We start from the raw sequence: 72089 nt of genomic DNA, 5'->3' as shown, positions 1-72089 counted from the left end.
TGATGGACAGGGAGGCCTGGTGTGCTGCAATTCATGGGGTCCCAAAGAGTTGGACACGACTGAGCAACTGAACTGAACTGAGCTGAACCTTAACTAGGGCTTCCCTCATAGCTCATTTGGTAAAGAATCCACCTGCAGTGCAAGAGATCCCAGTTTGATTCCTGGGTTGGGGATATCCTCTGGAGAAGGGATAGGCCACCCACTTCAATATTCTTGGGCTTCCCTGGTGGCTCAGCTGGTAAAGAACCACCTGCAATGTGGAAGACCTGGGTTCGATCCCTGGGTTGTGAAGATCTCCTGGAGCAGGGAAAGTCTACCCACTCCAGTATTCTAGCCTGGAGAATTCCATGGACTGTATAGTCCATTGGGTCACAAAGAGTCAGACACAGTTCAGTGACTTTCACCTTCACTTTCAACCTTAACTAAGTGTAACATGTCAGCTTAGTCTCAGCATCTGTTTTCTGAGAACCTCAGGTTAAAAGTGAACCACCGTGAAAGGAAAACAGTCCTCTTTTGACACAGCGTTTTACTTCCCAGGGTTGATGGCTGCCTCAAAGCTATGGCTCTTCATCCCAACACTCAGTACCTAATTTTGAATATCTTGCACAGAAGATTATCCTTCTCCTAAGTTGATTTTCTCTCAAAAATTCCTCTTTAATGTCTTACTACAGTAGGTTCTCTAACAAGATACCCTATCTGTTATCAATATATGCACAGATCTCATGTAAAGTTATTGACCTGATCCAGCTCCTCCCAATTTTGGATCTAGGTCCAAATATATAAAATATCTGTTTTTATGATGTAGAACATGACTGTTAAGGAAATACTTGTGTTTTTGCATGAGAAAAATTTCTTTTTAATATCTTGACGGTGTGTTGACGATGTGTGTATACTCAGCCATGTCCAACTCTTTGCAACCCCATGGACTGTAGCCCACCAAGCTCCTCTGTCCATGGGACTTTCCAGGAAATAATACTGGAGTGGAATGCCATTTCCTACTCCAGGGGATCTTCCCTACCCAAGGATCAAAACCCTATATCCTGTATTGGCAGAAACCAAATATCTTGATACTTGGTACTTGTTTCAAAAGTTTAGCAAACACAGTCATGAACTAAACTAAGTGGTTTCCTTGAAAAACATATGCACTTAAACCTTAATCACTTATTCACAATTAACCACTTAATCTTTGGTTCTTCTGAAAATATTAATAAATATTTTCATCTCCAATTTGTAGTTTCATATTTATCATTCTAAAATTCATGTTAAGTCCTCTAAGAATAATGTACTAATAAGGAAAGGAAAATGACAAGACATTTGGAGGTTCTCTGCCACTGCTGAACCCATGACAGTGACATTCGTGTTTTTTCGGATCAGGTCACTATGGTAACCAACTGAAAAGGATTATATCACTGCCAGACTGCCTCGTTCTCACTTAAAAGCTGACACATGTTTATATTTCTTTATAAAAACATCCTTTAACATTTATATGAGATGAATACCTGGAGCCTTCTCTAACACAACCCTGTCTGTTTGTAATCAAATTTTAATTAGCCTTGTTCTAGGACTCCAATATTCTGGGACATAAGACATGAATGTCTTTCAATGGAAGTGTATATTTGTAAAAGTAATGAGCTCAATAAGTTTTCTAGCCAATAAAATTTATGCTTTTGAAAATATACATATATGTGTGTGGATAATACATGTAACTATAAATATATATGCTTATTACATATTTAAATATACAAATCAATGTATACATAAGCAAGTGTGTGTGCTAGTATATGTGAGTGCATGTGTGTGTAAGTAATGAGGGAGTAAATGTCAACACAGAGAATGTTAACATTCCAGCAAATTACAGAGATTTTCTCAGAGTATACAATAATGCACCCTATGCATACCATACATAGACATAGACATACATAGATTTTGACTAGTTATATCTGTGTATGAGATTATCTGGTTGACATTGATTAGTTATAAATTCCTAGGATTGGACATCTTCCTTTTATTTGTAATCTGAATAATGGGAATTAACTCCTGGAGCAAAGAAATACGAGACAGTGTCATAATAAATATTGTATAATATAGACCCACTTCTATTTTTGTTGACTTCCTCATTTTATTTTTATATGTCTATATTAACTTGTGAACCAAGCATTCAATGGTTACAAGATGTCTGGAAAATAGTAGTCATTCAATATAAAATATTGAAATTGAATTTCTTTACAAACAAAAATCTTATATTTTGTTTAATGTTTAATACAGTTTATAGCTAACTTCACTGTTGTCTCTGCTTGCTATAGTAAGTGCTGAGAAGATTGTGCTATCTTCTAGGAAGACCACAAATATAAGTAACCAGTATCTTTTTAAATGTCTGTTTTTCATTTTTTCAAAAATGTTAAATCTGCTACAAATAAAGACACAGCAGCTACCGTATTTAGAAACTGTAGGTTTGGACATTATTAATATAAGTATTGTACCCTGGAGACTAGACACAAGGCATTAAAGAACTCAGCAATAAAAACAGAAAAGGATATTAAAATGTTTGAATAAAACAAGTATGGCTCTAAGTTATATTTTCTACCTACTTCCTAAGTGACTAATGTGTATTTCACTGCACTACCCCCACCCATGTGACTGTGGATTTTATAAGTATATAAATCTAGTGATGCTATTTAATTGATTCTGATAAAAGTAGTTAGCACTATTGTCCTTCAGTTCAGTTCAGTTAAGTCGCTCAGTTGTCTCTGACCCTGTGACCCCATACACTGTAGCATGCCAGTCTTCCCTGTCCACCAACAACTCCAGGACCTTACTCAAGCTCATGTCCATCAAGTCAGTGATGCCATCCAACCATTTAATCCACTGTCGTCCCCTTCTCCTGCCTTCAATCTTTCCCAGAAACAGGGTCTTTTCCAAAGAGTCAGTTCTTTGCATCAGGTGACCAAAGTATTGGAGCTTCAGCTTCGGCATTAGTCCTCCCAATGAATATTCAGCACTGATCTCCTTTTTGATTGACTGGTTGGATCTCCTTGCAGTCCGAGGGACTCTCAAGAGTCTTCTCCAACACCACAGTTCAAAAGCATCAGTTCTTCAGTGCTCAGCTTTCTTTATACTCCAATTCTCACATATATATATGAATACTGGAAAAAGCATAGGTTTAACTAGACAGATCTTTGTCAGCAAAGGAAGGTCTTTGCTTTTTAATATGCTGTCTAGGTTGGTCATAGCTATTCTTCCAAGGGGTGAATATCTTTTAATTTCATGGCTGCAGTCTCTCTGTCTAGCAGATCTAATCCCCTGAATCTATTTGTCACTTTGACTGTATAATTTTAAAGGATTTGATTTAGGTCATACCTGAATGATCTAGTAGTTTCCCCTACTTTCTTCAATTTCAGTGTGAATTTTCCAAAAAAGGAGTTCATAATCTCAGCCACAGTCAGCTCCTGGTCTTGTTTTTGCTGATTGTATAGCACTTCTCCATCTTTGGCTGGATAGAATATAATCAATCTGAGTTCGGTATTGACCATTTGGTGATGTCCATGTGTAGAGTCTTCTCTTGTGTTAGAATAGACTGTTTGCTATGGCCAGTGCATTCTCTTGGCAAAACTCTGTTAGCCTTTGATCTGCTTCATTTTATACTCCAAGGCCAAATTTGCCCATTACTCCAGTTATCTCTTGACTTCCTACTTTTGCATTTCAGTCCCCTATAATGAAAAAGACATTTTTTTCATTATGTTAAGTATTACAAAAAGTATTTTATTATTCTGTATCCACTGTCCTTAGATACAAAATAAAAGGAAGGAAAAAATACATTTCTAGTACTTATTTATCTTAAAACTGAAAGTTTGTACCTTTTGGCACTTTTATCCTATTCCTCTGGTAAACATAATTCTGGTCTCATTTTATGTGAGTTTGATTTTTTTTGTTGCTGTTTGTTTGTTCTCTGAAATATAACTGATATATGGTGCTTTATACAACACTACATTGGTTCCTGGTGCACATAGTATTAGTAATATTACTCTACATAGTGATCTTACTATACAATACAAAATGATTATGTCACATTATGAAAATTTTAAGTAATAAAATAACTATCATTTACTGATGATTTACTATATACCCACATTGACTTATATGTGTCACTTCTAATTCTCTTCAGGGTGGATATTACTATTCAAATTTTATAAAAGAGGATACAGGGGCTCATAAAACATCAAATTTTTTACATATACTCACTTTGCTAGTGAGTGATAAAGTCAAGATCTAAACCTATAGGTTTTTAACTCCAAATGTCACATCTGCCATAATTCCATTTTAACTTAGCTGTTGCTACAAGACTTTTCTTTCACCATAAAGAATCTTTTACCTATGTGTACAAGATTTATTAATGTTTGGTTACCATCATTCTGCTTCTAGAAGAAAAGGAAGGATAGCAATTGTGAGCTCAATTGCTCATGTGAGATGTGGGAAGATAATCAGACTTTTTAAAATGATTAATTAATGCTAAAGAAATAAAACTATTCATCATTAAACATCATTTGCCTGGGAACATATTTCTTTAAGTAAATATGTCAAAGATAAAATTGTATGAGACTAGATGATAGGTATATTTTATTTCTAGGTGAGCTAGAACAGCTCACCTAGAATCCATGCCAATGGACCAGTGAAGCGCAAGCTGCTCCGTTCACACTGGGGAGAAATGAATGCAGCAGAGTCTCTGCTTTTGCAGATGGTGGAGGAAAGAGAATACTATCAAAGGACTGAGATATATCTTGGCACATCCTTTCCCTGATAACTTATTTTTAATCTGCACACATCTTGACAAAAACCATGGGTGTGATCCAAAATTCTTATATTTCAAGGGGAATCACTAATATACAGAGAGCTGTGAACCACTTTTACATGCACAGGTAATATCCAAGGGCTTTTAAACAGGCCGGGAGAAGTGAACAAGTATAGTTGGTAAACATTTTTTTGTTGTTGTTTGTTTTTGGTCTACTACATACAATTAACTTTCTTGATAGCTTAGTTTTCACTCCAATCCCAAAGAAAGGCAATCAAAAGAATGCTCAAACTACCACACAATTGCATTCATCTCACACACTAGTAAAGTAATGCTCAAAATTCTCCAAGTCAGGCTTCAGCAATACATGAAGAGTGAACTTCAGATGTTCAAGCTGGTTTTAGAAAAGGCAGAAGAACCAGAGATCAAATTGCCAACGTACACTGGATCATTGAAAAAGCAAAAGAGTTCCAGAAAAACATCTATTTCTGCTTTATTGACTATGCCAAAGACTTTGACTGTGTGGATCACAATAAACTGTGAAAAATTCTGAAACAGATGGGAATTCCAGACCACCTGGCATGCCTCTTGAGAAACCCGTATGCAGGTCAGGAAGCAACAGAACTGGACATGGAACAACAGACTGGTTCCAAATAGGAAAAGGGGTATATCAAGGCTGTATATGGTCACCCTGCTTATTTAACTTATATGCAGAGTACATCATGAGAAACGCTGGGCTGGAAGAAGCACAAGCTGGAATCAAGATCGCTGGGAGAAATATCAATCACCTCAGATATGCAGATGACACCACCTTTATGGCAGAAAGTGAAGAGGAACTAAAAAGCCTCTCGATGAAAGTGAAGGAGGAGAATGAAAATGTTGGCTTAAAGCTCAACATTCAGAAAACTAAGATCATGGCATCTGGTCCCATCACTTCATGGCAAATAGATGGGAAAACAGTGGAAACAGTGTCAGACTTTATTTTTTTAGGCTCCAAAATCACTGCAGATGGTGATTGCAGCCATGGAATTAAAAGATGCTTACTCCTTGAAAGGAAAATTATGACCAACCTGGACAGCATATTAAAAAGCAAAGACATTACTTTGCCAACAAAGGTCTGTCTAGTCAAGGCTATGGTTTTTCCAGTGATCATGTATGGATGTGAGAGTGGGACTATAAAGAAAGCTGAGAGTCCCTTGGACTGCAAGGAGATCCAACCAGCCCATCCTAAAGGAGATCAGTCCTGGGTGTTCATTGCAAGGACTGATGCTGAAGCTGAAACTCCAATACATCCTCCACCTGAATGGAAGAGCTGACTCATTGGAAAAGACCCTGATGCTGGGAGGGATTGGGGGGAGGAGGAGAAGGGGACGACAGAGGATGAGATGGCTGGATGGCATCACTGACTCGATGGACATGAGTTTGAGTAAACTCTGGGAGTTGGTGATGGACAGGGAGGCCTGGTGTGCTGCGATTCATGGGGTCGCAAAGAGTCAGACAAGCCTGAGCAACTGAACTGAACTGAACTGATAGCTCAGTTGGTAAGGAATCCACCTGCAATGCAGGAGAGCCCGGTTAATTTCTGGCCTGAAGAGATCCGCCGGAGAAGGCATAGGCTACCCATTCCAATAATCTTGGGTTTCCCTTGTGGCTCAGCTGGTAAAGAAACCATGTGCAATGCGGGAGACCTAAGTTCCATCCCTGGGTTGGGAAGATCCCCTGGAGAAGGGAAAGTCTACCCACTCCAGTATTCTTGCCTGGATAATTCCATGGATAGAGGAGCCTGGCAGGCTACAGTCCAAGGGGTCTCAAAGAGTCAGACATGACTGAGGGATTAACAGTATAATATGTAGGGTATTTATCATGTGGTGGTCTTGCTACTTCTATATTTTCTGTGTTGCTACTGTGTTCACAATCATAATTTTAATGGCTCCATAGAATCAAAATTATATTTATATAATTACCTTAATGAAAAATATTTAATTGCTGCTGTTATCTCCCTTTGTTAGCCACCATTAAATATTCATTATATAGAAATCAGACAGGACATTCATTCTTTTCCTTGTGTCAGTTAATACCCTCAGAGAGATTCAAAGAAGAAAGAATGTTGGCTGTTTGCTTACCATTTAAAGTGTTCCAAAGGTAGTGTACCACAAAGCAAGAGGCATTTGTTCCCTTGATGGCCACTTTTCTACATATAGTACTGGAAATATATACTCTATCATCATACTTTTCTTGGGCTTGACATAAAGGAGAGTACAACACATTTTCTTCTTTTTTTTTTTTCTGAAAAACTACAGTTAAAAATAAAATTTTGCCTTGATTTAGAAAGCTACAAAAAAAGTTCATTAGGACGGTCAACACAAATTTTTGGATTAATTCTTTTTGCTTAGCTTTATATTGTCATAATTTTAAAGCTATGTCTTCAGTATTACAACTACAGAAACTTCACAGAGAGTGATATTCAGATAGCAAACTGCAAATCCTATTTTTCAGGTATTTCTGACAAAACTATTTTTGATGCAATTCATGTGACTGTTTTAATTGTCGTCGATGTGAATGTGTGCCTGGATCATGATTGAAGTTATAGACATTCAGGGCCTTATTTGAAGCAGTATTTCAAATGATGCTTGATCTCCAATATTAGTACTCAGTATCAATATCCACACAGAATATAAATGGCTGGTTTCATATATTTTTATATTTGCAATTTCCTAACCCAGATTATTTTGAATCCAGTAAGAAGCTCAATTAGCAATATATATACCCCAAAGCAATTTTACATAATTAAATATTAACAGGCATGTAAAACCATTTCATATTTGTTTCTTAAAAATATATTTCAAAGTTAAGCTATCTACATACTATGTTTCCTAGCTTTGTTGGGATATAATGACTCTCTTAGCAGTTGACATATAACGTTGTATCATTTTAAGGTATTTAGCATGATGATTTGATAGATGAATGCATTGCAAAATGATTACAACAGTAAGGTTAGTTAACATATTCCTTATGTCACATAATTGTTTTTTTTGTGGTGAGCATATTTAAGGTTTACTCTCTTAACAATTTTGGAGTGTATAAAACAGTATTGTTAAACTATAGTCACTGCTGAAAATCAGATGTCTAAAGCCTATTTATTTTATAACTGGAACTTTGTCACCTTTGACTAACACCTGTCCATTTCCTCTACCTTCCAGCCCGTGAATACCACCATTCTACCCTATTTCTATGAGTTTGGGTTTTTTTTTACAGATTCCACATATAAGTCAGATCATGCAATATTTGTCTTTCTCTGTCTGACATATTTCACTTAACCTAATTGTTTGACTATGTTTATTTATATAATATGCTGTAGTACTAAAAAAAAAAATCAATGTAGTAGAAACTAAAATTAATCAATTTTATATGAATACTTTTCCTTGGTCAGAAGCAAGAGCAAGTTAAGTTACCAAAGAAGTACAGGACATTTTATCTATTATTTTGCCTGTAAAATTAGGTAGTTATCACCTAAATAATATTTGTAAAAGTAATAAAATGATTAAATCACAAAATCATTCACAAAATGTTGACTGATAGCAAGAATCATCATGTACTTTTGTTTTTACTTTCCAATTCAATTTTAGAGACTGTATGTGATATATAACACCAATTATGGTGTCATATATCTATCATTAAATTGATACACAGATATGTTTTATATTTAGAAAGAGTTTCCTGAATTACATTACTGAAACCAAATTACTATATAAAAAAGGTTACAGCTTGCCAGTTTCTGCAACCCTTGTTTCTATGCGCAGTTGCATACCGGGGATGAGGCCAGACAGGCTATGGTAAGGGGTGATGTTGGCCGGGACACCATGCTTGCAGTGCTTGGTGATATCTACCACAAATCAAGATTTGGAGATTGCATGTCACTCTTGATACACTGAGATCTTATGGTAGTCAAAGTTCCATGAAATTTAAAAGAAGTCATCCATGTAATGACACTATCCTGGTGTCATTAATATTGCACATTTTAGGATGAAATTTTCCACTCAAGCATTTTGAACTAGAATCCACCTGATGCCGCTGTGAACTCTATCAGACATATCTGATGCAAAGTTAGGTATATGTTTCTAAGATTGTTCACTTGTTTATCTTTCACCCAGGACAGGATAAGATGGTGAATCATGCTTACACTTGCCAGGAAGCCTTCCTCCATTACAATTTTTTGAAGAGGTAGAGGATTTCAGATGGATGATACTAGTAAAATGAAACAAAGACTGTGGGTTTTTCGAAGTTACAATATTGAAAAGAGGTTGTTTCAGATTTGATTAGAGGTCAGCAGGGTCTTGCCCTCAATGATCAACACTGTGACTTTTAGTTATCGTTTATCTGGAACAACCAGGTAGTTCTGTCCTGTTTACTAGGTGTAATTATTAATAGTTTGCTTCCATTCTTACCTACTACACTGGATGATAAGTTATATAATCACACTACTTAGAGGACTTCTTGAAATTTCATCTCACTATTCCATGGCCGGATATAAAGGTCTCTAGTTACTTGCCTAAGGGAATTTTAGTCAGTGTCCTCTCTTTCATGAGTATTTTGAACATGTAAGGCAGTGTTTAAGATTTTAGGAACTTCTTGCATAGAAAGGAATTTAATTTTAATACCTCAATCATGTAATAGAGTAGGAAAAAATCTTTGTTACAATGGAAAATAAACATTTAATTTCAGCTTTTATACTAGTAGCTGCTATAAACTTTGTCTCACAAAATATTTTAATTTCCTAAACAAATATATAAATCATTATTTATAACCTTGCTTTTCTTATTATACTGTGTTTCGTAAGAAGTCAAGTGGTTTTTAAAATTTCGAGTTTTGCACTATATATCTTAATTCTGGAAACAATACTTTCAAAAGTTGGTGCTCAATAAATATTTGTTAAATGAAAAGAAATAAGGGATACTTTGGCCCATCAGTTTCCAATGATAAGAAGGAAATGTGATGATATGTATAAGTTTTGGGGAATGTAATAGGCTCTAAATCACTTTAAGTCTTTCTCCTTCTAAAGCACTTACTGATAGTGCTCAGTATCTTTTATCTTAAAAAAAAATACCAAAGCTTTTTTGGCCTTTGTGATATACATTTTGCTAAATTTAACTATTCCTTTTGTCAGCTGCAAATTGGCACTTGCCAAGGGCTTTTGCCATCTGCCTCCGAGGAGATTGAACTATCGACCTCTGACACAGCCTGAAGGGGAGCTGGGGTGGAGCATGAGGCACCTGGAGCTCCAGGGAAACTGGTGGAACAGGTCTGTAGATGGATATTTTCAGGAACTGACTGCATGATCCCAATCCTTGTTTCTGTTCAGTCACTAAGTTGTGTCCGACTCTCTGCCACCCCCATGGATTGCAATGTGTCTGTCTTTCACTGTCTCCTGGAGTTTGCTCCTTACATCTCCTCATATCTAGAACAGCACTAAATCCTTTCATGGTGACATCAGCGCTTATAACTAGTAGAAAACCTTTGTAAAACAGCTGCTTGATTGCATTGAACTCGCCCTTCACCAAAGTCTTATACCTTGATCTTCCCCCACTAACTGTTTGGAGCAGTCTCCCAGAGCCATCTGAGTTCTCTGCAGTTCTCTTTTTGCCCTAAATAAAACTTAACTTGCAACTCTCATGCTGTGCATCTTTTTAATTGATGCTTTTTATTATATCATTCACTCTTATTATTTTACCTAAGTTGTTTGAACTTTGGTCTTCCCTGTAGCTCAGATGGTAAAGAATCTGCCTGCAGTGCAGGAGACCTGGGTTCAATCCCTGGGTTGGGAAGATTCCCTGGAGAAGGAAATGGCAACCCACTCCAGTATTCTTGCCTTGGAAATCCCATGGACAGAGGAGCCTGGCAGGTTATAGTCCATGGGGTTGCTAAGATTCGGACATGACTGAGTGACACTACTAAGTTGTCTAAACTTTAAAAATGCTTAATTTGAGGCCATTAAAATATAGAGACTGAAGCCTCATCCCCCAAAACTGAGCCCCCTTGTGTCTATGAATAACCTCTCCATCCAAAACTTTATTCCTTTTTCTGTCTTGTCCTGGTTCCCCACAAGACTAAGATGACCAAAGCGAGGATTGAGACTGAAAAAGACCCTACGGGGTCCTCCTGTGTACAAAAACTCTTCTCTGCTCCCCCCCCCTCCCCGCCCCGTTTCTTTTTTTTTGTAGAAAAGGTTTTATCTTCTAGGAGTTCCCTGACTTCCAAAGAGCAGATTCAAGAAGTTGTTAATTAGAGAAGTGATGAAAGGCAGAAACAAAGAAAAAGCTGTTGAGCAAGATAGCTTAAACTATAATTCAGTGATAAAAAGAGTCCTAGTTCCTCCTCAAGGGATATGCATAACAAACTTTGAGTTTTCTGCAGAAACTAAGACCCATCCACCCGCAGGTAGAAAATTATGACTACATGCTGACCACAAGCATGTGACTCCAGACTGATTGAAACCAAAAATTGATGATTAAGATTTCTGAAACATCATCCTGTTACTTCACTATCAACCAATCAGAAAAAATCCATAAGCTTCAACACTCACCCTAAATGTTGCTTCTAAAAACTCTTCCCTGAAAGTCATCAGGGAGTGCTGGTCTCTTAAGCATGAGCTTCCTGTTCTTTTTACTTGGTTTTCTGCAATAAACACTGTACTTTTTTTTTTTTTTTGCTACCACTGATATCATTAGATTGGCTTTGCACGCAGTAGGCAAGCAGTTCTAAGTTCTGTTTACTACCAAGACTATACATCATTTTCTATTTTCTATACTTTAAAGAAGGAATACATCTATGAGATGCCATGGCATTTCCAAACAGATGCTCAAAATGATACAGATGATATACTGTGCTAAAATATTGTCTCCTAGGCAATTTTTTCAGTCTTAGAATTAATCTAGATACAAAAAAAAAAAAGTCAGCAATTCAGATTAACATGCAACCTTTGCTCCCCACAACATTAGCAAGGCTGATTCCCCAAAGTGGTTAAGGATTGTAATTTATGAAGTGGTTTTTAATCTCCAGGGGCATAAATATATGAAAACATTTTGGATTCTTTATTATACTGATTTCTGGCATTGCTTAATCTTCCAGCTAGCCTGTTCCACTTTTGCTGAAGAGATTTTGGGTATAAAGTGCTTCCCAGGGAGTTTTCATCAGTACAAATTTTCTGAATGCTAAATAATACTGTAAAAAGTCAAAAGACAAACAACAAACTAGAAAAAAACACTGAACACACATAGTAAGTTGCCAATTTTCTTAATTTTTAGAAAGAGTACAACTCATTCAAACAGAAAGGTGGGGGAAAAAAAAAAAAGCAACAACAGGAAAACAAACACAACGTTCCATATAGAACAATAAGTAGAGTATACTAAGAAAGTAGGGGCTTCCCTCATCGCCCAGCCGGTAAAGAATCTTCCTGCAATGCAGGAGACCCAGGTTTGATTCCTGGGTCGGGAAGATCCCCTGGAGAAGGAAATGGCAACCCACTCCAGTATTCTTGCCTGGAGAATCCATGGACAGAGGAGCCTGGTAGGCTATAGTCCATAAGGTCGCAAGAGTCAGACATGACTTAGCAACTAAACCACCACCATAAAGAGAGTAACATCCAAAACAATTAGCTATTAATATTTAGTAAGCATATGAGCAGATGGTCAACTCTGTGAATAACTAAAGAAGAATGAAATGAAACAAGAAACGACTTTTACCAATACAGTTTAAAATATATGAAAATGTTACTGCTACTAACTATTGTTTAGGGTGTGGGAAAATGTAGGTAAATTAAATACACTCCTGGACTGCTGATGGTAATCTCACTATGCACACCTTTTTGATGATTACTTACAGTAATTTAAAGTGGGGGACTACTCGATCTAATATTCCAATGTTCTCACCCACCTTAAAGAATCACTTATATAATGTGAAAAATTTCCCATTTTAACATTACTTATATCCCCCACAAAATGGAAACTTATTAGATATTAATCACTAGGTACTTGATAAAATATAATGAAACACCAAATATCCAACCAGAAGAATAGAACAGTTGTGCATTCACTGATATGGAAACATCTCCAACCTATATTGTTAAAGGAAAATGCATGATATTCATACATTCTATATCTCAGAATCTTTTACAAGAATTTTTTAAAGTACCCCCACAACAACTCTGTGAATTATGTACTAGTATTTATTTGAGAAGAGGAAGCTAAAGAATTTTTTTCTTTTCTTTTCTTTCTTTTTTTCTTTTTTTTAATGTAGGGAGGTCACACACATGCAGAGTGATCAGCAACTGATCGGGATCCAAATAATGTATATTCAGCCATTATAACATACTTGCTTAAAGTATCTGTTTCTGTATCCTGGTCTGTTCCATAAACTGAATTCTACTTTTAGGTAATGACATTACACTGGTACTGACATTACACTGTCATAGTTATTACACAAAGAATTTTGATGTATGATTCACTTGACATTTAATGTTCCACATAAGTCTTAGAATAAGAAATCAATTGAAATTTTAATGGAATTGCTGTACATGTGTACATTAGTGTTTGGAGAGTTATTATTTATATACTTGTTGAGTCTTTTTGTATTGATATGATTCCATTTATAATATTCAGATCTTTCTAATTGTCGATGCCATTTTGTTGTTTACATGGATTTTGCACATTTACTGTAAAGTTGATATCATATTATATTACACTTGTGATTTTATTCTATTAGAATTTCACTTCTGTTATAGAAATATATTTTTTAAAATTTTGTTGCTGTTTTATTTATTTGAGCACACATAGAGTAATTATAAAGATTTTCCTCTGATCACTGATCACTTCTATCTCTGCAAGCTCTCTTTTCCACTAAGGTCTTCAACTGCAAATTTTCCTACTGTGAGCATTCTCAGAGTCCAATGCCCAAGGTTGAAGAAGTATTGATTATCTTCTCATTACTATATTATTTACCTGAAAATCATTTTTTATCTTTATTGATGAATATTTGACAAATAGAAATTATGTATATTTAAGATGTACAAATTGATGTTTTGATATATGCATACATTGTGAAATAATTGCTGCAATCAAGCTAATTAATATATCTATCACCTCACATACCTTTCATCCTCTTTCTATTTTTCTTTGTGGTGAGAATACTTAAGAAGTCACCCCTTTTGTTGTTCTGTCATGAAATCCTGTCTGGCTCTATGTGACCTCATGGACTGCAGCACACCAGACTTCTCTGTCCTTCACTATCTTCTGAAATTTGTTCAAACTCATGTCCATTGAGTTGGTGATGGCATCCAACCATCGCATTCTCTGCTACCCACTTCTCCTTTTGCCCTCAATCTTTCCCAGCATCAGGGTCTTTTCCAATGAGTTGGCATTTCACATCAGGTGGCCTAAGTACTGGAGCTCAAGCTTCAGCATCAGTCCTTCCAATGAATATTCAGGACTGATTTCTTTTAGGATTGACTGATTTGATCTCCTTGTTTTCCAAGGGACTCTCAAGAGTCTAATCCTGCACTTCAGTTCGAAAGCATCACTTCTTCAGTGCTCAGCATTTATTATGGTCCAACTCTCACATCTGTACATGACTACTGGAAAATCCATAGCTTTGAATTTACAGACCTTTGTAGGCAAATTGATGCCTCTGCTTTTTAATATATTAAGTTTGTCATAGCTTTTCTTCCAAGGATCAGACGTCTTTTAATTTCATGACTGCAATCACCATCTGCAGTGATTTTGGAGCAGAAGAAAATAAAACATGTCATTCTTTCAGATTGGATGCCATAATCTCAGTTTTTTGAATGTTTAATTTTAAGTCAGCTTTTTCACTCTCTTCTTTCACCTTCATCAAGAGGCTCTTTATTTCCTCTTTGCTTTCTGTGATTAGAGTGGTATCATCTGGATATCTGAAGTTGTTGAAATTCTCACAACAGTCTTGATTCCAGCTTGTAAGTCATCCAACCCAGCATTTCACATAAAGTACTCTGCACAGAAGTTAAATAAGCAGGGTAACAATATACTGTCTTGACATACTCCTTTCTCAATTTTGAACCAGTCCATTGTTCCATGTCTGGTTATAATTGTTTCTTGTCCTGAAAACAGGTTTCTCAGGTACCCTTTACCAATGTGTGTGTGTGTGTGTGTGTGTGTGTGTGTGTGTGAGTATATGTGTATGTGTATCCCCCTTTGCAAATTTCAGGTATACAATTTAGTATTGTTAACTATCGTTGCATTGCTGTACATTAGATTTCAGGAACTTTTTCATGTTGCTTAACTGGAACTTTATATTCCTTGAACAACATCTCCCAGTTTCCCTCTCCCTATGTTCCTGGCAGTCACTATTCTACTTCCTGTTTCTATGACTATTACTGATTCTGCATGTAAGTGAGATCATGCCGTACTTGTCTTTGTATGTCTCAGTTCAGTTCAGTCACTAAGTCATGTCTGACTCTTTGTGACCCCATGAATCACAGCACACCAGGCCTCCCTGTCCATCACCAACTCCTGGAGCTTACTCAAACTCATGCTCATGAGTCGGTGATGCCATCCAGCCATGTCATCCTCTGTCATCTCCTTCTCCTCCTGCCCCCAATCCCTCCCAGCATCGGGATCTTTTCCAATAAGTCAACTCTTCGCATGAGATGGCCAAAGTACTGGAGCTTCAGCTTCAGCATCAGTCCTTGCAATGAACACCCAGGACTGATCTCTTCCAGGATGGACTGGTTGGATCTCCTTGTAGTCCAAGGGACTCTCAAGAGTCTTCTCCAACACCACAATCCAAAAGCATCAATTCTTCGGTGCTCAGCTTTCTTTATAGTCCAACTCTCACATCCATACATGATCACTGGAAAAACCATGGCCTTGACTAGATGGACCTTTGTTGGCAAAGTAATGTCTCTGCTTTTTAATATGCTATCCAGGTTGGTCATAACTTTCCTTCCAAGGAGTAAGTGTCTTTTAATTCCATGGCTGCAATCACCATCTGCAGTGATTTTGGAGCCCAAAAAATAAAATCAGCCACTATGTCCACGGTTTCCCCATCCACCTGCCGTGAAGAGATGGGACCAGATGCCATGATCTTAGCTTTCTGAATGTTGAGCCTTAAGCCAACTTTTTCACTCTCCTTTTTCACTTTCATCAAGAGGCTCTTTAGTTCTTCTTCACTTTCTGCCCTAAGGGTGGCATCATCTGCATATCTGAGGTTATTGATATTTTTCGCTGCAGTCTTGATTCCAGCTTGTGCTTCTTCCAGCCCAGCGTTTCTCATGATGTACTCTACATATAAGTTAAATAAGCAGGGTGACCATATACAGCTTTGATGTACCCCTTTTCTTATTTGGAACCAGTCTGTTATTCCATGTCCAGTTCCAACTGTTGTTTCCTGACCTGCATATAGGTTTCTCAAGAGGCTTGCCAGGTGGTTTGGAATTCCCATGTTTCAGAATTTTCCAGTTTATTGTGATCCACACAGTCAAAGGCTTTGGCATAGTCAATAAAGCAGAAATAGATGGTTTTCTGGAACTCTCTTGCTTTTTCGATGATCCAGCGAATGTTGCCAATTTGATCTCTGGTTCCTCTGTCTTTTTTAAAACCAGCTTGAACATCTGAAAGTTCACAGTTCACCTATTGCTGAAGCCTGGTTTGGAGAATTCCGAACATCACTTTACTAGCGTGTGAGATGAGTGGAATAGTGCGGTGATTTGAGCATTCTTTGACGTTGCCTTTCTTTGGGATTGGAATAAAACTTACCTTTTCCAATCCTGTGTCCACTACTGAGTTTTCCAATTACTGGATCATAAAATAGTTCTAGTTTAATTTTGGGGGGAATTTCCATGCTTTTTTCCATAATGACAGTTGAATTAATTTCATCTAACTGCATACAAGTTCCCTTAAACCTCATCCCCATTTATACTTATTATGTTTAGTGTTTTTTTAACAGACATTCTAAAAGGAGGTATTAACACATTGTGGTTTGTTTTGCATTCCCCTAATAATTAATGATGTTAAAAATATTAGGCATTTGCATATCTTCTTTGGGGAAATTTGCATGTTTTTTTTCATATACTTGTTGGCTACGTGTATGTCTTTATTTTGAGAAATGTCTGTTTAAGTTCTTTGTCCATTTTTAAAAACTGGATTATTTGTTGTTTTGCTTATATATTTTTTATATTAAGTCCTTATTTGATGTATGGTTTGCAAAAGTTTTCTCCTATTCTATAGGGTTCTTTCCACTGCTGTGTAGAAGCTTTTAGTATGATTGTATGACCTAACATGGGGTTCATCCTATGGAATGGTCCATGCGTTCTTGATAAGTATGTGTATTTGTCTGTTGCTGATTGGTAAGTTCTATATGTCTTTTAAGTTCATTTGGTCTATATTCTTCAAGTCAGCTGTTTATTGAATTTTCATCTGGATGTTTTATGTATTATTAGAAATGAGATATTATAGTCTTTTAGTATCATCATGTTGCTATCAATTTCTCCCTTCAGAGCTGTTAATATTTGCTGTATCTGTCTATCTTCCTGTCTACTAGGTTCTCTGATGTTGGGTGTGTATACATTTATAATTTTTTATATCTTCCTTTTTTAATTGACTATTTTATCATTATATTATGTCCTTTTTGTCTCCTGTGACAGTTTTTGAGTCAAAGTCTACTTTATCTAAGTATTGCTGCCTTTGCTGTATTCTTGTTGCCACTTACATATAATATCTTCCTCCATCCCTTTACTTTCAGCCTGTGCATGTCATTAAATCTAAGTTGAGTGTATTATAGACAGCATATCTCTGGATCTTGCTTTTGTTTATTTGTTTACTTTTATCTATTTAACCACTCTTGACTTTTTCATTAGAAGGATTCATGAATTTACATTTAAAGTAACTATTCATAGATGAGGACGTATTATTAAGTTTTGCCATTTTGTTAATTGTTTTCTCTCTGTCCTTCTCTTCATATATTCCTTTGATATTTGATCCTTTTCTAATAGTGATCTACTCTGATCTTTTTCTCTATATATTTGTGTATCTATTACAGGTTTGTGTGTGTGTGTGTGTGTGTGTGTGTGTGTGTGTTTAACTCAAGGCTCATATAAAGTATCTTGCAGTCATAACCATGTTTTACCTAACAGGCTAAGTTCCAGACATTTTTCCTTTATGTCTCAAAAGGTTTGTCTAGGTTTGTCAGAATTTCCTGGGAACCTGATAGGAATACAGATTTTCAGTTAGGAAACAATATTTACTGAATCAGAATAGGCGGCTTGTGAGGTCTTGGCATTTATGTTTTAATAAGCCCTCCCAGGTGGTTACTATGCACATTACAGTTTGAGACTTATTGCACTTATCTCTAGTTATTCTAATTTAATATACAATGCTGCTTTACCTGGGTGACTTATTTATTTCACATTTGCTCTCTCTCTGCTTACAGTTTCTCTCTTACTTATTTCCTCTTTTATTCTCCTCCCAACTCTTCTAGGTTAAAGCCTATTCATCTTTTAAGATGAAAATTTTGCTATACTTATTAGGGAGATTTTCTTGTCTCTCCCAAGTATATTTTGGCATTTCTTTTCAGACCCTTTCACCAACTGCTTAAGTGTCTCCGAAAACTACTAAACTTTACTGTGCCATTTGTTCATTAATATTTCTTGAAAAGACATTGTCTCATTCTTTGTTGTTCAGTCACTAAGTCATGTCCGACTTTGAGACCCCATGGACTTCAGCAGGCCAGGCTTCCCCTGTCTTGCACTATCTCCCAGAGTTTGCTCAAACTCATTTCTGCCGAGTTGTCCATGGAGTCACCAAAAGTCGAACATGACTGAGCGTGTATTTAGGCAGTAACTCAAACTATTTTTTGTTTCTATTTAGTACTCCAATTGTCCAAAAGGAAATTGAACTGAAATATTAATATATTTAAGGTTATGAGATAATCTCTGAAGTGTTGCAATGTGTGGCATCATGGTAGAGTAACTACAGTTGGTTGGTGTTGGTGCTCAGTCGTTCAGTAGCCCAGCAGGCTCCTCTGTGGACTGGACTATAGTCTGCCAACCTCCTCTGTCCAGGGAATTTTTCAGGCAAGAATACTGGAAATGGGTTTCCATTTCCTACTTCAGGGGATCTGCATGGCCCAGGGCTCAAACCCGGGTCTCCTGCATCTCTTGAATTGGCAGGCAGATTCTTTATCACCGTGCCACCTGGGACAGTGGTAAGTGGAATTACAAGTAAATATGAAACACAATTTTTAACAGACAGATATTTAAGGTTCACTCAAGTCTCCATATGAGTCTACAAAGCAGCTCATGCCCATCTGCTGTCCTCTTCTTTATTCAATCATTATCAATGGATTGCAAGGAGGAGTTACTACTTCTATAAGAGTCTTAGCACAAAGACTTTAGATAATTGAAAATGATAGAATTGGGACAGACTGCTAAACATAAACAGAAGGATTAAAAAGACATTTGGCATAACTAGTAGTGAATAAACCAGATTTAACTAACCTGAATACAAAACACACTGAAATATCGTGAAAAACTGAAAAACTTCAATTGAAAAGCAATTCTGCTGATAAATAACTTAGAGTATTTTTCAATTGAATTTTTATTAATTGGTATATTTCCATAAAATGTGATATTTGGTTTTTAGATTTATTCTGCTCCTGCTGTTTATTTCTCAGTTGAAGGTATAATCTTTCATTTGTGGCACTGAAATTGGCTTATGTAGAGATGATTATGATGTACATTCAGAGAATTGTGACTTCAGGTGAGAAATAAGCAGCAGGAACAGATGAACTCTTAGCAACAGAGAAACTATTTTCATGCAAATATCCCCACAGTGACAGAAAGATGAGAAAACAGAATTACAGAACACAGAAGGCTTATAAAAATATTATTTCATAATATTGAATCATTTTCTATTTTTTTATGTAGAAGAATCAGAGGTTTTTTTTTTTTAGAAATATATTTGTAAGTTTATAAATATCATTAAACTAGTCCTCCAACAGAAATTATATTCACTTGTTTCTATTACTAAATCAAATCCATGATCAGCAGGCATGCCTGTTCAGGTATTTTTGAAAGTCAGAACTATAAGCACTTCTATAATTTAAGCATTTAGAATCCAGGAAGCTAATTCATTCGGTAAAATGAGAACTTGGTATGTGGGTTGATGATATGTGTTTGGGTTTGGCTGTTTTGTAAAACAATCTGTCTTTAAACAGGAAAAAGGATTGAAAGGCAGAGTCATCTGGACTAGCTATGACTGTATATATACCATCTGAATGACAACAAATTAAGATAATCAAAAGTCTAAGCAGACTAAACCTCAATATTGTCCTGGAATTTCCTTTAATCCTTGCCATTTGTCAGTTCTTTAGTGAGGATATGTTATGAAAGACAGGTTGTAGTAATACCCACCACATGCTATTTTCTACATTATTTGGACAAACATCCAGAAAGTATGTGATTATGCTGCCAAAGAAAAGGCATAAAACATCACAATTTTCAATCAACAGTACTTTGTAACTTTTTCTTCATGAATGTAAGTCATTGATCTATATAATAAATAGGAGTTTCAATATTATAAATAAAAGTGGAATAATATCACTCACACCTGCTCATAACCAATTTCTTCAATTAAGACTAAATATTGACTATACTAAAGCCTTTGACTGTGTGGATCACAGCAAAATGTGGAAAATTCTTAGAGATGGGAATATCAAACCACCTTACCTGCCTCCTATGAAACTTGTATGCAGGTCAAGAAGCAACAGTTAGAACTGAGCATGGAGCAATGGATGGGTTCAAAATAGGGAAAGGAGTTTGTCAAGGCTGCATAGTGTCACCCCCTGCTTATTCAATTTATATGCGGAGTAATCATGAGAAATGTCAGGACGGAAGAAACACAATCTAGAATCAAGACTTCAGGCAGAAGTATCAATAAGGTCAGATATGCGGATGACACCACCCTTATGGCAGAAAGTGAAGAGGAACTAAAGAACCTCTTGATGAAGGTGAAAGAAGAGAGTGAAAGAGTTGGCTTAAAAATCAACATTCAAAAAACAAAGGCCATGGCATACAGTCCCATCACTCCATGACAAATAGATAGGGAAACAATGGAAACAGTGAAAGATTTTATCTTCTTGGGCTTCAAAAACACTGCAGATGATGACTGCAGCCATGAAATTAAAAGACACTTACTCCTTGGAAGAAAAACTTTGACCAGCCTAGGCAGCATATTACAAAGCAGAGACATTACAATGCCTACAAATGTTTGTCTAGTCAAAGCTATGGTTTTTCCAGTAGTCATGTATAGATGTGAGAGTTGGACCATAAAGAAGGCTGAGCACTGAAGAATTGATACTTTTGAACTGTGGTGTTGGAGAAGACTCTTGAGAGTCCCTTGGACTGCAAGGAAATCCAACTAGTCCATCCTAAAGGAAATCAGTCCTGAATATTCATTAGAAGGACTGATTATGAAGTTGAAGCTCCAATACTTTGGACACCTGATGCAAAGAGCTGAGTCCTTAGAAAAGACCCTGATGCTGGGAAAGATTGAAGGCAGGAGGACAAGAGGAAAACACCAGATGAGATTGTTGTATGGCATCACTAACTCAAGGGACATGAGTTTGAGAAAGCTCCAGGAGATGGCAAAGAACAGGGAAGCCTGGTGTGTTTCAGTCCATAGGGTCACAAAGAGTCAAACACAACTGAGAGCCTGAACAACAATGAAGACTAAATATAGGACTCAGGTAGTAAATATAGATCAAATGGCACAATGACAGAAAATGGCTAAGAGCTAGAATCTAGAGATATAGGTTTAAAGCAAAATCTGGGTTCTGCCACCAGATGAAGACAATTTCATCACCAGTCCCATCAGGTAATCTATGCTCACAGTAGGAGTGAAATGGAGAAGTCATCTCTCCTTCTTTGTTCTCTCTCTTATTCTCTCTCTCTGTTTATCTCTCTATTCTTTATAGATAAACTTCCTTTACTTGATGTAGATTGTTACACCAGCACTAGCTTATCTTCTACATTTCTGATTGCTGTCCTTATTGACTCCAAAAGATTCTCATATCTCTAAGGTGATAGATGTGCTACTATCAGTGGATGCTAGAGGGTTTTCCACTTTGTTCCTATTGATAATTTTGAGCATCACTTCAATAGTCACACCCTTAGAAGCATGCAATAGCATCCCTACATTTACTAGATCAAAAACTTCCTATCACCTAAAACATATTTAGTGTTTTTCATTTTGTCTCTTTATTAATCACTATAATTGCTTATCAAACTTTTAACTTTCTTTTCATTTTGTTTGAGTGTTCAATGTTCCTGGTTCTGTCCATTTTATGTCCATTGGTAGTTCAGTAGTTTACTGAGTATCTATAGTTGATTAGACGCTAGATCAGACTCTACATATTCAATGGTGAACAACAGAGGCATAATGCTTGCCTTCACAGTACCTACAGGTCAGCGGGGAAAAGAGAAATTCAAACATGTAGCCATCATAAAATTTGTGAAGTGCCATTGAGCAAAAATGAACAGATACTAAAAGAGAGCAATAAAAATTCATTTGAAAAGTAAGGAACTTTCTTTCTGTGAAAGTGTTGAGTAGACAACTGGAAGCAGTCAAACTGAGAGGTCAGATGTGAGGTTTTGCAGAAGAGTATCTCACAAAGTGTGGTAGTGCGAGCATTCTTTGGCATTGCCTTTCTTTGGGATTGCAATGAAAACTGACCTTTTCCAGTCCTCTGGCCACTGCTGAGTTTTCCAAATTTGCTGACATATTGAGTGCAGCACTTTCAAAGCATCATCTTTCAGGATTTGAAATAGCTCAGCTGGAATTCCATCACATCCAGTAGCTTTGTTCGTAGTGCTTTCTAAGGCCCACTTAACTTCACATTCCAGGATGTCTGGCTCTAGGTCAGTGATCACACCATTGTGATTATCTGGGTCATGAAGATCTTTTTTTGTACAGTTCTTCTGTGTATTCTTGCCACCTCTTCTTAATATCTTCTGCTTCTGTTAGGTCCATACCATTTCGGTCCTTTATCGAACTTATCTTTGCCTTAAATGTTACCTTAATATCTCTAATTTTCTTGAAGAGATCTCTAGTCTTTCCCATTCTATTGTTTTCCTCTATTTCTTTGCACTGATGGTTGAGGAAGGCTTTCTTATCTCTCTTGGCTATTCTTTGGAACTCTGCATTCAAATGAGAATATCTTTCCTTTTCTCCTTTGCTTTCCACTTCTCTCCTTTTCACAGCTATTTGTAAGGCCTCCTCAGACAATCATTTTGCCTTTTTGCATTCTTTTCCTTGGAGATGGTCTTGACCCCTGTCTCCTGTACAATGTCACGAACCTCCATCCACAGTTCATCGGGCTCTCTGTCTATCAGATCTAGTCCCTTAAATCTAGTTCTCACTTCCACTGTATAGTCATAAGGGATTTAATTTAGGTTATACCTGAATGACCTAGTGGTATTCCATACTTTCTTCAGTTTAAGTCTGAATTTGGCAATAAGGAGTTCATGATCTGAGCCATAGTCAGCTCCTGGTCTTGTTTTTGCTGACTGTATAGAGCTTCTCCATCTTTGGCTGCAAAGAATATAATCAATCTGATTTCAGTGTTGACCATCTGGTGATGTCCATGTGTAGAGTCTTCTCTTGTGTTGTTGGAAGAGGGTGTTTGCTATGAGCAGTGCATTCTTTTGGCAAAACTCTATTAGCCTTTGCCCTGCTTCATTTTGTACTCCAAGGCCAAATTTGCCTGTTACTCCAGGTGTTGCTTGACTTGCTACTTTTGCATTCCAGTCCCCTATAATGAAAAGGACATCTTTTTTGGGTGTTAGTTCTAAAAGGTCCTGTAGGTCTTCATAGAACTATTCAACTTCAACTTCTTCAGCATTACTGGTTGGGGCATAGGCTTGGATTACTGTGATATTGAATGGTTTGCCTTGGAAATGAACAAAGATTATTCTGTCATTTTTGAGATTGCATCCAAGTACTGCATTTCAGACTCTCTTGTTGACCATGATGGCTACTCCATTTCTTCTAAGGGATTCCTGCCCATGGTAGTAGATATAATGGTCATCTGAGTTAAATTCACCCATTCCAGTCCATTTTATTTCACTGATTCCTAGAATGTCAACATTCACTCTTGCCATCTCCTGTTTGACCACTTCCAATTTGCCTTGATTCATGGACCTTACATTCCAGGTTCCTATGCAATATTGCTCTTTACAGCATCAGACCTTGCTTCTATCACCAGTCCCATCCACAACTGGGTATGTTTTTGCTTTGGCTCCATCCCTCCATTCTTTCTGGAGTTATTTCTCCTCTGATCTCCAGCAGCATATTGGGCACCTACTGACCTGGGGAGCTCCTCTTTCAGTGTCCTGTCATTTTGCCTTCTCATACTGTTCATGGGGTTCTCAAGGCAAGAACACTGAAGTGGTTTGCCATTCCCTTCTCCAGTGGATCACATTCTGTCCGACCTCTCCACCATGACCCGTCCATCTTGGGTGACCACACATGGCGTGGCTTAGTTTCACTGAGTTAGACAAGGCTGTGGTCCTGGGATCAGATTGGCTAGTTTCTGTGATTATGGTTTCAGTGTGTCTGCCCTCTGATGCCCTCTCACAACACCTAGCATCTTACTTGGGTTTCTCTTACCTCAGACGTGGGGTATCTTTTCATGGCTGCTCCAGCAAAAAAAAAAAAAAAAGTCTATTTCTGCCTTATTGACTACACCAAAGATTTTGACTGTGTGGTTCACAATAAACTGTGGAAAATTCTGAAAGAGATGGGACTACCAGACCACCTGACATGCCTCTTGAGAAACCTGCATGCAGGTCAGGAAGCAACAGTTAGAACTGGACATGGAACAACAGACTGGTTCCAAATAGGAAAAGGGGTACATCAAGGCTGTATATTGTCACCCTGCTTATTTAACTTATATGCAGATTACATCATGAGAAATGCTGGGCTAGAAGAAGCACAAGCTGGAATTAAGATTTCTGGGAGAAATATCAATAACCTAAGATATGCAGATGACACCACGCTTATGGCAGAAAGTGAAGAGGAACCAAAGAGCCTCTTGATGAAAGTGAAGGAGGAGAGTGAAAATGTTGGCTTAAAGCTCAACATTCAGAAAATGAAGATCATGGCATCAGGTCCCATCACCTCATGGGAAATAGATGGGGAGACAGTGGAAACAGTATCAGTCTTTATTTTTGAGGGGCTCCAAAATCACTGCGAATTGTGACTGCAACCATGAAATTAAAAGACAAATGTCTGTCTGGTCAAGGCTATGGTTTTTCCAGTGGTCATGTATAGATGTTAGAGTTGGACTGTGAAGAACGCTGAGTGCTGAAAAATTGATGTTTTTGAACTGTGGTGTTGGAGAAGACTCTTGAGAGTCCCTTGGATTGCAAGGAGATCCAACCAGTCCATCCTAAAGGAGATCAGTCCTGGGTGTTCATTGGAAGGACTGATGCTGAGGCTGAAACTCCAGTACTTTGGCCACCTCATGCGAAGAGTTGACTCATTGGAAAAGACCCTGATGCTGGGAGGGATTGGAGACAGGAGGAGAAGGGGGCGACAGAGGATGAGATGGCTGGATGATATCACCGACTCAATGGGCATGAGTTTGAGTAAGCTCTGGGAGTTGGTGATTGACAGGGAGGCCTGGTGTGCTGTGATTCATGGGGTCACAAAGAGTCGGACACAACTGAGCGACTGAACTGAACTGAACTGACTGATCTCACAAAGAGAAAGCACATACAAAAATCCTAGGTAGGAAAGATATTGACCTTTTTTGTCCCTTTGATATTTGAATTTTATACAGTGAGGTCAGTATTTTTGGATATTAATGGTCAAGAGGTATGTTGTAAAACATGAGGTTAAAAAGTAATGCAGGATCCAGATAGATATAGACTTTGTAATCTATGCTATGAGTGGAGCAATTGAAAGCCTTAGAAGTGGATTAGGGGAAGAAGGAAGCAAAAGGAGTTTAACTGGCTTTAGATCAAGGGAAGGAACATTGGGAAGGTACTCTTTAAGGAAATTTCACCTACACTGGATTCAGTGTTCACCAGGGATTTCTTTAAGAAATCATCTTACATGGGTGCCATATTGTTTTATTATTATCATAATTGTGATGTCACTGTCACAACTGTATCTTAATTCTTAGGAAACATGATTTTGGTCCTGGAAATGCTTAGGAAACACTACAGAGACCCAATCAAACAGTTTATGTCTCATGACTACTAGATTCTCTTAACCCTTTTCAGGAAAAAACTTCATTTCCTTACATAATTTCATCTTAGGGAGTATGCCTTAACCTTGTTATCTGTAACAGTGCTGTCCTTTGTTAAATCTTACCTGGGTTCAAGCTTTAAAAAGAGAAGCTTATACATAACATGAATTTGGAAGAGGTTACATTTCTCACATTTGTAAGTCAGTTTTCTTCTGAAAGGATTGAATATCAACTTATAAACTCTATTTTATTTCCGTATGTTTTAAGTCACATAAATTCAAATAAATAGAATTGGTGTTTTAATAACTAGGAAATAAACTGGCTGTGATAAAGAGATGCCAAAATATAGAGCAAAAATATACAGAAGTGGGTTTTTAAATTGTTTTTGTCCTCATATCAAAACTCACAAGGAACTGTTCAAGGCTGAGTGTCGGCTCTGTTCTGTGAGTTTACCCAGGGACTCAGGGTCCTTCTATGCTTCACCATCCCCTAGGGTGTTTTGTGCATTCATAGCATAACAGGTTTGTAGTGACATAGCCACATACAGCCCATTAGAATAGGTGAAGTGTAGGGAAAACAAATACTTAACTATTTTAAAGACAAAAGTCAGAAGTTGTACATACTAATGGTAGAACTACTTAGATGGCCATGGAAAGCTACAGGGTAGGTTTGGAAATGTAGCTTTAGCTGGGCAGTTATGAGTCCATATAACACTCAGATAGGAGGATGTGGTCCAGGTCACCAAAAGGAAGAAGGGATGAATGGTTATTGAGAAAAACAAGTCTTGGATATTAGGAGTATTTTTAAAACACATAATCACTGCCATGTTATATTTCATAACTGGCATTCAAAATATCACCTATTCTTCAGTGTGGCAGATATAATCATTGTCTTTCATATAGATGTTATTCCTCTAACTGAAAAATTCTTAATATTTTTCTTGAAGCTTCATTTATCCAGAAAATTTTTCCTGAAGAAATTTATTCTTCTCTACTTGTTCCTCTACATAACACAAAACCATACTGATGTTAGGTAGCTAATCAGACATAAGTGAGACTCAACCTATCCTGAAAGGGGTTATCTTTCCCTCTCCTACCTGGATACTGGTAATCAGACCCTGGTAATCCTCACTCTTCTAGTCAGGGCCTACTATTAAGTTTGCAGCCTTATCAGGACCAAGCCAGATAAAACCACCAGCACAGATACACCAAGACCTAAAAATGAGACAGGGTTCATTATGCCATATTTATAATAAATTAGCATTGTGGGTTTTGCTCCCTGTGACTTCTTAGGGGTATGTGCCTCTGCACTAGAAGAACAGTTATAAAACCTGAATCTGTCAATCAATTTGTCATTCAAATGATGCAGGACCACAGGGAGGAAACATTACTCTAAAAAAAAAAAACACCTTCATCCATTGTGGGGCTACTTCCGGTTTCTTGACAGCCCACTCTCAATCTTTCTCAAGAGCATGCTTCCACTTTTGCTTAATAAAACTATTGCTACTTAAAATTGCTCTGTCTCTCAACTGAACTTTTTTCCTTGAATAGGCAATAACCAAGGAAACCACCATTTTGCTGGTGACACAAGCACAATTTAAAGTTGTGCTCATTTATAGATTTTTATTCAACTAATATTTAATAGGCACTTACTCTATACTACACACACACACACACACACACACATACATATTATAAATCATATTTAAAATGCACACTGGTGTTCAAAATACACATGGTCTCTCTTTCCATGAAGCCTGTATAGATCAGTGGAGAAAATAGACATTCAAAATATTCAAATAAGGTAAAACTTGTTATAAGCAACTGAGGGCAGTAAATAGTGCCATGTGGCACAATAGAAAGATTTTCTCTAATCAAAGCGCTGTAGGGAGGATTTACTACAGGACTTTCAGTTAAAGGGAGATCTGCTGAAGAAAGGCAGTGCTACATAAATAAAGGAGATAGATAAGAGTGTTTCTGTAAGAAGGAACAGTAGGCTCTAGGGCCCTACTGTGGCCGTGTGCCTGACACTGGTGTGGAGAAACAGAGGAAGATGAGTGAGGGCAGCGAAGGACAAGGATGTGAGATGAGCTCAGGATCCAAGCAGGGAATTGTTAGCTTGAGCCTTGAGACCTTGTTAAGGGTTTCAGTGTTTATCATTAGAGCATTGGATTGCTGTTGAGATGATTCAGTAAGAGAGAGAAATAATCAGATTTCCACCTCAAAAGATTCTTCTGAGTACAATGTAGGGAATGATCTCTTGAGGATAAAACAGTCAGCGTGGAGATTTGTTCTTTTCCAAAAACCCAGGTAAGAGTTGACTATTAGTGGATATATCATTCTCCAAGTACCATTTTACATTTCTGGAAGTTTTAACATATTTTTGAAGAAAAAGAACAGATTTGCTATATATTTTATAACAAACCAGTTCTAAAAAGAACCTGAACCAATATAGCATGTAAAATATTATTTCTCAGTCATTAGGCATTTAAGATAATTTTCAAATGTCTTCATGAAGTAAGACATATAATAGATCTGAATTTGAAGGTTGGTATTTAACTAAAGAAAGATTTTTTAAATCAATGACATTATTTAAATTGAAAACAAAGGAAGATTCAAATGGAAATTATGTATGACTACTTTGCATGTATCAATGAATATGAGAATTAAAAGAAATTTGAATGCTTTATTAATCTGACTGTCTGTTAGAAGCCTCAGCTATGATTAAACTATATTTTTAGATATGGATAAAAGAAAACAAAAGGGAAGCATTAAAGAGTTTAAATTTGTTTTATCCAAAAACCACCCACCATATCTCATAAATTCAAATATATATTTAGGCTTGACATAAAAAATGAAAGTCCTTTTGCTTAACTTTTATCTGATTTAACTCTTTAGCCATATTTTTTGTTGGTGTTTTGTTTTCTACATGGATTGTTGAACATTTAAGTATTTTACTTCAGGGTAAACTTTCAAAGATGTAAGTTTTCTGATAACTCTTTAGCAGGGAACAAAGTAACATTTACAGGTAGCAGAATTTAGGGAGGGAATCTAACCTCTCCTAGGGAGATAGGTGGGTCCAGAGAGAATTTGTTATGTCAAAAGGTTTAAGGGTGAATGAATGGGAGATTCAGAGTGTGTCATTTTTCCTCAAGACACAATTTCCCCCTTAAAGTACACATTTCATGATTTCTTATATTCAATTCTAATAAAACAATTTTCTCTGAATATAGTTGAAATTAATTAGGCTTCATCTAAAATGTTTAAAATGCTAATAAAAGTAGATGAGGAAAGTACAGTAGGTTTAACACTGCCTTCAATAATGAATATTTGATCTATTTATTACAATCAAAATATAACTTTAAAACTGATTATAATCACTTTGACTTGGATAGTCTTGGTAGCAAATAATTTTCATTAAGTTTCAAGAGGCAAACCAAAACAGTTATGTCACACAGAGGTTCTAATTCAGCTTAGAATAATAAATAATACTATGTAAAATGAAAGGGGAAAAAAAAGGTCTATTATTTCATGCTTTCAATCAAAAGTATTGCTCTTCCTCTAAATGCAGAATATTTTGCTTGTCAGCAAGTTAGATGAAAATTCTAAGGCTTTCTGGAGAGGCAGTCTTGGCTCTGAAAACATGCCTGTGTGATGGTTAATTTTATGTGTGAACTTGGCTAGGCCATAGCACTTTACTATTTGGTCAAACAGCAGACCAGATGTTGCTATGAAGGTATATTTTTAGAGGAGATTAACATTCATATTAGTAGCCTTTGGGTAAAGTAGATTATTCTCTGTTGTGTGAATGGGCCTCATTCCATCAGTCGAATGCCTTAAGAAAGGTCACCTAAGGAAAAGGTAATTATGCTTCCTGATGACAGAACATCAACTCTTGCTTCAGTTTTGGATTTTCTAGTTTCACAATTATGTGAGCCAATTTCTTAAGTCTTTCTCACTGTAATCTATAAATAGATAGATAGATAGATAGAGATACATATATAGCCATAATCTGAATATCATATTGGTTCTCTTTCTATGGAGAATCTTAACCAGGGGAACAGTATTTATCCCATGTGGTCCATAATTGGTTTTCAACAATGTGTGTTATTTATGACAGTCATGATGATGATTATGACAATGACTATGCTGAGATGAAATGAAATTAGAATAAAATGGCTTAAATAGCTGTTACTGTTAAATTATTTGAAAATTTTTCTTCTAATGGCATTTTTTTTTCATATATGTTTGTAACCAAGGAGGTTTACACTACTTCAAAAATTTCTTGGTCAATTTAACACTGAAAGCTTGTTTTGTTTTGATTTTGAGAAGAGAACTGTGTCATTCATAAGTGTCTCAGTTGTTAGCCATGATACTGTGATAAACAAATCTCTAAATGACCCCAGTGATGGAGAGACTATTAAGTCCAGGGGTCTTGCCATGACTCAGGGTGGAAATGGTAGAATAATGTTAGGAAATTTGTCCTAAAAGTGAAGGAGCATTCCCTTTATCCATTCACCCATCAATGGACATTTGGCTTGTCTCTATATATGATGGAATATGATTCAGCCTTAATAAAAAAAGAAATCTTGCTATTTGGGACAATATGGATGAACCTAGAGGACTCTAAGTGAAATAAGCCCATCACAGAGGAACAAATACTACCTGGTTTGATTTATATGAAGAATCTAAAATAACCAAATGCTTAGAAACAGAAAGTAGACTAGTGGTTGCTGAGGATGAGGCAGAGGGAGAAATGTAGAATTGTTCCTTGATATGTGTAACAGTTTAGTTACACAAGTAATTCTGGAGATCTGCTGTACCAAATAGTTAACAATTTAGTATTGTACATTCAAAACTTTGTTGAGTAGGTTTCATGTTAAATGTTCTTACAACAAGCACAAACAGACGAAAAAGGCCAAGAGGAAACTTTTGGAGGTGATAGAAATGTTTATCACCTCCATTTTAGTTATAGTTTCACATGGAAATAGGCGTATCTCCAAACTCATCAAACTGTATACATCAAATACATCTAGCTTTTCTTTTTCCCCCCCATAAATACCTCAGTAAAGCTGTTTTGTTCAATCCCTGGTCCAGGAAGATTCCACATGCTATGGAGCAACTAAGCCTATTTGTCACAACCACTGAACACATGCCCTAGAGCTCATGAGTAGCAACACGCTCGTATGCTAAAGTTACTGAACGTTCAGCAACAAGAGAAGCCACCACAATGAAAAACCCATCCGCTGCAACAAAGGGTAACCCGTGTTCACAGCAACTAGAGGATGCCTGCGTGAGGCAGTGAAGATCCAGCATAACCAAAAATAAATAAATAAATAAAATTTAAAAAGTGAAGGAGAAAACAACCTTCTTGAAAAGACTCATAGGCCAACATGCATTAAATCATGATGAAAGTGGAAAAGCTGAAAAGGGAGACCACAGTCCACCAATATTAATGCAGTAAGAAAGCAAATTGGATGGTAGCCCAAGAAAATTAATACCCTATGCTACCTACTAGTAGCTTGACCTGAGAAAGTCACCCACTCCTGCCCTACTTACTCAACTCACTTCTCCTATTTACACATACCAAAATAAATAAATAAATAAATAATAATAATAATAATACCAATCTTACAAAGCTGTTGTATCGATTAAACATAAAGATACATATTGAGGAGAAATTCTCTAATGTTAATTATAAATAAAAAGGTTTCATCTATATTGTTCACCTCAATATTTTGAGAGATTAGAACTATGCCTGGAACTACAAGTCTCAATGTGATTTATTATTAATTAATGAAATCAAAGGCCAAGCATAAAGAATACCTCACGGTAGGTGATAAGGTTCTGGGGCTGCTCTTTCTACATCTGATAGTTCCAATGAGCATGAATAAGGGTGGAGAGAGTAAAAATGTTGTATAAGTCAGGTTACCCTGGGAACAGATCTAGCTGGTATTATTTGTTAAATAATAAATCAGTAGTTAACGCACTAAAGTGCTGTGCAAAAGAAAAAGAGATCAATGGGATGTAGAATAAATGGAAAGGACATTGTATAAAAGGGGAGGCTGCTTAAGGCCTTCAAGGATGAACATCATTTGGAGACAGGCAGCTATTTAGCACAACATTTTTATTGTTCACTGTAAGAGAAGAATCATAAATGCATTCTCTTCAAATTGGCAAACTACAGTAATTGCTAAACACCTTGTTAATTAATCTCACCTAAAACAACCTTCATTGACATGCTCATTCTTTAGTATAAGTGTCACCCATGAAATTGCCTTATGGGAAAATGACTGCTAACGACAGCAAGAATAAACAATTCAAATTGGTTAAAACGTTATTCTCAACCACTTTTAGGTATCTGTGAGAAACCGAAAGAGTCTTAGTGAATGTGTCATATGTACAGTAATTTTATTGATGTCCTGACAAGTTGTCATGCTTTCTATGAGTGTGTGTGTTAGCTCAGTTGTGTCCAGCCCTGCAACTCCATGAACTGTAACCCACCGAGGCTCCCTGTCCATGGAATTCTCCAGGCAAGAATACAGGGAGTGATCAAACCCAGGTCTCCTACATTGCAGACAGATTCTTTGCCATCTGAGCCACGGGGAGAGGTATTTATGTTAGTAATGATGCCACTTCTTTGAATTACAGTCACAACAAATAGATCACCTGTACTTTCAACTGTTCAAATTAGCTGTTTTTCATTCCCTCAAATTTCTTTAAAACTTAAAGCATTGGAACTTTGCCATTCTTGCTGGTACATCTTTATAGGAAATATGGAAAAGGATAATTTATTTCTGTAAATGTAAAAAAAGGTCTAATTCCCAAATTTACTTATCATGTGAGTGATTATATACAGTTTAAAAGAATCCTGTTTTAATCTGTTAATACCTGCATGTGATCCTTTAGCTCCTCTCCTAATAGGACTGTTGAAAATATTAAGCTAAATCCTAACATGACTTTCTAGTTCTAATCTTTTAGAACCAAAAATTTTATGAGTGTCTTTCTGATTTTTTCCCCAAATATGTTAGTATTAGTTAGGACAAATGGAATATTACATCATCATTCACAAATAATGTCTGATTTTCCTGAGGTACTATAAATGCTTTCCACCTGTTAAGTTTGCTCTTATGACTTGATTTGGCCAATGAAATGTGGCAGAAAACTATAAGTACTGGCATTATTTTCCTCTGCCTTATCAGTTAGCAATTTTCCAGGACAAAAGTTCCTTCATTAGCCTAATGCAAAAGATATCCACGGTCAACCCATGGTAGTTATGGAGAAATATGAGATATGAACTTTTCTTGTAAATCACTGAGATTTTGTAGTGCGTGTGGTACATTACCATGACACATGAACCTAGGTTCTGCATCATGGGTTTACTCATTCATGTCATAAATATTTTGAATGCTATATCGAATCAAGTACTGAGGTTCTAATGGTGAGCAAAGACAGATATTTTCTTGCAATCCTGGGCCTCAGTTTGGAAGGAGCCTTTGTCATGATGCCATTTTGCTACTACCTTCTCTCTCTCTTCTTTTAAAATATACATTCAACATTCTTACTATCACAGCCTCAAATTTTAAAATAGCAGTATCTGCACATTAAGGATAAAAGGAATATGAAAAAAAAAAATGGGAGAGCAGAAAAAGGACAAGGAAGGAAGAGAAGGTAGTATTTTAGTCCATAGGAAAGTTCTCAGATGTGTCTCTGTGAGGACTGATCAAAGCAAAGGAAGTTGGGACCCTGTTTATCTTCTTTTTGTCTTCCTCTCTACAGAGAGATTCAAATTATCCTTTGAGTAATTTTAGTTTATGTGGTAGCTGAGGCTTAGCACTGAACTTCCTTATTGCTAGGTTTAGGATTAACAATATTTGGTAACTGTTGTGCATTCCTTGTAAGTCACTTCAGTCATGTCTGACTTTGTGACCCCATGGACTGTAACCCACCAGGCCTCTCCACGGAATTCTTCTGGCAAGAATACTGGAGTGGGTTGCTATGCCCTCCTCCAGAGGATCTTCCCAACCCAGGGATTGAACCCACATCTCTTGCATCTCCTGAATTGGCAGGCAGGTTCTTTACCATTAGTGCCAACTGGGAAGCCCTTGATAATTGTCAATAAGTCTAAAACAAATCTGTGTAAGTACAGATGTTCAGTTGTGAAGCAAATTATTGTCTTGGAAATTTCTGCACTGTTACAACAAAAAATCTCATTGCAACTGCAAATACCTTGCTTGTAAGTTGACTCATATTTATATAGATGATTAGTTATTATATTATTATATATAATCTATTATCCATTTTATCTATGCAATGTTGTTGCTTAGTTGCTAAGTCATGTCCAACTCTCTGCGACCCCATGGACAGTAGCCCACCAGACTCCTCTTCCCATCAGACTTCCCAAACAAGAACACTGGAGCAGGTTGTCATTTTCTTCTCCAGGGGTTCTTCCCAACCCAGAGATTGAACCTGTGTCTCCTGCATTGGTAGGCAAGTTCTTGACCACTGGGCCACCTGGGAAGCCCTATGTATGCAATACCTCTCGATATTATAAAGATATATACCTCATTATATGTTACTTATATACTATATCTATATATCTATATCTATCTATCTAAAGTATTAATAGTTATGGCCTAAAATATTCAAACAGATTTATTTCCCATTTTTATTTTCCCAAGAATTTTGAAATCCTGACAAATGTATAGTTCTGAGAAAGATAAAGTGTGGGCTCAATTTTTTCTGTATTTTTCCAACATCATGAGTAAGTGAAAATTAACCCTGCTTAGAAGCAGATCATTAGAACACAAACATTGTAGCTCACAGGCCACAATCAAGGTGATTATGTAGCTGCCAACGTAACTAACTCTCTCCCTCTGAACAATGACTGCTTTTACTGTTTTACCAACGCCACCTTTCCTCTGACATGATCATCCTTTCTCCTGGATAAAAATGATTAAAACATCACATCAACACCTCTGCCCACATTTTGACAGCATCCAATCTGGATCTGGTCCCTACTTCTCTAATTTCTTCATACAATTACTGAATGTCACCCAGGCCCTAGAAGTCGTCTCAACTCCTTCTTGCTAAGGTGACCTCAATTTCCCCTGGTGTATGTTCTCCCTTGCCGCAGACAGATAAACAAACTGCTTTTGCCTGAGTGCAAGAGTGTCACTTTTGATCTTTGCTTGGTGGATCTGAACAATAATGATAGACGGGCTCAAAGGAATTTTTTACTTAGTGGTTAAACACACACACACACACAGATATGGTTCCCCAAATGTCAATAAACTGTGCACCACAGGGAAAAGTATTTGTCTATTTTATGTAAGGAAGTGAATTTTTCTGAGAAAAAAAAAAACATTTTAGTGCCATTCAGATTTCAAATGAATGAAAAATGTTCCTTTGTACATGTTTGAAAACCTCTGAAGAGAATCCATTCTCTTTTGGCTCCCTTACAGGATTGGTCATGTAAGGTGCTGAGCCATTTTTAAATGGTGCTTGGAATACAACTCAGTGGGCACAGAGAGTCCTGAGATGATCAATCATATTGCATTTACTGCAAAACCCAATATTTTTGTTGTTTATTCTTTCTTGTTATTTCAACCCCATGCTTCCCTGGCAGAAACAATGAACTGAATGGGACAGATTCTGAGGATTTTACTAGCAACAAATATATGTCAGACATTATTCACCCAAAGTACATATTCCAATGAAGAAATAAATAGGATTTATACATTTTCCCTGAGAAAGAATGAAAATGTCTCAGTGTTTAGTTTCCTAGTCAGAATGCTGTGAATGCTTTCTGCTATAGTCAAAACTTGAGATTTGTTACTTTAAGGATATAAAGGAAGACCATAAAAAAGATTCATAACCTCAAATTACATTAACCGTACATTAAGGGAGATGCACAAATCCCAAGAAATAATGAAATGTCAGGGTTAGAATCATCCCTTTTCAGGTTTAGTGCTCAATCTCCTATGATCTTGCATAAAATGCTATTGCTGTTCACCTTGCTATTAGGAAGTACAATTGATTTACTTGCAATATTTATTAGTGCATTAGTCATGTACATTAGCACCAAACTGGAAACAAATAATGCTTTACTTCCCCAAGCCTGTGGCAAACCAATGCAAGTAAAAACATAGGTGCCAATATAAATAAAACTGTGACTCATGTTCCTGAAATATCCTTTCTTTGCCCAGATTTACCAGAAAAAGTTAGAGAGATAAACATACTTCCACCATTTCAATCTCTGAGAAGTTAGAACAGTTCACATTAGTCAGGCTATTTTTTGTTCTTTCAGCTTGCTGTCCTTTTGACAAATTATCCATAAGAGGTCACAAAGATAAACCCAAACTGAAAGGAATCTTTTGCCTAATATTAGTAAATTGGATAGACTAAAACTTGAGGCTATTATTTGTCAAATATTTATCTCAGCTCAGAGCGTCTTCCCAAATCTTGCATTAGACTTGGTTGTTTGTTTTAAAGATGAAAGAAAAATATATCTTCAATCAAATAAAGTTAAGTTTGAAACCCTTGTTTTTCATGACAATTGACCACGTCATTGTCAGCCCAACCAATACCATCGTATCTGTGTCTAGACCTAAGTTAAGCCAATTCCATGACTGCCTACTTCAATTTCTGTCTCTGGTTGCTGGCATGTAGTATTTTGTTAATTTTTTTCTGTAATAGAAACTAAAACACATTTCCCAGAGGACTTCGGATTTCCTGATGTCTTGGTTCTCATCATTCGAGTTTTCTCCAATAGAAATCTTGCCATTTGCAACCATACCCTGTCTCCTGACCCTTCCTTGACTTCCCACGCAGGTGAACCTCAGGACTGCCCACTCCCCTGCTCTCTTGGGGAGATCAGAATAGTATTAACACATGTCATTTATAAGAACAGTTCTAAACATTGTACTGAGGGTTTATGTATTTTATACTAAAATCATATCATTTACATTTCACTTTGATTTAGCACTAGAGTCAAATCACACTATTTTTCAAATGGTTCTAATTCTAATATTACTATTTGAGAATTTATAATACAAACTGAGCTATTCAATATAATGAACTGCCATCATTAATTGGGTGCCTGGTGTGTTTCAATCCCTGATATATCTGTTAAATGGCACAAAACCTTCATAAAATAAGCATCATTTTCCCAGGTAACATACTGTAATTCTTAACAATAGGCAGAACCATACCTCCTGTTGGACATGCTTTTTGTAGTATGACTTCTCCACTCCTCATCAAATTGTCTAGTCTGTTCTCCACCACCTCAACTCTGGTGGGGCTCTGTGAGTTCTTTAATAAAGAACACAGCAGGAGTGGCACTGTACCATTTCTTGCTGTAGACATTCACTGGGCTGGCAGCTTCTACTTCCCATCTCTCAGAAATCAGTCACCATGTAAGATGTTGTGACATCCCTAAGCAGACCATACTGTGAAAATCTTGATTAAAAAGAAAGATTTAGAAGGATGAGATGCTACATAGAGAAAGAGAGGCCAAAAGCACTGAGGTGGCAGCCATGGTCAGGGAGAAATCCCATCAGAACTCAATGGAGAGGCAGAGTGCAGGCCCCAGATATTGTGAATCAGAGACCACAGTCCCCTTTGCCAGGAACACATTCCTTTGTCTTAGAACTGTGACCATATGAACATGGTGATTGAACCTCTAAGCCTGGGGTGTCTCATTACACAGAGTTGAGGAGCCAAAACATCAGTTTTGAAGAGGCAACAAAGGCTCAGAAAAGATAAGCAATTTATCCAGGCCCCCGCAGATTTAAGGTGGCTGAGTCAGTATTTGAACCATATTCTCCTGAATATATATCCTATGATCTTAACCATTATGTAATACAGGACCTCAAAATATATGTTTATGATGGTTGTTTTTCTAAGGAGACTCAAATTGAAAGTAGTACTATAGGGAATACATTACCTAAGAGAATAATCTCAGTTTATGGGCTATAGCATATGTGTGTTTATAAGTAAACAGATGCTACTAATTACAAATTTATTTTATCTATTTGTTGAAGCAAGTTGACAGTCTATGCTTGGAAGCACTTTGATTTTAAATATATATTTTAAACAAATAGAATTGCATAATTTTCTTTCTTTAAAAAATACATTCAGTTAGATCATCACTAATTGCCTCTAAACTTCCAAAAGTATTTTTAGTAATATCACAGACAAAATTTAGTTAAATTATGCTTTTCTATAAGTCACTTATTTATTGCTCAGCTTAGAAAGCATGTCAAAAGATAGGTGTTAGCTTCCATTTTTTGATTTTTAAGATCCAGGTAAACTAACAATAAGAACAAAGTCTGTGAGAAACTGGAAGGCCTCAAACCCAAGGCTTTTCCTTTTACCTATGTGTGCCTGCTTTACACAATGCCTCCAGAGCTTGAAAACAAGACCTATGATAAAATTAAGCCCCCCACCCCAACAATTACAACAGAAAATCTCTCCTGACCAAGTTTTCATCACTCTTGATGGAGGATTTGAGGAACACAAAACATGGAACTTTGCTTCCAGAATACTAGTTCTTCAAAGTTTTCTTCATCTACCCAGAGTTTTCTCTGGATTTTTTTGCTCATATAGCGTGCAGTTTTACAAAATGCTCTGGCTTCAATTTTTGTTTAGTTCCCCCTTCCTACCCATTTTTAACTTTTCCTCCATAAACAAACCAAAGTAATGATACTTTTTTTTTTTTTTTCTTTTTAAAGCACTGATCTTTCACCCCTTCATGGATCACAGTCTTGTCATGGTGAAGGGTTTTGTGTAACTCAGTGAAGCCATGAGTCATGCCTTGCAGGGCCACCCAAGACACATGGGTCACAGTAAGAGTTCTGGCAAAATGTGATCTGCTGGGGGAGGAAATGGCAAACCACTCCAGTATGCTCGCTGCGAGAACCCCAGAACAGTATGAAAAGGCAAGAAGATATGACACTGGAAGATGAATACCGCCAGTCTGAAGGTGTCTAATATGCTACTGGGGAAGAGCAGAGGGCAATTACTAATCACTCTAGAAAGAATGAAGTTGCTGAGCCAAAGTGGAAACAATACTTAGTTGTGGATATGTTTGGTGGCGAAAGTAGTTTAATGCTGTGAAAAACAATATAGCATAGGAACTTGGAATTTTAGGTCCATAAATATAAGTTAATTGACATGGTCAAGCAGGAGATGGCAGAATTGAACACCAGCATCTCAAGAATCAGTGAACTAAAATGATGGGGTGGATTTAATTCAAATAGCTGTTATACCTACTGCTGTGGGCAAGAATCCCTTAGAAGATATGGAGTAGCCCTCAAAGTCAACAAGAGAGTCCAAAATGTGATAGATACTTGGATGCAACATCAAACATGAACAAAATAATTTCAGTTTGTTTCCAAGGCAATGGCAATCCACTCTAGTACTCTTGACTGGAAAATCCCATAGATGAAGGAGCATGGTAGGCTACAGTCCATGGGATCTCAAAGAGTCGGACATGACTGAGTGACTTTGCTTTCACTTTCACTTTCCCAAGGCAAACAATTCAACATTACAGTAATCCAAGTCCATGCCCTAACCAATAATGCTGAAGAAACTGAAGTCGAAGGGTTCTAAGAAGAATTCTAAGACCTTCGAGAACTAACAGCAAAAAAGCTGTCCTTTTCATCATAGGGGGCTAGAATGCAAACGTTGGAAGTCAAGAGATATTCAGATTAATAGGCAAGTTTGGCTTTGTGGTACAAAATGAAACAGGGCAAAGGCTAACAGAGTTTTGCCAAGAGAACACACTGGTCATAGCAAACATTCTCTTTCAACAACACAAGAGATGCTCTACACAGGGACATCACCAGATGGTCAAGACCAAAATCAGATTGACTATATTCTTTGCAGCCTAAGATGGAGATGTCTTATACAATCAGGTAAAACAAGACCTGGAGCTGATTATGGCTCAGATCATGAACTCCTTATTGCAAGTATAAGTAAGTGAAAGTTATTCAGCCATGTCTGACTCTTTAAGACCCTATGGACTATATAGCCCATGGAATTCGCCAGGGCAGAATACTGGAGTGAGTAGCCTTTCCCTTCTCCAGGGGATCTTCCCAACCCAGATATCAAACTCAGGTATCCTGCATTGCTGGCAGATTCTTTACCAGCTGAGCTACAAAGGAAGCCCAAGAACTAGAGTGGGTAGCTTATCCCTTATCCAGCGGATCTTCCTGCACTTACTGCAAAATTCAGGCTAAAAATTTAAGAAAGTAGGGGAAACCACTAGGCCATTCAGGTATGACCTAAATAAAATCCATTATGATTTTACAGTGGAGGTGATGAATACATTCTAGGGCTTAGATCTGGTAGACAAAATGCTTGAAGAACTACTCAAAAAATTGTATAGGATAGTGACCAAATGATGATGCTGTTAAAGTGCTGCATTCAATATGCCAGCAAATTTGGAAAACTCAACAGTGACCAGAGGACTGGAAAAGGTCAGCTTTCATTCCAATCCCAAAGAAAGGCAATCAAGGAATTTTCAAACTACCATACCATTGCACTCATCTCACACGTTAGCAATGTAATGCTCAAAATTCTCCAAGCTAAGCTTCAACAGTACATGAATGGAAAATTTTCCAATGTTCAAGCTTAGAAAAGGCAGAGGAACCAGAGATCAAATTGCCAACACCCATTGGAGCATTGAAAATGCAAGAGATTTCCAGAGAAACATCTACTTTTGCTTCATTGATTATGCTGAAAGCTTTAACTGTGTGAATCACAACAAACTGGGGAAATTTCTTCAAGAGATGGGAATACCAGACCACCTTACTTACCTCCTGAGAAATCTGTATGCAGGTCAAGAAGCAACAGTTAGAGCCAGACATGGAACAAGCTGGCAAGTATATACAGAAGAACTATACAAAAATGTCTTAAAGATAAGGATAACCATGATGGTGGGCTCACTCACCTACAGCCTGACATCCTGGAGTGTGAAGTCAAGTGGTCCTTAGGAAGCATTACTACAAGCAAAGCTAATGGAGGTGATGGAATTCCAGTTGAGCTATTTCAAATTCTAAAAGATGATGCTGTGAAAGTGCTGTATTCAACATGCCAGTAAATTTGGAAAACACAACATTGGCCACAGGACCAGGAAAGGTAAGTTTTCATTCAATCCCAAAGAAAGGTAATGCCAAAGAATGTTCAAACTACTGTACAACAGATTCTATTTTCTTGGCTCAAAAATCACTGACGATGGTGACTACAGCCATGAAACAAACCTAGACAGCATATTAAAAAGCAGAGATATCATTTTGTTGCCAAAGATCCATCTTGTCAAAGCTATGGCTTTCCCAGCAAACATGTGCGGATGTGAGAGTTGAACAATAAGGAGACGTGAATGCCAAAAAGTTGATACTTTTGAATTGTGGTGCTGGAGAAAACTATTGAGAGTCCCATGGACAGCAAGGAGGTCAAACTTGTCAATCCTAAAGGAAATCAACCCTGAATATTCACTGGAAGTTCTAATGCTGAAGCTGAAACTCCAATACTTTGGCAACCTGATGTAAAGAGCCAACACACTGGAAAAGATCCTGATGCTGGGAAAGATTTAAAGCAAAAGGAAAAAGCAGTGGAAGAGGATGGGAGGTTAGATTGTATCACCCACTCAATGGACATGAATTTGAGCAAACTAGGTGACAGTGAAGGACAGAGAAGACTGTCCTATAGGTTTGCAGAGTTGGACACGACTATGTGACTGAACAATAACACTAATCTTTTAAGTGTTATTTTCTTTTGTGCTTGGAGTTCCTGCTGCCACATATTCCAAAAGTCTATGTTTTCTGCTCTCATTCATCTTTAAAATGATTTTCCTTAATAAAATTTCCTTTTAATGGAATTTTGGTGCTATTAATTAAAAAAAAAAAACAACTATATTCACCACTTCTGTCTTGGTTCTTACCACTCTAACTCTAAAAATTTTTTGGAAGTTACTTAACACAGCTTTAGCTCTCATGAAATAAATATTGAAGAACAGTAAACTCAAAACCTTGCAGAGAAAATTAAGTGGAATAAGAAATATTAAGCCTAATGCAATGAAATAAATTCATAAAATTATGTCCTTCCTGTTAATCTCCTGCCACTTTCCTCATGCTCTGCTCCTAGCTATTAAAATCAATCTGGAGTGTCTCTTCATCTTTGAAATAAATGTTACACAATACCACCAAGATTCCTGTGATTTTTCAATAACTTTTCTTATCCTTATATTGTCTATTAGCTTTCACTCTGGTCTGTGGATATGCCTGGTTTCACACAAAGTGTAACCTGTTCTATAGGTAAAAGTATATAAAAGTAGGGAAATATTGTTCATTCTATTTATATCCTGCATTCCTAAACCCGTGGAAAAAGAATCATACCCTCAGAGAACCATTTTAGGTTACTATGTTAAATTGACCTTGCACAGCAATCATGTTGATAGCATTCACAAAGACTATGGTATTTTATGTTTTCCACCAACAAAAATTATACTTTGTAAAGGTATAAGAAAACCTCTTTGATACAGTTAAAGCTAAAATGAAGTTGTCTTATCAGGCACAGGATATTTATTGGTTTGATTTTAGATTTTAGAAAAATTTGTACATACTATTGGAATTAATACAACTATAATCAAAATAATTGCCATGTTGTTCACTGTAAAGTTCATTGAAGTGATGGACATTTAAAGTGTTTATGTTTAGTCTTCTTTGTAGCTGTTACATCTATATTACTATATTACTATTCCTTATTCTTAACAATCCATAAGTTAAAAAGCCATTTGAATTAAAGATGTAAAGAAGTCAGAAAAATAAAAGATGTGTAATCAATAACTTTCCATGACTATTGTATGAATAGGAAATCTTTTCTGCTTGGAATCACAAAAGGTGTTCATATGCCTGTTAAATTCCTCTAAAATATTCCCCAGGGTGAGGACAAGGCCCCTTCTCATTGTTATTCCATACCACTGTCATCAGTGGAGGGAGATTTAGGGCACAAGAGATGCAGAAATAATAACAGTAGATGAGATGTGGACTACGTTTCTCATTTAACTGGAAAAAGTAATAATAGTATGACCTAGAGCTATGAAGAGTGTAAAAATGGGTGGAAATGTTTATTTTAATATTTAGTATGGTAAATTCCTGGGGCTTCTCCGGTAGCTCAGCTGGTAGAGAATCCACCTGCAATGCAGGAGACCCAGCTTTAATTCCTGGGTCAGAAAGATTCCCTGGAGAAGGGATAGGCTATGCACTCCAGTGTTCTTGGACTTCTCTGGTGGCTCAGATGAGAAAGAATCTGCCTGCAACACAGGAGACCTGGGTTCAATCCCTGGGTTGGGAAGATACTGGGTGACAAAAATTTTATAATACAGTGGGCCTTTGTGATTTCAAATAAGTTATCTTTAACCCTCTTTGCATATGTGTGTGACTACCAAGACATTCAGTATTCCATACCTATGTTCTAGCTCTTGGTAGCCTAACATGATGAAGGTCTTTGAAAGAGTTATATGGTCAAAGTCCATGACAGCAAATTTAGACAATTCAAGACATAATTCAGGTGAAACCAAAATTCTCCTGAGATAGAGTGTTTCCAAAGGTGGTTGGAAAAAGAAAAATCTTTCTCCAGAAGAAAAAAATTAATTTCGTGGGCTAGGAACTATATTATTTCACTTTGGAATAACTGAATGCCAAATGTCAGTGACAGGAACAATTTGAGTAACAAAAATATCAATTCTGATACAATTGTTACTTATGATACACTCTAATATCTTCACTCTTGCACTTATTCAATTGGATAATTAAATGGAAATGCCTTCAGAATGATTATTACTCCATCTTTCAAGTGTTTGATGGCAGTTTAATTTCTGGAGTTCCCAAGAAATTTATATTGTACTTTGTCATTGAGGAAAAAAAAAAAAGAAAAAAAAATTACACAGGATAAAATGCACAGATCTTATGCATACAACTGATGAGCTTTTGCCAGTGGATACACCCAAGCAATTATCACCCCAAATAAGATATAAAACTTTCCATCTGCCAAGGAATTTCCTTCATGTTTCCTTCCAATTATCTTTTTGAGATACTACCTAACATCCTGTTTCACAGTGCAGCAAAACTTCTCTAAATATGAGAAACTAAGGTTTGCTTTTTTTTTTTTTTTTAACGCTAGAATGTTGTGACTTTTAACCCAGTTCCTCAAATCTCCCTCATGTTCCCTTCCATTCACACCCCAATACACATTCACTCAGGGATACTCTGTACTGCTTTATTATTCTAAATCAGTGGTGCTTCTACTTGAAGAGGCAAATAGTGCACCAATGTGTAGCTTTCAGGAGATATTTCATTGTAAATTATAAATGCACAATCTTCCAGTCCTTGCTCAGAAATCTGGTTATTTGGATATATGAGTCAATATTTCTGGGTCTTGGAAAGCCATTACAATCTATTGATCAGAACAAGCCTCATAGTAGTCAGATGGTAAGTGAAATCTGACCCTCATTTAACTCTAAGTAAGGCCAAAACTATGGTAAAGAAAGCTATGGTAACATTTTGTCTCTGAAATAGACATTTGAAATAAATACAGAGGCTGAGTAAAATAAAAGGCTAGATCCACATGAGATATAGTTCTAAAAAAGGAGATGATTATCATGTAAAAACAATATGTATCTACTCATCATCTTCCTTCTAACAAATTATTCAGAAACATATTAACTATTTGCTGATGAAAAGCTCAATCTTACATTTCAATTAATTCAGGATTTGGGGAGAACATTTTTGCAATGAAGGACACATTTGGAGGAAATTTCAGTACACTATTGAAATAGCATTATAAATAAAATTGATGCAGAAAGAATAAACACTGAAGTGTAAGTGTCATTTATTCAATTCAACAATTATGCCTGATTCACTATTTAAATATGAGGTTGTTTAATGCTCATCTCACATATGGTGACACACAAAAATATTATTGACATCTTGATTAAGCTATAATAGGTGATGTAGATAGATATTGCTTATTTGGAATACTTCCTATATCTCCTGTTCAGTTCAGTACAGTCACTCAGTCATGTCCAACTCTGCGACCTCATGGACTGCAGCACACAAGATTTCCCTGCCCATCACCAACTCAGTACTTACTCAAGCTCATGTTCATTGAGTCAGTGGTGCCATCCAACCATCTCATCCTCTCTTGTCCCTTTCTCCTCCTGCCTTCAATCTTTCCCAGCACTAGGGTCTTTTCCAGTGATTCAGTTCTTCTCATCATGTAGCCAAAGTATTGGAGTTTCAGCTTCAGCATCCGTCCTTCCAAATGATTTCCTTTAGGATTGACTAGTTTGATCTCCTTGCAGTCCAAGGGACTCTCAAGAGTCTTCTCCAACACCACAGTTCGAAAATATCAATTCTTCAGTGCTCAGCCTTCTTTATGGTCCAACTCTAACATCTATTCATGACTACTGGAGAAATCATAACTTTGACTAGATGGACCTTTGTTGGTAAAGTAATGTTTCTGCTTTTTAATGTGCTGTCTAGGTTTGTCATAGCTTTTCTTCCAAGGAGTAAGGGTCTTTTAATTTCATGGCTGCAGTCACCATCTGCAGTGAGTTTGGAGCCCTCCAAAATAAAGTCTCTTACAGTTTCCATTGTGTCCCCATCTATCTGCTGTGAAGTGATGGGACCAGATGCCATGATCTTAATTTTCTGAATGTTGAGTTTTAAGCTAACTTTTTAACTCTCTTCTTTCACTTTTATCAAGAGGCTCTTTAATTCTTCTCTTTTTGCCATAAGAATGGTGCCATCTGCATATCTGAGGTTATTGATATTTCTCCCAGCAATCTTGATTCCAGCTTGTACTTCATTCAGCCTGGCATTTTGTATGGTGTACTCTGCATAAAAGTTAAATAAGCAGGGTGACAATATACAGCTTTGATGTGTTCCTTTCCCAATTTGGAACCAGTCTATTGTTCCAAGTCCAGTTCTAACTGTTGCTTCCCAACCTACATACAGATTTGTCAGGAGGCAGGTCATGTGGTCTGATATTCCCATCTCTTGAAGTATTTTCCTCATTGCACCCTTCTAGCCATCAAACACAATATCCAACAGTTTCAGTCTTCTGAAGGTTCAATCTCTGAGACTCATCATTTTTTTTTTTTTTTTTTTGCCACAGACACTTTTTTCTTCACATGGCTAAGGCATTCTCAGCTTTCAGTACTTCTTCTCAGAGAGCTTTCCTGACCCTTGTGCACTTACTTAAAAATTCTAAAAAATATTACATTTTTTGGAAGAGTTTTGTAATGAATCAGTTCAGTTCAGTTTAGTCACTCAGTTGTGTCTGACTCTTTGCAACCCCATGAACCACAGCACGCCAGACCTCCCTGTCCATCACCAACTCCCAGAGTCCACCCAAACCAATGTCCATCGAGTCGGTGATGCCATCCAACCATCTCATCCTCTGTCATCCCCTTCTCCTCCTGCCCTCAATCTTTCCCAGCACCAGGGTCTTTTCAAATGAGTCAACTCTTCGAATCAGGTGGCCGAAGTATTGGAGTTTCAGCTTCAACATCAGTCGCTCCAATGAACTTGTAATGAATAACAAGCTGATAATTTATTCAAACATTTTTAACACAGTAAAATTATAATAAATAACATACATTAAAACAAAACAGACATACTTACTAATCAAGCATTAAAAATAATGTAAAGTGTTAGTTGCTTAGTAGTGTTGGACTCTTTGTGACCCCATGGACTGTAGCCTGCCAGGCTCCTCTGTCCATAGAATTCTCCAGTCAAGAATACTGGAGTGGGTTACCATTTCCTTCTCCTGGGGATCTTCCTGACACAGAGATCAAATCCAGGTCTCTTGCATTGCAGGCAGATTCTTTTCTGTCTGAGCCACCAGTGCAAATAGTAAAAATAAATATATAAATAAATAAAGTAAGAGGTGTAATAATTTTGGTGCATAGTTACTTACTAAACTCCTTGGTATCTATCCCTAATACTTATCTGGTGGCTCAGTGGTAAAGTATCCACCTGCCAATGTAAGATATGCAGGTTTGATCCCTGGGTTGGAAAAATCCCCTGGTGAAGAAAATGGCAACTCACTCTGGTATTCTTGTTTGGGAAATCCCATGGACTGAAGATCCTGGCAGGCTCTTCAGAGTCGGGCACAGTTTAGTGACTAACAACAACAACAACAATACTATTTCACAGGTATCATATTATTTCTTTTCAGAGTGCATTTTTAAATATATTCACATTTCTTTCCTATCATTTCTTACAATATTATTCAAAGTTGAATTTTATGGTTACTAAATTTGGCATTATGGACATTATTCATTAAATTGTCTCCACTGGCAATAATAGTTTTAACTAATAGATATTCTTTGCAGTTGAAGTACTTAGAAATCTCTGAGCATATTCTGTGAAATTAAAGATATGCTTAATTCTATTATTTTGGTATTTAAATGTGTAAATATTTCAGTCCACTGATTATTTTCATAGATATTCATTTTTGGCCTCCATTCAAAATGCCTTTTTTAAAATAATCATTCTTGTAAGACAAATCTAATTTTTTTTCCCTCTATGACTATACATATTTTCCCCAATTTAGATGGAGCAAATAATAAACCTTCTCAGTTTCATTCAGTTACACCACAGAATATAAATTTATCCATTTAGAAATATAAATTCCAGCAAAAATATTTTTACCAGAAATTGAGACATTGCAAATTGCAATTCTGTAATTTTAAGTTAAATCTGGTACACTTTCTGAGCTCTCTATTGCATTTGTTTAACTCCATTGTTTTTACAGATACATTACAATGTCTGCCTGTTTGCAAGACTATCAATAATTCCATTTCTCTGAAAGCTTTGGAAGTTGAATTGTCCTAGAGCTACAATTACTGAATTACTGATTAAAGATTTCCAAACAAAGTTTAACCAATGTTCAGAGGATTCATTTACAAAAATTCAATGCCACTGTTTTACACTTTGGTTGATTTATAAGATAGTTACTCAAGTTGTGAGGAATATATTTCATGAAGTGATTATTCAGTTGTTGTATCTCCTTAGTCTTCCTCAATCTGTGATTGCTCCCGGTTGTTCCTTGCCTTTCATAATCCTTGAATTTTTGAAGAGGACTACTAAATTACTTGTGAAGTGTCTTTAGGTTTGAATTTATCTCATTTTATTTTATTAGATTTAAGTTCTGCACTTTCGACACAAATACGGCCAAAGTGATGGTATGTCCTTTTCAGTGAAATGCATCAGTTGGTCCAGGTCTATGACCTTGACATATTTATTATGGGTGATGATAACTTTGAAGATTTTTTAAAGTTGTTGTCTGCCTGGTTTTTCCATTTTTTCCATTGTAATGTTGCCATGTTCCTTTTGTAATTAAAAATGCCTCAGGAGATATGAATTAAAACTATGCAGACATCCTACTGCCAAATTTTGCTTACTTATTTTATCATCCCTGGATGGTGCTTGGCTCCAATAATTATTAATCTGATATTTTGATTAATAGAGATTTTATATTTGCCTAAGTGCTTCTATATTTTTAATTTGACTTTTTTTCTAATAGAGAGCTATCTCTTCTCTTCCATATTTATTATTCAGTTATTATATAAGTATGAACTCACAGATATTTACTTTATTCTGTTGGTTATAATTTGATATTACCATTATTTATTTTGTTGCTTAAGTTATTTCAGTTTGGCCATTAGGATATTTCTCCTGTTTAGCTTCACTTTTCGTTTGGCAGGATCTCATTCTTTTTGGAAGAATTCTGGCTTTCTGGTACCACAAGTTATTCTTACCTTTTGCATTTTCTCTAAAACATCTCTGGAATCATGTACTACTTTAAGTAGTCCTGTTTATTTTTAATTGGAAATGGTAGTTAGAAACCATGACCTGGACACTAGCTGTGATCATTGTTACTGGAATATCATTGCTCTTAGGCCTTTTGACTGGATTAAACATAGAAACACATGTATGTGCATTTGTGTGCACATATACCTATATACATACATATATACATACACACAAAACTGTACATGCACATATTCATACTAATTTCTATGTCTATCAATCTATATAATATTATCTCTATATATTTACATATTTAAAATATATGTATCTATATATCTGTCAAGCTGATACTTCTAATTCAGCACCACAGGAATTATGCTAGCCTCATTCTTTTCATTTACTTATATTATAAATTAAAAAAAAATTATAATACTTATAATACTTAAGAATTCTTTCTCCAACAATGAAAAACATTTTTTAATATATGTTTATGATACACAAATATAATTATCTGCAATACACTTATATATTTGCTCCTTCTTGTACACACTTAGAAATACTCTCAGAATAGCTATTGCATACCCTCTTCCAACAACATGAGATGATTATATACATGGACATCACCAGATGGTCAAGACCAAAATCAGATTGATTATATTCTTTGCAACCAAATATGGAGAAGCTCTATGCAGTCAGTAAAAAGAAGACTTGGAGCCAACTATGGGTCAGATCATCAGCTCTTTATTGCAAAATTCAGGCTCAAATTGAAAAAGTAGGGAAAACCACTAGGCTATTCAGGTATAACCTAAATCAAATCCCTGTGATAATACACTGGAGGTGAGAAATAAACTCAAGGGACTAGGTCCTGTAGACAGAGTGCCTGAAGAACTATGGGCAATGGTTTGTAATAATGTTTTGATGCTGCTTCTGCTGCTAAGGCACTTCAGTCGTGTCTGACTCTATGCAACCTCACAGACAGCAGCCCGCCAGGCTCCCCGCCCCTAGGGTTCTCCAGGCAAGAACACTGGAGTGGTTGCTATTTCCTTCTCCAATGCATGAAAGTGAAAAGTGAAAGTGAAGTCGCTCAGTCATGTCCGACTCTTAGCGACCCCATGGACTGCAGGCTACCAGGCTCCTCCGTCCACAGGATTTTCCAGGCAAGAGTACTGGAGTGCGGTGCCATTGCCTTCTCTGAACAATGTTTGGAGTTGGTAACAAAAACCATCCCTAAGAAAAAGAAATGCAAGAAGGCAAAGTGGTTGTCTGACGTGGCCTTACAAACAGCTGAGAAAAGAGAAGTGAAAGCAAAGAAGAAAGAGAAAGCTATACCCAACTTAATACAGAGTTCCAAAGAATAGCAAGGAGAGATAAGAAAGTCTTCTTAAGTAAATGATGCAAAGAAATAGAGGAAACAACAGAATGGGAAAGACAGATCTATTAAAGAAAATTGGAGATACCAAGGGAACATCTCCTGCAAAGATAGGTACAATAAAGGACAGAAGTGGCAAGAACCTAACACAAGCAAAAGAGGTGGCAAGAATACACAGAAGAACTGTAGCACAAAGCTCTTAAGGACACAGTGGTGTGGGTAACTCACCTAGAGCTAGAAATCCTGGAGTAGAAGTCCAATGGGACTTAAGAGACATTACCAAGAGCAAAGCTAGTGGAAGTGATGGGATTCCAGCTGAGCTATTACAAATCCTAAAAGATGGTGCTGTTAAAGTGCTGCACTCAATACTCCAGCAAATTTGGAAAGCTCAGCAGTGCCCACAGGACTGGAAAAAGTGAGTTTTCATTCCAATTCCAAAGAAAGGTAAAGTCAAAGAAAGTTCAAATTACTGTATAACTGTGCTCATTTCACATGCTAGCAAGATTATGCTCAAATCCTTTACACTAGGCTTCAACACTATGTGAACCAAGCACTTCCAGATGTACAAGCTGGATTTAGAAAAGGCAGAGGAACCAGAGATCAAATTGCCAACATCCATTGAATCATAGAAAAAGCAAGGGGATTAAAAAAAAAAAAAAATCTGTGTTTGCTTCATTGACTACACTGAAGCCTTTGAGTGTGGATCACAACAAACTGTGGAATATTCTTAAAGAGATGGGAGTTCCAGACCACTTTACCTGCTTCCTGAGAAGCCTGTTTGCAGGACAAGAAGCAACAGTTAGAACTGGACATGGGACAATGGACTGGTTCCAAACTGGGAAAGGAGTACATCAAGTCTGTATATTGTCATCCTGCTTATTTAACTTCTATGCAGAATACATCATACAAAATGGTGGGCTGGATGACTCACAAGTTGAAATCAAGATTCCTGGGAGAAATATCCACAACCTCATATATGCAGATGATACCATTTTAATGACAGAAAGTGAAGAGGAACTAAAGAATCTCTTGACGAAGGTGAAAGAGGAGTGAAAAAGCTGGCTTAAAACTTAACATTAAAAAAATGAAGATCATGGCATCTGGTCCCATCATTTCATGGCAAATAGATGGGGAAAAAGTGGAGACAGTGTCTGATTTCATTTTCCTGGGCTCCAAAATCAATGGCAGATGGTGACTACAGCCATGAAATAAAAAGATACTTGCTTCTTGGAAGAAAAGCTATGACAAATTTAGCCAATGTGTTAAAAAGCAGAGATATCACTTTGCTGACAAATGTCTGTACAGTCAAAACTATGGTTTTTCCATTATTCATGTAAGGATGTGAGAAGGCAGAAGGCCAAAGAATTGATGCTGTTGAACTGTGGTGCTGGAGAAGATTCTTGAGAGTTCCCTGGACAACAAGGAGATCAAACCAGTCAATCCTAAAGGAATTCTATCCTGAATATTCATTGGAATGACTAGTGCCGAAACCGATGCACCAATATTTTGGCCCCTTGATGCAAAGAGCCAACTTGTTGGAAAAGACCCTGATGCTGGGAAAGATTGAAGGCAGGAGGAGAAGGGGGTGACAGAGGATGAGACAGTTGGATGGTATCACTAATTCAATGGACATGAGTTTGAGCAAACTCAGGGACATAGTGAAGGACAGGAAAGCCTGGCATGGTACAGTTCATGGGGTTGCTGAGAGTCAGACACAATTTAGCAAATGAACAACATCAACACATCCATACCCTGCAGAAGACAAATTTACTGACTAGTGTATGGAATATACTCAAATGAATTGTACTGTATGTATATATTTAGGGAGATTATGAATTCTTAAACACATCTTGCTGCCAAGAATTCCTATTAAGATATTATATATCATACATCAGAAAAAAAAAGACTAAAGAATGAACTGGCATGAAAAGTAAACAGCTTGATGAATTTCTAGATTTTACTATATCTTTAAGGTGCTATTTTAGAAAATATTTAGTACCTATTCAATGCTTCCCCTAAGAATACACAAAAGTCATCACTTGCCTGAGCTATAAAGTTGAATCTACCTTTAATATTAAATTTTCTACAAGTGAAAAAAATATATCCATCATATTGAATGTGCATACATTTAGTTTATACCTATTATTTCAAAATTATATTTTAATTAATTCAAGTTAAGAGAAAAGTAATAGTACTGTGTTCAGTTCAGTTCAGTTCAGTTCAATTCAGTTCAGTCGCTCAGGTGTGTCTGACTCTTTGCGACCCCATGAATCGCAGCGCATGCCAGGCCTCCCTGTCCATCACCAGCTCCTGGAGTTTACTCAAACTCATGTCCATCGAGTCGGTGATGCAATCCAGCCATCTCATCCTCTGTTGTCCCCTTCTCCTCATTTCCCCAATCCCTCCCAGAATCAGGGTCTTTTCCAATGAGTCAACTCTTCGCATGAGGTGGCCAAAGTACTGGAGTTTCAGCTTCAGCATCAGTCCTTCCAATGAACACCCAGGACTGATCTCCTTCGGGATGTACTGGTTGGATCTCCTTGCAGTCCAAGGGACTCTCAAGAGTCTTCTCCAACACCACAGTTCAAAAGCATCAATTTTTCAGCACTCAGCTTTCTTCACAGTCCAACTCTCACATACATACATGACCACTGGAAAAACCATAGCCTTGACCAGACCGACTTTTGTTGGCAAAGTAATGCCTCTGCTTTTTGATATGCTGTCTAGGTTGGTCATAACTTTCCTTCCAAGGAGTAAGCGTCTTTTAATTTCATGGCTGCAGTCACCATCTGCAGTGATTTTGGAGCCCCAAAACATAAAGTCTGACACTGTTTCCACTGTCTCCCTATCTATTTCCCATGAGGTGATGGGGCCAGATTATATTATTTTAATTGAGAACAGTAAATAACAAGTAGCAAATCACTATTGTTTCTGTTGCCTCGTTATACTAACATTAGTCATGGTGAATTATTTTTATACTATCAGTGGAGGTGTTAAGATATGATACTACCAATGTGAAGAATGGATCATTTCTCCAGCAGTTCAGTGTCTTGTAAATACTTCTGTTGTGACTTTTGAAATCATCATTATTCATGACATGAACATGCAAAAAAAGAGAGAAACTGCCATTTAATTCAATTGTTTAATAGAATATTGTAAATGTATTAACATTCTCTGAGCAATAAAGATGGATTATTGAAGACAATGTCAGCCCTTCTTTTATCCTTCAGGTTTATATTTTCCTCCATAAAGTATTCAATAGTTTGTTTTTAAAATCTATCTGCTTTATATTTCATTCTAAATTTTCACAAGGTAAACATAGACAATACCTATCATATCTTGGAATTATATTTTACTTGGTGTGTTGTTTCATATAAGAAAAAATCTCATAATATTCCTAATATTAAATATTGAAAAATAAAAATATATTTACTTGTTCTATATAGAGAATATATGTTCCAGAATATAAGGATCAACACATTATATACACCTATGTATTGCAGTGTTAAAATACATCTTTCAGTCTCTTTCTATATTTAAATTTTGAGTTTTATAAGCAAAGAAAATTATGCCCAAATACACATTCAGGAATGGGGGCAATAGAAGAAACATTTGTTTTACTATTTTTTTTTTAAACAAGTTTGGAAATTAATATATATCTTTTTTTGAGAGAACTAGGAAATTAGTATTCTAAATGGATAATTTATTTAAAAAAAAAAAGAAAATATGTTTTTAGATAATTTTCTACTTCAGGATCTTATTTCAAAATAATAGAATGATCCTAAAACTTCATCAATCGTGGCTTGTGAGGCCCACTTAATTTACAAATATTGTGGTGGAAATTCAGATTATAAACCTACCCCTTGAAACTGAAGAAGCGAATTTGTCTAGAACACAGCTTTGATGCTAGCAATTTAAACTATTTTTGGTTTATACACAAAATCAGTTACATAAATTGGACAACAGGGAGAGATAATTAATTTATCCACATCTCATGACTAATGCTGCAATGCTATAACAACGGTGATTATACAGCATTTGAAGGGGATGACAGAGGGTAAAGATGGTTGGATGGCATCACTGACTGGATGGACATGAGTTTGAGTAAGCTTTGGGAGTTGGTGATGGACAGGGAAGCTTGGTGCGCTGAAGTCCATGGGTTCACAAAGAGTCGGACGCAACTGAGCAAATGAACTGAACTGACTCCAGAAGTTGATAAGTGATTCTTCTCCAGTTGCTGACAAATATAGTGATAACATCACCATTCCATTCTTTCAGTTAATGAGAATACTGAAAAGTACTAGATATATTTTTAAAGATTAAATAGGTGCAAAATTACATAGTAAATAGTTTATAAAAATTGATCTATGTTTAAAAAATATTATATTATCTTTTACTATTTACATGATGTGTGCACTCAGTCACTCAGTTGCGTCCAACTCTTTGTGACTCCATGGACTGTAACCTGCCAGGCTCTTCTGTCCATGGGACTTTCCAGTCAAGAATACTGGAGTGGGTTGCCATTTCCTCCTCCAGGAAATCTTCCTGACCCAGGGATTGAACATGACCCAGGGATCGAACCCATATCTCTTGCATCTCCTATCAAGGCAGGTAAATTCTTTACCTCTAGTGCCACCTAGGAAGCCCTATTCACATGATAGTGATATATAAATTGAATATATATGATTGACATACAGATAAGTATATGGGAAAGGACATTTTGTAGTATATGGACAGTTTATAGTACATCAAGGTAAAAAATGCTAATGTTTCTTTATATCTCACAGATTTGAAACAATGATGAATGAATTTCTAATTTTGTGACTGTTCAAAACAAGTTTAAGAAAGGAAAAAAAAAAGCAAAACAAACAAACTAGAATCAGAAGAGCCATTAAACTACCTTTAGAAACAATCTTTAGGAAACAAAAGGGACATAATTGATAATAAAAAGTACTGTTTATTTAACTCATAAATTATGCTAAACACAATTTTTTACATAAATATTTCACTTATACTCTCAAGAACCCTTTGAAATAGATAATATTATTATCCTCCTGTTATAGGTGAGAAAGCTGAGTAAAAATGAAATCAAGTAGTTTCTGTAGGTCACACAACTAGCAAATAGTGGAGTTGAATTTATGATCCTGGTCTGTCAGATTCTAGGGCCAGAGAGTTTTTACACTATGCTGAGTGTGTGAGACATTCTACCCAGCAACTTCATCTTTATACCCTCTTTGTCAAAAATTCCATTTTCTTACATTTTAGATTTAAGAAATGGTAAATAATTCTATTTTACTTTTTAAAAAATAAATTTGAATATATATAAAAGCAGTGATTGAAAAACATATAGAAGTAAAATTTATTTGGTTTGCTTAAATAGTGCCACTCAATTATAAGGTATTCTGAAGTTTCTAGTCTATGTCTAGAAGGAACTTTGGACAATACCATCCTTCAGAGAGCAGAGCATCCATTTCTGGGGGCAGTACTGCTTGTTGAGTGGTACAGATAGGAAAGAATGAGACTAGTGCCATGGAATGAGGGTCAGGCGTCCATTCAGTAACGCACTACAAATAAATTATAGCACAGTAAACTATTGTGAACATCTAGAACAAATGGAGTGCCTAAAAAATATTATATTGCACTAACTATGTTACCATACCACAAACCCAAAATTACTAGGAAGCTGATTTTAGAAAACATGCATGAACCTCCAATTTATTTTATTAAAATAAATCTGTAGGTGTTATATTTTGGTGAATATTGGAGCATAGATCACTTATAATGCTGTGTTAGTTTCTGCTGTATGGCAAAGTGAGTCAGTTATACATACACATATACCTATATTCATTTTTTTAGACTCTATTCCCATATATGTCATTACAGAGTTTTAAGTAGAGTTCCCCGTGCCATGCAATAGGTTTTTATTATCTATTTTATATATAGTCAGTTCAGTTCAGTTGTTCAGTTGTGTCTGATTCTTTGCAATCCCGTGGACTGCAGCATGCCAGTAGTGTGTATATATCAATCCCAGTTTATTCTTTTCATTCCCCCTTTGCCCCTTAGTAATGATGTTGGTTTTCTACATCTGTGACTCTGTTCTCTATTTTGTAAATAGGTTCATTTGTACCATTTTTTTTTTAGATTCCATATATAAGTGATATGATATTTGTCTTTCTCTGTCTTCACACAGTATGACAATTTCTAGGTCCATCCATGTCACTGCAAACAGCATTATTTTGCTATTTCTTTATGACTGAATGATTATATATATATATTCACAAGATCTCCTTTATCCACTAAGGAAACTATAAACAAAACAAAAAGACAGCTCACAGAATAGGAGAAAATATTTGCAAATGGAGGGACTGTCAAGGGATTAAGTTCCAAAATGTAAAACCAATTCAAGCAGCTCAATATAAAAAAATCCAATCAATTCTATAAAAAATGTGAAGATCTAAATAGACAGTTCTCTAAAGAAGATACAGAGATGGCCAAGAGGCACATGAAAAGATGCTCGATTAACACTAATTATCAGAGAAATTCAACTCAAAACTACAATGATGTATCACCTCACACTGGTGAGAATGGCCATCATTAAAAAAATCTATAAACAATAAATTCTGGAGAGAGTGTGAAGAAAAGGGGACCCTCCTACATTCTTAGGAAGTAAATTAGTATAGCCACTATGGAGAACAGTATGGAAGTTCCTTGAAAAACTAAAAATAGAGCTACCAAATGATCCCTCAATCCTACTCCCTGGCATATATCTATAGAAAACTTTAATTCAAAAAGATACATGCACTCTGAAGTTCATTGAAACACTATTTACAATAGCCAGCATATGGAAGCAACTTAAATTTCCATCAATGGAGAAATGGATTTAGTCTTCAATTTAAAGTAATAGTATAACTCAAAATATTCTCAGGCTTCTGTTTCTGAACCAAACTTGGGTCCACTTGCCTGTATTGCAGTCAATCTACCTGCACTCCATTGTGATGGAGGAAAGTAGAGTGATATTGCAGAGCCAAGTAAGGAGAAAGGGCAGCTCATGCTCATAATATCCAAACTTCTCCAAGGTTTTCAGGGAAGGGTTTTCAGAGAGAAAATGAGGGAGAGGGTGGAGGATATATGATCAGCTCACACACAATCTTCTGATTAGTGGATAGTGAGGTAACCAGGTGAGGTCCCTGGAGTCAACATTATCAGTAATCAGACTCCAGCCAGTCTGAAGGCTCTGTGCTCATGGTCATCATGCAGTTAGCATCTTCCACCTGGTGTGTGTTTTAGTATCTACAAAACACCACCAGGATATGGCTCAAGATATTATCAATAGCATTTGAGGAGGAAATAAATGTCCTTGACTTTATTTATGACTAAACTATTTTTATTTTGTCCTGTTTGACTGTTTTCCTTTGTTTCTGCATTTTCTCATTTCTCTGATTAAATTTTCTCTTTGGAAATCAGAGAAATTCTAGGATACTAAAGTTTTTCTACCAAAAAGAGGCAAGGCAAATAGGGAGGGGGAAGGGTCCATCCTTGGAAATGTCCCACAAGATTCTGCTCAGTTTCACTTCTGCTCTATATTTTAGTGGCCACTGTACTTTAATTTCCCAAAAAGGAATTCGTTGGCTCAAATTTAAAAAGGATGTGTAAAAATGATATTAACAACTTTATATAAAATTTTGTATAATATTTATGTAGCAGATTCTTTTTGACTTACAACTACTGGTGTATAAGTCGCTTCTTAAAATCTTAGTTTACTGCCATAATTTGTAAAGAAAAAATAGCAAATAACTATTTAAATAACAGTTTTTTTTTTTTTCTTTTTCTTTCTCCCTCTCCTTTTCTTTTAATACACAGGTCTAATGAGGTGCAAAGGCTATTGCATTTTGTCAAGTTTATCTAAAGCATACAATCTTCATCTCTCCTTCATGCCACAGTGAATTAAGTAGATAAACATGTCATAGGAAATTAAGATGGATGATAAGCTTGTTGGCACCATCTTGAAGGCACAAGACGTCATCACCGTCTCCACAGGTATTTGGCTAAAACACTCTGCCCTCACATTGTCAAGCAGCACCTTGAAGAAATATCATATACACACTGTTGAAAGCAAGAGGAAGTCAAAGAAAATATGACTCATAGTTTAGTTATTGCATACATAATATGGTCTTGACATGAACTTGAAAAGATTGAATAAAATATGCACAATACTTAACACTTATTTACAGAAATTAATTCAAGCAACTTCCTAATGGATTAGAAAATACTTTTTTTCTTTATTTTGTAGATAAGGTCACAGAAGAAAAGGAGAGATAAATTAGTTGCCCTCACTTTCATAAAGATCTAAGTCTAAATGTATTTTACTGTCTCTATTTGTTTATATGAAAGAATATTTAAAATATTAATATAAAATCAAAGAGGAAAATATTTTTTATTTTTGCGTAAAATCCAAATCATTTAGAAAGATGGTGCAGTATAGTTTAGACAATTGTTGTTTTTTCTTTTTTTATTTCTTTTTTTTTTTTAATGGCAAAGCCAGCTATACTTAGGGAAAACTGAATGTTAGAATAATTCTCATGTCATTTCAAAGCCTAATTTGAGAACAGCCTCTTCATTAAAAGATATACAAAGAAACAGTCAAAATTAAAACAAACAAGCAAAAAGGACTGCTAATATTTGCTGGAGATATACTTCACCATTTTTTTCTTTTCCTGAGAATATTTACATAATTGAAAATGTTGACTGTAAATGAGACATATAATGCTAATGAAATGACACCTTGGAGAAACATTAGCAAAGTTCCTTGAACAGGAATTCAAACAGGGCTTCCATGGTTGTCCGTTGGCTAAGAATCCACTTGCCGAAGCAGGCGCACAGGTTCGATCTCTAGTCTAGAAGGATTCCACATGCCTCAGGCAACTACATCCCTTCACCACACATGCCTCAAATACTGAGCCCAGATGTTCTAGAGATCATATTCCTCAACAAGAGAAGTCACCAAAATGAGAAGCCCACTCATCTCAACCAGAGAGTAGCCCTTGTTTACCACAGAGGGAAGCCTGTGTGCAGGAACAAAGGGCCAGCAAGCCAAAAATAAATGAATAAATAAATGACTTTTAAAAAGAAGTATTCAGACAAATTATATTTTAGCAAGTGAGAGACACTAATATAGAGCTTGTCTTTCCTTCCTTCTTTCCTTCCTTCATTCACCCTTCTCTCATCCATCCACTCTATCTATCTATCCATTGATCCATGTATGTTTGCAAAGTCACTTCAGCTGTGTCCGACTCTTTGTGACCGTATGGACTGCAGCCCTCCAGGATTCCCATGTCCACAGGATTCTCCAGGCAAGAATGCTGGAGTGGGTTGGCATGCCCTCCTCCCGGGGATCTTCCCAACCCAGGGATTGAATCTACATCTCTTGGGTCTCCTGCATTGACAGGCAGATTCTCTACCACTAGCACCACCTGGGAAGCCCATCCATCCGTATACCTACCTAACAATTTTAGTGAGCTGTTTTGTGTTACTCATAATTCTCATCTTTCCTCACATAATACACAGTTCAGTTCAGTTCAGTCACCCAGTTGTGTCTGACTCTTTGGTACCCCATGGACTGCAGAACGCCAGGCTTCCCTGTCCATCACCAACTCTCAGAGCTTGCTCAAACTCATGTCCATTGAGTTGGTGTTGCCATCCAACTATATCAGCCTCTGTTGAGCCCTTCTCCTTCCACCTTCAATCATTCACAACATTAGGGTCTTTTCAAATGAGTTAGTTCTTCACATCAGGTGGCCAAAGTATTGGAGTTTCAGCTTCAGCATCAGTCCTTTCAATGAATACTCCAGACTAATTCCCTTTGAAATGGGCTGGTTGGATCTCCTTGCAGTCCAAGGGACTCTCAACAGTCTTCTCCAACAACACAGTTCAAAAGCATCAATTCTTCAGTGCTCAGTTTTCTTTATAGTCCAACTCTCACATCCATACATGACTACTGGGAAAACCAAAGTTCTAAATGAGTGGATCTTTGTTGGCAAAGTAATGTCTCTGTTTTTAAATATGCTGTCGAAGTTACTCATAACTTTTCTTCCAAGGAGCAAATGTCTTTTAATATCATGGTTGCAGTCACCATCCGCAGTGCTTTTGGAGCACAAAAAAATAACGTCTGTCACTGTTTCCACTGTTTCCCTATCTATTTGCCATGACCAGATGCGATGCCATAATCTTAGTTTTCTGAATGTTGAGTATTAAGCCAACTTTTTCGCTGTCCTCTTTCACTTTCATCAAGAGGCTCTTTAGTTCCTTTTTAGTTCCTCAAGTTTGGCGTCATCTGCACATCTGAGGGTATTGATATTTCGCTCAGTAATCTTGAGTCCAGCTTGTGTTTCATCCAGTTCAGCATTTCTCATTATGTACTCTGCATATAATTTAAATAAGCAGGGTGAAAATGTACAGCCTTGACTCACTCTGTCCCCAATTTGGAACCAGTCTGTTGTCCCATATCCAGCTCTAACTGTTGCTTCCTGATCTGCATACATATTTCTCAGGAGGCAGGTCAAAGGCTTTGGCATAGTCAATAAAGCAGAAGTAGATGTTTTTTTCTGGACTCTTTCCCTTTTTTGATGCTCCAGCAGATGTTGGCAATTTGATTTCTGGTTCCTCTGCCTTTTATAAATCTAGCTTGAACATCTGGAAATCCACAGTTCACATACTGTTGAAGCCTGGCTTGGAGAATTTTCAGCATTACTTTACTAGCAGGTGAGATGAATGCAATTCTGTAGTAGTTTGAACATTCTTTGGCATTGCCTTTCTTTGGGATTGGAATGAAAACTGACTTTTCCAGTCCTGTGGCCACTGCTGAGTTTTCCAAATTTTCTGGCACATTGACTGCAGAACTTTTATAGCATCATCTCTTAGGAACTGAAATAGCTCAACTGGAATTCCATCACTTCCAGTAGCTTTGTTCATAGTGATGCTCCCTTAGGCCCACTTGACTTCACATTCCAGGATGTCTGGCTCTAGGTGAGTGATCACACCATCGTGATTATCTGGGTCATGAAGATCTTTTTTATACAGTTCTGTGTATTCTTGCCATCTCTTCTTAGCATCTTCTGCTTCTGTTAGGTCCATACCATTTCTGTCCTTTATTGTGCCCATCTTTACATGAAATGCTCCCTTAGTATATTTCATTTTCTTGAAGAGATCTCTAGTCTTTCCCATTCTATTATTTCCTCTATTTCTTTGCACTGAACACTGAGGAAGTCTTTCTTATCTCTCCTTGTTATTCTTTGTAACTATGCATTCAAATGGGTGTATCTTTCCTTTGCTCTTTTGCCTTTAGCTTCTCTTCTTTTCACAGCTATTTGTAAGTCCTCCTCAGACAACCATTTTGCCTTTTTCCATTTTTTTTTCCTTGGAGATGGTCTTGATTACTGCCTTCTGTACAATTTCAGGAACTTCCATCCATAGTTCTTCAGGCACTCTGTCTATCAGATCTAATCCCTTGAATCTATATGTCATTTCCACTGTATAATCATAAAGGATTTAATTTAGGTCATAACTGAATGATCTAGTGGTTTTCCCTACTTTCTTCTATTTAAGTCCAAATTTTGCAACAAGGAGTTCATGATCTGAGCCACAGTCATCTTCCAATCTTGTTTTTGCTGGCTGTATAAAGCCTCTCCATCTTTGGCTGCAAAGAATATAATCAGTCTGATTTCAGTATTGACTATCTGGTGATGTCTATGTATAGAGTCTTATCTCCTGTTGTTGGAAGAGGGGTGTTTGCTATGACCAGTGCATTCTCTTGGCAAAACTCTGTTAGTCTTTGACCTGCTTTGTTTTGTACTCCAAGGACAAATTTGCTTATCACTGCAGATGTTTCTTGATTTCCTACTTTTGCATTCCAGTCCCCTATAATGAAAAGGACATTTTTTGGGGGGTGTTTGTTCTAGAAGATCTTGTAGGTTTTCATAGAACCATTTATATTCAACTTCTCCTGCATTATTGGTCTGAACATAGATTTGGATAACTGTGATATTGAATGGTTTGTCTTGGAAAGGAACAGAGATCATTCTGTCGTTTTGGAAACTGCACCTAAGTACTGCATTTTGGACTCCTTTGTTGATTATGATGTCTACTTCATTTCTTCTGATGGATTCGTGCCCACAGTAATAGATATAATGGTCATCTGAATTAAATTCACCCATTCTAGTCCATATTAGCTCACTGATTCCTAAAATGTCGATGTTCAGTCTTGCCATCTCCTGTTTGACCACTTCCAATTTGCCTTGATTCATGGACCTAACAGTCCATGTTCCTATGAAGTATTGTTCTTTACTGCATCAGACTTTACTTCCATAACCAGTCCCATCCACAACTGGGTGGTGTTTTTACTTCATTCTCTCTGCAGTTGTTTCTCTACTGCTATCCAGTACCATATTGGGTACTTAGCAATCTGGGGAGTTCAGCTTTCAGTGTCCTATCTTTTTGCCTTTTTCATACTGTTCAGGGGCCTTCAAGGCAAGAATACTGAGGTGATTTGTCATTCCCTTCTCCAGTGGACTATGATTTGTCAGAACCCTCCACCATGTCCTGTCCATTTCAGGTAGCCTACATGGCATGGCTCATAGTTTCATTGAGTTAGACAAGGCTGTGGTCCATGTGATCAGATTGGTTAGTTTTCTGTGTTTGTGGTTTTCACTGTGTCTGCCCTCTAATGGAGAAGGATAAGAGGCTTATGGAAGCTTCCTGATGGGAGAGACTGACTGAGGGGGAAACTGGGTCTTGTTCTGATGGGCAGGGCCATGCTCAGTAAATCTTTAATCCAATTTTCTGTTGATGGGCAGGGCTGTGTTCCCTCCCTGTTGTTTGACCTGAGGCCACACTATTGTGGAGGTAATAAAGATAATGGTGACCTCCTCAAAAGGTGCCGTGCGAGCACTGCTGTGAACTGCAGTGACCCCAACCCACAGGAGGCTACTGTAGACCCACGCCTTCCCTGAAGACTTCTGGACTCTCATTGGCAAGTCTGGGTCAGTCACTTGCGGGATCACTACTCCTTTCTCCTGGGTCCTGGTGCACACAAGTTTTTTGTTTTTTTTTAAACCCAGATGAAACTTTTTAGTCAACTCAATATATACTATATTTATATTCTCATATATAACATATAATAGCTCACAGCTCACTCATATACACATAAACATGAAGCAAACTACCCTGAACTGCTTGCTTTTTCACTTTCTCTTCTGTGAACTCCTGCTAACTCATGTTCTTTTCAACCTAAGAAATGCATATTAACTATCTTTCATTACTATCATTTAGATATAAATTTAACTTGTCAAGTGTTTGTGTTTTAAGCCTCCAAGTCAAATGTTGGATTTCAAAGAGTGGACTGTGCCAAGAACACTATATTAATAACTTGGGGGAGTACTTTCCACATGGAAGAAATTAAATATTATTGATGAAGTGATTTTTTTTTTCTTTTGAAGGATGAAACTACTCAAACTGATTGTTTTCACCCTATCCCCTACCCTCTATAATGATATCATGAAGACAGGAAATATTAAATGAATAACCACTAACAAAATATCTTTTAATAAGGTAAGTTGCTGAGGACATGGAGTAATCTGATCTTGCTTTGCATAGAATGCATCAGAGAATCTGAGATGTACTTGAAACCTTTGATGTAAAATTTACCTTTGAATTTCTATTATGCTAACCTTAGAAGAGTAGTTGGCTCTCTTTGTATTTCACATGAAAATTCTTCATCCTGGCAGCTTTGAAAATACAAACATAATTTTATGAAGACAAATGCTACAGTCAAGTACCATAAAAACAAACGAAAGTGCTGGCCCAAACCCGTTGCTTAGCAATCACATGTTTATAGTCTAGAGCAACTTGTGCTATTAGTTTATAATATTCATAATGTCTTTCAAGATTTTAAACATTACCAGCCAAACTTTATGGCCACCAGTTGCAGAGCTTTGTAATTAATACTGATATAATTTTTCCCCATAGCCTTATATAGGACTGGAAAGTGAGAACATCTGAATATATGAAATATTTGCATCTGAAGAAACATATTACCAGGTTGCTTATTAAGAATGTGTTTGTGTCTAGTTTAGTATCAGTTCAGTCCAGTTCAGTTCAGTTCAATCACTCAGTCATGTCCTACTCTTAGAGACTCCATGGACTGCAGCACACCAGGCCTCCCTATCCATCACCAACTGTCAGAGTTTACTCAAACTAATGTCCATTGAGTCAGTGATGCCATCCAACCTCTCAACCTCTGTCAGCACCTTCTCCTCCTGTCTTCAATCTTTCCCAGCATCAGGGTCTTTTCAAAGGGGTCAGTTCTTCGCATCAGGTGGCCAAAGTATTGGAAAGTCAGCTTCAGCATCAGTCCTTCCAATGAACATTCAGGACTAATTTCCTTTAGGACAGACTGGTTGAATCTCCTTGCAGTTCAAAGGAGCCTCAAGAGGCTTCTCCAACACTGAAGTTCAAAAGCATTAATTCTTTGGCGCTTAACTTTCTTTATAGTCCAACTCTCACATCCATACATAACCACTGGAAAAACCATAGTTTTGACTAGACAGACCTTTATTGGCAAAGTAATGTCTCTGTTTTTAAATATGCTGGAGAGGTTGGCCATAACTTTTCTTCCGAGGAGCAAGCGTCTTTTAATATCATGGCTGCAGTCACCATCCGCAGTGATTTCGGAGTGCGAAAATATAAACTGTATAAACTGTCACTGTTTCCCCATCTATTTGCCATGAGGTGATGGGACCAGATGCCATCTTAGTTTTCTGAATGTTGAGCCTCAAGCCAACTTTTTCACTCTCCTCTTTCACTTTCATCAAGAGGCTCTTTACTTCCTCTTCACTTTCTGCCATAAGGGTGGTGTCATCTGCATATCCAAGGTTATTGATATGCCTCTCGGCAATCTTGATTGCAGCTTGTGCTTCTTCCAGCCCAGCGTTTCTCATGATGTACTCTGCATTTAAGCTAAATAAGCAGGGTGACAATATATAGCCTTGATGTACTCCTTTCCCTATTTGGAACCAGTCTATCGTTCCATCTGCAGTTCTAACTGTTGCTTTCTGACCTGCATACAGATTTCTCAAGAGACAGGTAAGGTGGTCTGGTATACCCATGTCTTGAAGAATTTTCCACTGTTTGTTGTGGTCCACACAGTCAAAGGTTTCGTCGTAGTCAATAAAACTGAAGGAGATTTTTTGGAACTCTCTTGCTTTTTTGATGATCCAATGGATGTTGGCAATTTGATCTCTGGCTCTTCTGCCTTTTCTAAATCCAGCTTGAACATCTGGAAGTTCGTGGTTCACGTACTGTTAAAGCCTGGCTTAGAGAATTTTCAGCATTACTTTACTAATGTGTGAGATGAGTGCAATAGTGTTGTAGTTTGAACATTCTTTGGCATTGCCTTTCTTTGGGATTGGAATGAAAACTGACGTTTTCCAGTCATGTGGCCACTGCTGAGTTTTCCGAATTTGCTGGCATATTGAGTGTAGCACTTTCACAGCATCACCTTTTAGGATATGAAATAGTGCAACTGGAATTCCATCACATCCTTCGACTAGCTTTATTCGTAGTGATGTTTCCTAAGGCCCACTTGACTTTGCATTACAGGTTGTTGGTGTCTGGTTGTAGGTGAGTCATCACACCATCACGATTATCTGGGTTGTGAAGATCTTTTTTGTACAGTTCTTCTATGTATTCTTGCCGCTTCTTCTTAGTATCCTCTGCTTCCATTAGGTCCATACAATATCTGTCCTTTATTGTGCCCATCTTTGTTTGAAATATTCCCTTGGTATCTCTAATTCTCTTGAAGAGATCTCTAGACTTTTCCGTTCTATTGTTTCCTCTATTTCTTTGCATTGGTCACTGAGGAAGGCTTTCTTATCTCTCTTTGTTATTCTTTGGAACTTTGCATTCAAATAGAAATATCTTTCCTTTTCTCCATTTCCTTTTGCTTCTCTTCTATTCACAGCTGTTTGTAAGGCCTTCTCAGACAACCATTTTGGCTTTTTCCATTTCTTTTTCTTAGGGATGCTCTTGATCCCTGTCTCCTGTACAATGTCACGAACCTCATCCATTGTTCTTCAGGCACTCTATCAGAAGTAATCCCTTGAATCTATTTGTCACTCCCATTGTATAATCATAAGAGTTTTGACTCTGGTCATACCTGAATGGTCTAATGGTTTTCCCTTCTTTCTTCAATTTAAGTCTGAGTTTGGCAGTGAGGAGTTCATGGTCTCTGCCACAGTCAGCTCCCAGTCTTGTTTTTGCTGACTGTATAGAGCTTCTCCATCTTTGGCTGCAAAAATAATAATCAGTGTGATTTTGGTATAGACCATCTGGTAATGTCCATGTGTAGAGTCTTCTCTTGTGTTTTTGGAAGAGGGTGTTTGCTATGACCAGTGCATTCTCTTGGTAAAACTATTAGCTTTTGCCCTGCTTCATTCTGTACTCCATGGCCAAATTTCCCTGTTACTTCAGGTATTTCTTGACTTCCTACTTTTGCATTCCTGTCTCCTATAATTAAAAGGGCATCTTTTTTTAATGTTATATATACCCTACCGTTATTCTACATACTTTCACATAGATGTCTGTAACATCTGTAAAAATTTCACTTTTCAGAACCAATTAACTTCATAGATCAGTGGTTAAAGTGTGCTGTGCCATGTGCTTAGTCAGTCAGTCATGTCCAGCTCTTTGCAACCCCAGGGACTGTAGCACGCCAGAGTCTGCTGTCCATGGGGATTCTCCAAGCAAGAATACTGGTATGGGTTTCCATGCCCTCCTCCAGGTGATCTTCCCAACCCAGGTATTGAAGCTAGGTCTCCCACATTGCAGGTGGATTCTTTACCATCTGAGTCACACTTGAATATAGTGTGATTAGTGACATAGGTAATTTGCAGTCAGAAGACGTGTTTAAAGTCACAGTTATGTCTTTTATTAATTCCATAACATATTTTAGTGACCATAGTGATTTTGAAAGTAAAACAAAACAGAATAAAAACAATAGCAATACCAATAATAGTAGCAGCAGTATTAACAGTAAGTCACTAAGTAATATTTATATACCATTTATTATACTTAGCATGTCAACTTGAAGATTGATATAAAGATATATATATTTATATATACTATATATATATATACTGTGAAAAAAGTTAGATAATAGAAAACACCTTTAAATACTAATATCTATAAATTATATATAAGATAATATTTAGTGGACACATTTTCTTCCAGGTACTGCTCCAAATGCTTCAAATACATCATTAATTTAACAATTCTTATTATACTCTCCATTTTACAAACAAGAAATAGCTTCAATGACTTGTCCAAAGACACAAGTCTTATAGAAGTCATGCTCTTAAGTCTGATTCTGGAGCCTATACTTTTTTTTATGACACTTAAAAATGCAGTTTGTCAATGACATAACAGTTATTCAGAAACATTCAAGATCATCAAAATACTAATACCAGGATTCAATGGAACTAGTAATATAGAATTTGCTATCCTCACAAAAGTGAATATGTAAATCTAAAAAAAAAAAATCACTGAAAAATTTAATGTGAAATATAATTTATCTCATAGATGTTGACCAACTTAATGTTGCATAGGGAGTGTGAGCATCATTAACCATCTTTAACAACAAGCCAAGTATTTTATGTCATATTTCAACATTTTTTTTCTTGGAGTAGTTAGATGCAATAAGAATGAAGAATTTTGTGAAATACAATAAAAAGTTCAAAAAATCAAATGCAAGATGTTTTGAGAACTAGATAGATATTTTTATATATTTTCTCTTTATATATTTACTCTTAATAGTTAATATGCCTATTAATTTATTACATTGCTGAAATCATGTTTTGTCCATTTGTTTAAATGTCAATCATTTATTTAAAAGATATTTGTTTAAGTATTGTTAGTAAATATACTTTTAATTATTCAAATATTGTTTCATATCAGTTTACCCTAACTTCACGATTTTAGACTACTTAATCTACCAAATGATTTACTATTATGATTAATAACAAAGAAAATATCCCTAAACATTAAATATACCTATACATTTTATATATACTGTATCCTTAGGATAGAGTCTTAGAATAAGGCTTATTAACAAGTACACTTTGAAAAATAACTTTATTGAAGTATAAATAATATTAAAAACAAATTATAAGTATACACAATTTGCTGACTTTTGACTTTCATGTTATCACAACTTCCTTCAAGATTTAGGACATATCTATCTCTTGAAACATTTACTTGACTCATTAGTCAACATCCCTTCCTTTGCAAGGAAGCAACTATGCTGCTCCATGTCACTGTGGATTATTTTTACCACTTTCAGACCTTTATGTAAATGGAATCATACTCTGTGTACCCTTTGCATACATCTTCTTTTGCACATCAAAATGATTTTAAATTGTATCCATTCTCTTCTGTGTATCAATAGTCCTTTCACTTTCATTGCTGAATAATAACACTGTATAAATGTACTACCATTTGTTAATCCACATTCAGTGGAAATTTGACTTTTCCTCAGTTTCTCATTATTATCAGTAAAGTTTCTCTAAATACCTAAATAAATTATTTTTATGGATATGTGTTTTTAAGTCCTTTTGGCAATAAAAGTGCAATTTTTGAGTGACGTGTTAATTGTGTGTGTATTTAAATAACAAAAAACAAACAAACAAACAAAAAAACCCCAAAGAACTGCTAACGCTTTTCTAAAATGGTTATAGCATTCTACACAACACCTGCATAATAGGAAGTTCCAATTACTCCACAGTTTTGGCAACAATTAGTTACTTGTTATTTTAATTTTAGTTTTATTTTAGCATGTGTGTAGTGGTGTTTAAATTTGTTTCTTTGGATTTTTCATTGATAACATGATTTTGAATTATTTTTATATTATAATTTAACAGCTTTTATGTATATTTATTAACCGTCTGTATACTGTATCTTGAAATAATTAACAATGAATTATCTCAGCAAAATGCTCTTTTACTTCATATTTAAAGATATAAATGTTATTTCATTTTTGGTGTTTAAATGTGTTATTTCACTGCTCCTGACTTTCCGTATTTCTCTTGAGAAATCTGTTGCATACTTGTTTTGTTTACTTTTATGTGTATGTCTCATGCAAGACTTCTCATTATCACTTCTTTTCACTGAATTTATTTTATCCAGTGGTGTGTGCTTATGCTGTTTAAAGTTTGCTTAGTTTCTTGGAATTATGGGCTTATAATGAAGGAGGAAAGGAACAGACCGAGCTGACTTCATCTTGAAAAAGAAGGAAACTCTATCTTACATTCCCAGTAAACTTTAGACTATGTGCCTGGTAGGCATGGAGATCACATACCTACAGCTGAACAGTCCTCCTAGACTCATAGACACCAGATTCCATACCAAGATTTCCCTTCACCAGAAAGAATATAATAAACCCCTATTTGTCGATCACCTTTGTAATCTTTATGGAACCCATTGGTGTAGGTTGCAATGTATAACCAGCTGACCCTTCTGATTATGAATCATGGCTGTAACCTGATTGTATCTCCCTTTAACATTTTCCATGCTCAGTTCAGTCTCTCAGTGGTGTCTGACTCTTTGTGACCCCATGACCTGCAGCATGCAAGGCCTCCATGTCCATCACCAACTCTCGGAGTTAACTCAAACTCATGTCCATTGAGTCGGTGATTCCATACAACAATCTCAACCTCTGTTGTCCCCTTCTTCTCCCACCTTCAATCTTTCCCACCATCAGAGTTTTTTCAAATGAATCAGTTGTTTGCATCAGGTAGGCAAAGTATTGGAGTTTCTGCTTCAGCATCAGTCCTTCCAAGGCCCCATCCAGAGTGAAACCTGGTATGAGATCTTGGCATTTGGTGCTAATCCGTAAAGTCGGGCCATGAAAGAAGCATATTCCACACAAGGATGCTTGTTGAACCGCTGGCCCAGAGAATGAACCGCATTGGTTTCAGTTCAGTTCAGTTGCTCAGTCATGTCTGACTCTTTGTGATCCTATGGACCATAGCATGCCAGCTTTCCCTATCCATCACCAAGACTCAGAGCTTGCTCAAACTCATGTCCATAAAGTCAGTGATGTCATCCAACTATGTCATCCTCTGTTGTCCCCTTCTCCTCCTGCCTTCAATCATTCCCAGCATCAGGGTCTTTTCCAATGAGCTAGTTCTTGGCACAGGTGGCCAAAGTATTGGAGTTTCAGTTTCAGCATCAGTCCTTCCAATGAATATTCAGGACTGATTTCCTTTAGGATGGACTGGTTGGATCTCCTTGTAGTCCAAGGGACTCCCAAGAGTCTTCTCCAACACTACAGTTCAAAAGCATCAATTTTTCATCACTCAGCTTTCTTTATAGTCCAACTCTCATATCCACACATGACTACTGGAAAAACCATAGCTTTGACTAGATGGACTTTTATTGGAAAGTAATGTCTCTGCTTTTTAATATGCTGTCGAGATTGGTCATAACTTTTTTCTTCCAAAAAGCAAGCTTTTTTTTTTTTTAATTTCATGGCTGCAGTCATGATCTTCAGTGATTTCGGAGCCCCCCCAATATAAAGTCTGTCACTGTCCCCATTGTTTCCCCATCTATTTACCATGAAATGATGGGACCGGATGCCATGATCTTAGTTATCTGAATGTTGAGCTTTAACCCAACTGTTTCACTCTCCTTGTTTACTTTCAACAAGAGGTTCTTTAGTTCTTCTTTGTTTTCTGCCATAAGGGTGGTGTCTTCTGCGTATCTGTGGTTATTGATACTTCTCCCAGCAATTTTGATTTCAGCTTGTGATTCATCCAGCCCAGCGTTTCTCATGATGTACACTGAATATAAGTTAAATAGGCAGGGTGACAATATACAGCTTTGACGTACTCCTTTTCCTAGTTTGAACCAGTCTGTTGTTTTAGCTCCAGTTCTAACTGTTGCTTACTGACCTGCATACAGAGTTCTCAGGAGACTGGTCAGGTGGTCTGATATTCCCATCTCTTGAATAATTTTCCACAGTTTATTGTGATCCACACAGTCAAAGGCTTTGGCATAGTCAATAAAGCATAAATAGACTTTTTTTTTTTTTTTTTCTGGAACTCTCTCCCTTTTTCAATGCTCCAACCAATGTTGGCAATTGTATCTCTGGTTCCTCTTCATTTTCTAAACAAGCTTGAACATCTGGAAGTTCATGGTTCACATACTGTTGAAGTCTGGCTTGAAGAATTTTGTGCTTTACTTCACTAGTGTGTGAGATGAGTACAATTGTGCAGTAGTTTGAGCATTCTTTGGCATTGCCTTTCTTTGGGATTGGAATGAAAACTGACCTTTTCCAGTCCTGTGGCCACTGCTGAATTTTCCAAATTTGCTGGCATATTGAATGTAGCAATTTCACAGCATCGTCTTTTAGGATTTGAAATAGTGCAACTGGAATTCCATCACCTCCACTAGCTTTGTTCATAGTGATTCTTCCTAAGGGCCACTTGACTTTGCATTTCAGGATGTCTGGCTCTAGGTGAGTGATCACACCTTCGTGATAATCTGGGTTATGAAGATATTTTTTTGTATAGTTCTGTGTATTCTTGCCACCTCTTCTGAATATCTTCTGCTTTTGTTCGGTCCATACAATTTCTGTCCTTTATTTTCCAGGCTAGGTTTAAGGGATTTGGGTAAACAGCTTAGCAAGGTCTGGCAGGCCCCAGGTGTGTGCTGACATAATTGTACCAGGTTTGAGTTCTATTACCACCGGGACTTGTTTTTCAAGCCTGGGGGGGTTGTCTTCTGCCCAG

Source organism: Odocoileus virginianus, chromosome 29 (genome assembly GCF_023699985.2).
Source record: "Odocoileus virginianus isolate 20LAN1187 ecotype Illinois chromosome 29, Ovbor_1.2, whole genome shotgun sequence".
Taxonomy (NCBI): Eukaryota; Metazoa; Chordata; class Mammalia; order Artiodactyla; family Cervidae; genus Odocoileus; species Odocoileus virginianus.
Note: the sequence above shows the minus strand (reverse complement) of the source record.